This window comes from Miscanthus floridulus, chromosome 9, assembly GCF_019320115.1.
Source record: "Miscanthus floridulus cultivar M001 chromosome 9, ASM1932011v1, whole genome shotgun sequence".
Lineage (NCBI taxonomy): Eukaryota > Viridiplantae > Streptophyta > Magnoliopsida > Poales > Poaceae > Miscanthus > Miscanthus floridulus.
This window is the reverse complement of record NC_089588.1, coordinates 135478228-135550316: the sequence shown is the minus strand read 5'-3', so window position 1 is coordinate 135550316 and position 72089 is coordinate 135478228. Positions and strand designations below refer to the sequence as shown.

The 72089-nt window shown below is 45.6% G+C and overlaps 3 protein-coding genes and 1 pseudogene across 5 annotated transcripts; 3 read left to right on the top strand and 1 right to left on the bottom strand.

Moving 5' to 3' along the window:
• Positions 1-15447: 15447 nt before the first annotated feature.
• LOC136483025 (uncharacterized) lies at positions 15448-21591 on the top strand. The gene is made up of 4 exons (XM_066480152.1): positions 15448-15594; positions 15729-15861; positions 17964-21114; positions 21217-21591. Exons 2-3 carry the CDS (start codon positions 15850-15852, stop codon positions 21111-21113), a joined length of 3162 nt encoding a protein of 1053 aa, XP_066336249.1. The 5' UTR covers positions 15448-15594; positions 15729-15849; the 3' UTR covers position 21114; positions 21217-21591.
• A 16494-nt stretch (positions 21592-38085) lies between these two features.
• LOC136484319 (splicing factor U2af large subunit A-like) lies at positions 38086-44091 on the bottom strand. 3 transcript variants are annotated; one of them, XM_066481569.1, is made up of 11 exons: positions 43777-44091; positions 42824-43107; positions 41591-41707; positions 41137-41210; positions 40383-40459; positions 40106-40207; positions 39939-40024; positions 39404-39479; positions 39172-39310; positions 38804-38871; positions 38086-38708 (listed from the first exon to the last, which is right to left on the bottom strand). In XM_066481569.1, exons 1-11 carry the CDS (start codon positions 43960-43962, stop codon positions 38574-38576), a joined length of 1344 nt encoding a protein of 447 aa, XP_066337666.1. In that variant the 5' UTR covers positions 43963-44091; the 3' UTR covers positions 38086-38573. The 3 variants fall into 3 exon arrangements, 2 of the variants coding, with proteins under 2 accessions (XP_066337666.1, XP_066337665.1); XM_066481568.1 differs by having other exon boundaries at positions 38106-38708; positions 39404-40024; XR_010765889.1 differs by having other exon boundaries at positions 38628-38708; positions 38804-39027; positions 39404-40024.
• A 7370-nt stretch (positions 44092-51461) lies between these two features.
• On the top strand, positions 51462-53112 carry LOC136483024 (polyol transporter 5-like). The gene is made up of 3 exons (XM_066480151.1): positions 51462-51603; positions 51715-52061; positions 52146-53112. Exons 1-3 carry the CDS (start codon positions 51462-51464, stop codon positions 53097-53099), a joined length of 1443 nt encoding a protein of 480 aa, XP_066336248.1. The 3' UTR covers positions 53100-53112.
• Positions 53113-56635: 3523 nt separating this feature from the next.
• LOC136483023 (polyol transporter 5-like) lies at positions 56636-58504 on the top strand (annotated as a pseudogene).
• Positions 58505-72089: the final 13585 nt, after the last annotated feature.

Sequence of the window (72089 nt, the reverse complement as noted above, 5' to 3'; positions counted from 1 at the left end):
CAGTATCTGGAGCTGAGATGATATGAAACCCCAGTCTCGTGCCGCGCTGCTCTCCCCTTCCCTAACTATGCCTTGTGACTTTTTTTGTTTTGTACTACTCTTGAGTGGCTGTGATGAATCAAGTTTCCATTAGAGAACTTCTGCACTTTAGCACCTTATGAGCTGGTACTTGGGATATTTTGTTCTGTTTGCTGCTTAACTAGGATGGCATGTACCAGTACAAGCAACCAGTTCTATGGCCAGTTAATTCCCATTAGAGAGAGAGAATTAAATTAATTTCCAGGTGAAATTAAGTTGCAGTTGTCATGCTGATAATGGGTAAATCTGAGCCATTTCTCGAGTTCTTTTGCTCTTGTTCTTTTGCTCTAGGTGAAATATATGTAGTTCTTGTGCTTTTGTGCTCCGATTGATGCTAAGAGTTAGGACTTGAATGTTTGTTCAGATTGGATCAGGTTTGGCTCCTCTTTCTTGTGTGACAATTTGACTGTCGCCACCTATACATGTGTGCATGACCAACTTTGGGTCTGTCAGTAGGGTATCGGGGGCTTGGGTCTGTCAGTTAACCTTGTCCATGAGATAAGTATGTATGCAACACCAAAGTTTCTGAAATCTGAATCGATGATGTGGTCTAGCAATGCACTTATAAGGTTTGCCATACTTGATTGTTCAAATAAGAGCTGGAGATTCCTGCTGAGCAGGTTGCAGTTTTGAACATCTTTGTAACCGGTAGAAACAACAGAATATTATGGGTTCAACTTCTAGAAGAATGTTCTTCTCCTCTATTGTTAGTTCAAACTGTTGTTCCCAACTTGAGTTCATTGTTGTGCCATTTCTTCTCCTCTACTGATCACTCTTGTAGTGAACTACTGTAACTCTCTTTTCATTTCTTGAGAATGAAATGTACATCCTATTTAATTAGATGTGTGTCTATGGTAAGAAGAGTCCATGTGTTTCTGTGTAATATATATGCACTTGTCTGTATACTTATGAGTTGCTACACTGTACCAAATGGGTTTCGAGTATAATCTTATAAGCTGGAATTGTTCTTATGTCATTCTATTGCACTTGTCTGTATCGGATAAGAACCTTTCTGTTGCTTTTGTATTATTCTTATGTCATTCTATTGCTTTTGTACTTTTATCAATGGGATGTCTGTGATTGCTAAATTGGGCTATTTTTGTGCTTCTAGGGTTTGGAAATGTATGCTGTGTGGATGTGGACTACTTTTAATTATGCCACTAGTAGCTCACTACCTTGTGGTTGTGGATTACTTCTAAATTCTAATGTGGCTGGCTGGTTGTGGACCATATTAACTATGATGCTACTTATGCCATATTTTATTCACCCATGTTCCTGTTATTTGATTCCTAGCTTACACAACTTGTTTATATGTTTGCTACATTCCTCGTTGTTTCTAACATTGCTGCATTCCTCATTATTCCTGTAGCTTGTGGCCTGGGAGAAGAAAAGAGAGGTCACATTAACAAGGTAGACTTGATCCATATTTACTTAGCTAATTCATTGGATTATAGTATTATACAACTTGTTTCTGTTACATTCATCATATAACAAATATGTTTTGACTTGCAAGGGGCATGTGTGCTACATGTAACAAGGGCAATTGGAAAGAGGAGAGCTCTACAATCAACATCAACAAGGTATGATTTTGCTGCTCCATTGTTGGTTAGGACATGTGTATGGCGTCGCCTCGCCACGCGCCTTAAACGCCTAGTCGACTCGAATTGGTGGGTCGGCGCGCCTCGACTTACCGCCTTAAAAACAGTGATCCAGCATATCTATTTCTTTATAATAGTGTAATCCTTGCATGCATGTTGTCTCCTATTACCTTGCTCACAGCTTGGCTTGTGGTTGGGTTCATAAACTTACTGAAATTTGTGGACTAGTGCCTAAACACTATCTTGAGTTATGGTTCATAAACTTACTGAAATCCTTGCATTCAGTTCAATGTCTATTTGAAATTACTTTTCTCTTTACCTCTGAATATTTTTTCCTATTCACAAGATTACTCTAATTAATGAAAAATGGTCTTTTGCAGGAGGCTTTGGGAATTTCTTAGTTTGAGAACAGATTGTAGATATGTTGATCAGTAGCTGTGCTTTGTTTATATGGTTTCAATAACATTGTGTTTTGTAACTGTATAATGACATTGAAACATTGAGTCCATTGTTATGAACAACAATGATATGTAACAACTTTCATGCTGATTATATGTATCGAGATTGCTAAATGTAACATGTTGATGCATGGCTAAATAATACTATTCATGTATGATGAAATATGATGATAGTCATTAGTTATGAGCCGTGCTTGTAGACTTCATTACTGTATGGACAATATATATTTTAATACGTTGTTGCTACTGTTTTAAAATAATTTTTTTTGTGTGTTTAATTCTTTTTTTCTGTGCGTTTATTTCTTTTTTTCTGTGTGGATTAACGCACGGAAAAATTAGTTTTAATCTGGGCGAACACAATTTTTCTGTGCGTGTGAGACCCACAGAAAAATTATTTCTGACGGTGAACCCACAGAAAAAGTTGATTTTTCTGTCATTTTATTTCTGTGGGTTATTTTCTGACGGTACACCGTCAGAAAAATATTTTTCTGACGGTATTCGAATTTTTCCGTGGGTTTTCGCACCCACAGAAAAAATCGAGATTCCAGTAGTGTCGCGATAGGTCTCCAGTTCCGTCAAACCCAGATGGCCCCTGCTCTTCTTCATCTTCTTCTGTAGTTTTTCGATATAACTTTGGTTGCTATCTGGACTAGTAATTTTGAATTCAGCTATGGTGTACAACATGATAATCTGAACTACAATGCATGCATCCTTGCCAAAAAAATTCTCAGGGGTCACATGGGGGTTGAAGAGCACGTGAATATGTCCGGAGGGTCGCATAGGTTGTGTGTGATATGGAGAGTTGGAATCCGGCCTAAATAATGTTTTTGACAGGCCACACGCGTTTTGTGATATTAACAGTTGGGCCTGATGTGTAACAGATGAGATTGTTAGGTGTAGCCTATATCAGAAATTAATATGGAGGGCGACAACCTATAAGGCAGGTGCAGCCGCTCCTGTAAGACTAGCATTTTCGAACGAGTTAGAGCTGAGGCCTTGGTTTGTTGTGTGCTATGATTGACATGAGCTTGGGAGTGCTGGCTCGTGGGTATAGTGAGCTAAGACAGATCTGCTTCGCACTCTCAGCTAATATGTTGGATCAAATAAGTATGCAATCGCAAGTAAGAGAATATATTTTTTTGTTTTAGTTTCCCCGTGGGTTCAAGCATCTTTCCACTTCGCACACTCATCATCATAAGCCTTATTTAGATATTATGGTCACGTGCATTTGCTTCAGGTTCTTTAAGCTCATCATGTTGGAGACAATAATCAATATTCTCCAAAGCCAAACAGATCTCAATCTTGTCTTTCCAAGAGGCATAGTTTCTCTCATCAAGGGGCGCTCAATGCCATTCAGCATCCCAGCAAGGTTAGATGCATTGACAGTTTGATTATTAAATATGAGAAAAGTTAGCAAATAACAACATAAATAATATTGCACATGAAATTAGCCCTATATTAGTATGATTAATAACATTCTCATCATTATTAAAATTAAAGTTCCAGTCACTGTTTGGCAGAAATAGAGTACAACACTAAATTCTAAGACAGACGTTTATTAATCAACATTTGTCAGAATAACAAACACAAGCACAATTATTATCTTAAACTTAAAATTCTCTAATTAAATCTTTCCATGGGTTCCAATTTAATCATAGAATTCACCATTACTACATTAAAACTTAACCGAGACGTTTGGTTTTGGGACTCAAAGGCGGGCGGGCCGGTTGCCCGCCTCCGTTATTCGGTGGCCGGGCAGCCGGCCCAGCAACCGCCTCGGTTAATGAATAACGGAGGCGGGCAAAACCTAACGCAACCGCCTCAGTTAATGTCGATCAACCGAGGCGGTTTCCTTAACGCAACCGCCTCGGTTAATGTATTAACCGAGGCGGTCGCCACAAAATAACTGCTTCGGTTAATAAATATTAACCGAGGCAGACACTTAAGGCTGCCCACCTCGATAAATCATTTACGGAGGCGGTTATTTGTAATGTGTCCGCCTCCATAAATCAGCCTAGCTCGCTAACAAATTTCCCGCACTTGTTCCCAACAGGTGCTGTAGCGCCAGGACCCACTACGCCCCATTCTCTATGCCAAGGATGGCAAAACAACGGGTGCCGCACCCAGATTACCAAAACCACTATGATGTGGCGTGCTTCTAGTGGCCACGAGCTTGGCTGCCACACAACGGGCCACACAAATCGTGGCCACACCGCTGCGCCATGAAAAGCTTCACCACCCTTTTACCCGACGCGCCCACACCACCTCGGCATCCGTGCGGGAGTTTGCATCCATCGAACACCTGGATCGCTGACATGGAAGTCTGGATAGTTTGATCAAAGGCCAAGTGAATCCATCTCAACCGTCCAATTCGTTTGTGCTTCTTCACTGAGAGATATCTCCTTCCCCCTCTCTCTCTATCGCACGTCGCGCTCCCTCTCTCTCTCTCGCCTACGAAGGCCATGCTACCTCTCTCTCGCGCGCGTGCGTACGCCGCGCGCTCTATCTCTCGTGGCGCCCCTTCTCCACCACCTCCGGCCGGCCCCCAACACCCCCACCTCCGGCTAGCCCCCTCCACCTCCACCACTGGCCGGCCTCCTCCACCTCACGCGCGGCGACATTTTCCACCTCCACCTCACGCGGTGGCTTGCGAGGGTGCGGTGAGCGAAGTCCTGACCCCGGCGGCGGCTCACGAGGGCGCGGTGACAGGAGGCCCGACCCAGGCAGTGGCTCACGAGGGCGCAACGAGCGGGGATCCTGCCCTGGTGGCGGCTCACGAGGCGTCAGCGAGCAGGGGCCCTGCCCCGGCGGCGGCGGCGCGGCCCCAGCGGTGGCTCACGACAGCGCGGCGAGCAGAGGCCAAGCCCCGGCGGCACTTGTCGACGCCAGCAGATCCAGCGAGCGGCGGCGCGGCGCATCGATGGGCTCGGTGGGCCTCATGGATGGGCTCACCGGGCTTGTCTGTTGTTTTTTTTTATTTTTGTTAATCCATTAACCGAGGCGGGTTGCTTAGGGTGTCCGCCTCCGTTAATGTGTATTAACCGAGGCGGTTGCCTTATGTCGACCGCCTCGGTTAATCAATTAACCAAGGCGGGCGGACCAACCGCCTCCGTTAAGGCCGGATTAACCGTGACCTTTGAGCAGAGGCAGACAGTTTTCCCGCCTCGGCGAATCAATTTTGCCCGCCTCGGTTAAGTTTACTGTAGTAGTGCACATTGAAAACATCTTATAATTATTGCGACAGTTATAAACTTATAAAGATAGTGCAAAATTTTACTGAAAGGAGTAATAACTAATAAGTACACCACAGATTGAATGCCCAAAACTGTAAACTAATTCCGCAATGACTTAAGGGATTTTTTGGGCCATTAAACTTATTTAAATATAGCTAAAAGCTTAGATGGACAATTTAATTAAACTTATTGACATTGCACTTAAAAGGGAGACTAGAGTAAATGCCCAGAATATAACTTAATTTGGGAGTATCTTAAAAAAACACGGCAATTAAACTTATTAAACATAGAATAAATAAAACTTAAGTAAAAGAGAATTAACAACACAGAACTATGACTTAAATTTGACCATAAAGGAAACGAACAGCCTGATGTTATGAGGCCCCTTAGCTGGGCTTTCGGCCTGCTTAACTGTCGCGTGGGCCTGAGGTTTTCTAACACAGGCATCGCGCTGGTAGCGCGCTGGCCGCCGGCCTGCTAAGGCTTGGCTCGATTTGAGCCACTGAACCAGATCGGATGGCCGGCTCAAGAAGAGAAACAGGCGATGCTGCGGTCAATAGAAAGCATGGATCACGTGAAGCTCCTCACCACGGTGAGTGTGCGAGTACGACCAAGGCTACGCATGACTCTGTCGAGCCACCTCACGGTGGTACGGGGAGGGCATTGTCGTGACTTCTTTGCCGGAGCTTGGAAGGACAGCGAGCAGTGCTTTGGTGGGGACTACGCACGGAGCGAAGACCACCATGGCCATGAAAGGGCCACACTTCTTTTTTCATGGTTGCGCCACCACCTTCTTCCTTATATTAGGGTTCGAAATTTGGGGATAAATATTGGAAACTATATCTAGGGTTTCAGATTTGGGGATTTTGGTTTTCACAGTTGTGATTTGCACTTTCATCTCCTTCTAAATTGCTTAAGCCGAAGACCCTAGTGCCCTAATTAGTTGTTGTGAAGCATACTGCAAGTCATTTGAAAAGAATTGACTATCAACTTTTACTAACGGTGGCATGATTAGCCCTAATTTGACTAATCACATGTAAATTAGGCCTAAACATAATTAACTAATTTACTGATCTTGACATTAGGGCTAAATTAGGCCTAAACATAATTAACTAATTTACTCCAAACTCAGATAAATCAAACTACTTAGGTTAGGTTTTGGTGCGTTGGCTACCGAGGGGGAGCCTTTTGTCATAAGTGTTGTGTAACGGGTGCTCCAATCTGGGTTCAGTTTTGTCACTCCGATCAGGTTGTGTATGTGGGGTTGCACCGCTGCGGACTCAGTCTTCTGACCCTTCCTGAGATCAACCTAACCGAAATGACTTGGTATTATTTGAAAAGAACATGCTTATTCTTCTTTGCATGTTGTACACATTCCGTTATATATATCCTTTTGGATATGCACATGGGTTATCATCAAGAAGCATACTTTGTAGGCTTTTGTAGTAGCATTATGGTATTTGACAATTGGCGCAAGCGGTCAGGTGTTTTGTTCCGGAAATAGGTGGCGATCTAGTGCTAGGGTTGATAGTCACTATAGTGCTAAACTATTTTTTTGTTAAGACTGGGTCCTTTCATGCAGAGGCTGGATGTGTGTTTACAATTATTGTATCATCTATGAGTTAATGAATGTGAATTAAAAAATTTCTTCCTATACTAAAAATATGGGAGAGCATGCATCTCCCTAGAAGCAAGGTCAGTCTCAGTTTGGGATTCCATGTGAGTTTAGTGGACATTAAATAAGCTGACATGGCATAGTATAGATAAAGAGAGATAATGAAAGTTTCATCAGATGAAACTTGTCTATAGTGTGTCCAGCGTATGTGAGTCTTGAAAACTTGGACATTAAACAGCCAGTGAGATGTCGGCAGGCAATAAATAACCATCATTTATCATAGTACGAGCGGGGTAGTCACAATGGTGAGCGTGCAAATTTGTGTAACGAGTGAGCATGTACATAGACACGTGCTGGAAATATGTGTTCCCAAATAATTACCAGTTGTATCCCTAACCTGCTGCGAACACAAGGTTAATACGTGCCCTTGTAGTTCGATGTTGTGTAGACGGATTGTCAACCAGCTGGCGCCTCGGATTGAGTTTGGTGACTAACCATGGTATAAGTGGGGTGTGTAACATGTCTCTTGGCTTGTGGTGCGCAGGTGTGGAGCTCGGAGGTAGTGGCGACGGCAAGGTGAAGGTCAAGTAGGGACGTGCCGTGCCAATGGACTGGGAGCGGTGAAGGACGGATGTGAGGCTTGACCAAGGGACTAGGAGGCCGGGTGACCAGCCGCGGTGGCTGACACTCGGGGACATCGACAAACTCAAGTGTACATGGGAGTCGACCGTGTTGACCAAGTCAAGATGACGGCCGGGCGAGTCGAGCGGAGGCTCTAGAAGACATGGCGGCCGGGCAGTCGAGGACGCAGTGACACGTGTCGAGGTGCAGGGGATGCGTATGGAGTACGCTACTCGCGAGCGGTTTGGTGGGTTGAGCCTCAAAACCACCGGGTGACAGTTTATCGGGTTTGGGCCTCGAAACCCAGGTGCGGTTCCGGCGGGAATCGAAGGCGGCACATGGCGCCATCGTGAGGCATGTCGAGGCGAAGCTAGGTCATGGAGAGCGTGTGGCCATCAGATCAGCATATTCCAGAGTTGGGCCACAATACCCCTTCGGTTAGGTGGTTCGCTCTAAATTATTTAGGGGAAAATGGGGAATGTGCAATAGCCTATAAATAAGGGATGGGAGCCCCAAACCATCCCACCTCTTGAGCGGTTTATTTCCTTCTCCGTAGTTTCCCCTCTTCTAGGGTTTGCTCATTAGATCCACATATTTTCCACTCATCACTGTAATTTAACCTGAGATTCGTGTGGGAAGTGAGGCCCTTATCTCACTTTGCCCTCTGGGATTCAAAGATGTTCGTGTTCTTATTTTTGTGCGTTTTTCCCCTTTCCCGTTCGTCCCTTAATCCATCGATATGAGTTGAAGCTTTGCTATAAGTGAATTTGATTGAATCGAGCACGAAGAAATAAAAAAAAATTGTTGTTGGGGATTTTTGTGTGTTCTTGGCTACGATCTGAAATTCACAGAGTTTGAGTTGGATTCGAGTGACGATTCCCATTCGTTTTTGTGCTCGTCCCCTTCTCTGTTCTTTGCGGTCGGGTTCCAGGTCGCGTTTTTCAGAGCAGATCGTGGAGCACCAGGCTTCCATCGAAGCCACCGGTCCTGACAGCGGTCTCCACCGGCGGGCTCAAGGCTTCGGCTCCTCGACCCCCTGCTACGCCGGTTCGAGCCCCAGCTGGTCTCCTCCGTCGCGCCCTCTGGAAAGTCCGACTCCCTCTGTCGATCTTTCTCTCTGTTCTGCTCTGTGTTGAGCGGCCTCAGCAGCCGTGCTCACCTGGCCCGAGCCGGCGCTCGCCCGTGGGACCAGGTGCTCCTTCCGTCTTTTGCGTTGGTCATTCATTGATCAAAGAACCTATCTAGTACTCTCGTCACCAGTTGGCTTAGGTATTTTAGATTCGGGAATTCGCTTTTTCTCTATAGGAGTTGAGTATCTCATTTTCTATCCTTCGGTTCGGGAAGTGGTTCTTGCTTCTGTGGTGTCCCGCTGTGTTCCTAGAGAACACCACCCACTCATTTGGGTCGTGGACATCACGGTGATTACATTGTGTGTTTGATGGTGAATTTGCGATAGCGGCCTAATATTTCACGAGAAATTTGAGGCTCCCGTTCACCCTCCCTCTGGTTGCCGTTTTCGGTCCTTCACCTGCTTTAGATAAGGACACTCGTGGCCTATGTTCATCAGGAATTATTAATATCTGGCAATTATAGCTTGTCCATGTCCGTGTCAGTTCGCCAGCGCAGCTGATTCTTTATGAATAATTGTTTTTCAGTAGTGCCCAGGTAAAACGGTGTCTATAATAAAAACTCTGTCACCATGAAAACCACATGGGGTCGTGCACGCACCATTACTATTGTCTTACCCTGACTCATTTAGTGAGAGCTAGTTGTCCCTGCCGGCTAGCTCCCTTTATATATATGCACTACTACTTCAACCTATTGCTGTGTCAAAATATGTTGGGAATTCAAATATAATATATACTGTCAAATGCTATTAGACGAGTGAAGCAAAATTTAGGAATAGGAAGCATCCAGGAAAATCCTACTACCTCTTTTTAATTTTACGCGTGTGCCTGCCTCTGCCTGTCAGAGAAAACAGGACAGCATTGTGCGTGACAGAATGTGAAGTGTACTCTGTTGCTCGCTCTACTTTAGTTTTCACGATTTTCAGTTTTTATGTGATTTACCGGACAGCAGCGTGACAATATTTGACAACTGATAGCCTTATTGTCTCATCGCTGATTTCTGCATAGCATAGCCTTATGGACTTCCTGACAGGAAACCCACACACCCGTACTATCAGGATCTACATGCATTCGGCTAATGGTTAGATGTGAAAAACACGCAAATATGGATAGGAAAAATAGCTAGAAATAAAGGGCATTTCTATTTAACACAGAATAACGTGCAGCGCGGCCAGGTGCCTCTTGCCGCGTTCCTTACAATTCACATGCAAAATCCAACCGTTCCTTCTAGCTGCGGCATGGCCCTCATGTTTCACCGTTGTCTGCGCTCGCTGGCTCTATGGGGACGTGTTGTGAACGGACAGTGTTATTATCCTTTTGTATCAACTTAAACTAATCTTATATTGAATAATTTAGCCCCGTAAAAAGTTTGGCCTGTAAATGTTCTAACAGATTCAATCCTAGATTAAGAGTTTGGTGTGATTATGTGATGGAGGAAGTTTTACGACATACATCGACACAACTCCTAAGCTTAGACGCTGTTATGAAACAAAAGAAATCTAATTTCCAAAGCTGGCAGTACTACTGCTTTTCTGCCCGTATTGTGAGGAGTTGGACGCATGCTACAACGAAGTCTCAGATCCAATTCTTCCTCGGATTCTCTCTCTCTAGATCACTGAAGACCGATTGGATCTGGTAGATGGCAAGGACAGACAGTCTCATTTCTGAATAGTTCCTAATCTGTTGAGGCTTACCTTCTATGCTTTATCTTTTTTCCTTTTTTAGGGGGCATCTGTAATCTTTGGCTTTTGAAAATCATGCAGCAGCTAGCTGAACAACATACAAAAGAAGCGTATTGTGGACAGTTGCTATAAATAACCATCATGTCTCGTACTAGGAGCAGGGTGTCACAAAAGTGAGCTTGCAAATTTGTGTAACAAGTGACCCTGTACATAGACACGTGCCGGTAATACGTGTTGCCCAAATAATTACCCAGTGTATCCTATCCTGCTTGAGATAATGGCACTCAGTGGCTTATGATCATCTGGTATTTTTCATATCTGGCCATTATAGCTTGTCCATGTCCATGTCAATTAGCCAGCGCAGCTGATTCTTTATGAATAATTGTTTTTCAGTAGTGCAAAGAGAGAAGTCTGTCAATAGTAGAAACTCTGTCAACATGAAAACCACGTGGGGTCGTGCATGCACCATTGCTGCTGTCTTAGGCCTTACTCATTTACTGAGGTCTAGTTGTCCGTGCTGGCTAGCTCCCTTTGCATATATACACGACTACTTCACCTATTTCTGTGTCAAAACATGTTGGGAATTTAAATATAATATATACTGTCGAATGCTATTTGGCGAGTGAAGCATAATATGGGAATAGGTGGCATTCAGGGAAACCCTACTACCTCTTTTTCATGTTCGCCAGAGTCTGGATGATAACATCATGCTCAACGGCTGGCGTCGTCGCCAGGGGAGGTCAAACATGGAGGTGGGATGGTGAGTGAAGACTGAATGATGGAGCTTGTGGTCTGGCGTCTGAGTGAGATATATAGTTTTTACCTTTGTCTCTTCAAGCCCAGCCAGCTAGCGATTGACGTCGACCATGCGGTTGACAAGGCCATCTCCAATGACCAGAAAATGGATGCATCATCCTCCATGTACTCATGCAAGGCGAATCACACCACGCACAACGCACTGAAGATGCCACCAATGCTGATGGCCTTGGCTACTGCCTGCAAACCGTACAGCCTCTAGTAGTACTTCTATTATTTTTTTTATTTTCCACGTGTTCCTGCCTCTGCTTGCCCGAGAAAACAGGACAATATTGTGCGAGACAGAATGGGAAGTATACTCTCGTTCTTCTTCAGTTTTCAAGATTTTTAATTTTTCTGTGGTTCACCAGACAGTAGTGTGACAAAATTTGTTACTCATATAGCCTTTTTCTCTCCTCGGCGATTTCTGCATAGAGCCTTAGAGATGGGATTGCAGGTGATAGATGTCGGCCCCTCATTTCTGAGAGTCCTTTAGTGCATCTGTACTTGCACCAGGATCACGCACAAGTACGCACAACAACAGAAATGGCACATAGAGATTTGATATAACACCGAGCTTTTATTAATATCTAAACATAGGGACTTACAATAGTGGCTCTAAGGTCATAGCCTTAGGCTTTACATGACTAACAGAGGTTCTCTGCCGATAAGCGGCTCTTTATTGCAGCAGGGTGGTAGCTACTACAGCAGAGATCTACAGCATTATTGTACTCTATACCATAGGCATGCTCGAGCGTGGCCAAAACCCTAGATCCTAAGACTCCTTGCACGACTCCTAGTCCTCATGGTACGTCTCGTCATCGTCGAGGTGGTCTTCCTCAGCATCAAAATCTGTGAGTCAACAACGGGTGAGTACAAACGTACTCAGCAAGCCCTAACCATAGGGTTGGATGGATGGTGAAGGCTTGGTGATGGTTTGGTTGTGTGGTGGATGGCGGAAGCTTGGTTGTGTGGTGGATGGTAGGTGATGGTGGAAGCTGGAAGACAGGTGATGGTGAGGTGGTATAGTTTGGTAAAATATAAGGTTGGGACCTGGGAGAGTATTACCATCCTCGCCAGTCCCGGGTTAGTAGTAAAGATTCATTTACCATATTAGTCTAGTTTCATTTCACATAAAAGTAATTCTAATAATAAGTGACCTCATCCCGGTGGTTGCCCGTTCCAAGGACGTGGCTATTCGAATAGATTCAATACACGCTGCAGAGGTTGTACAAATTTCCCCATATGATAGGTGCAATCCCATCCATGATCAGGGGACAGGATAGGCCTAACGGGACCTGTACCCGAAAGTACGCGACTTTAGATGTCCATATAATTATACCACGGCTTCTCAGGGGTTGGAATTACACAAGGTTTCGGATGATACCACATCATCCAATTCAATAACCCGGATAATACTATATCATCCGGTCAATAATATAGGGGCTCGAACTCGGTCAAATCAAGGGGCTTAACGTAGAGGATCACTTAGCAATCACGCCAACCGGACCACAGAAGATCACATAGCATCCGGGTCGTCTCCTGATATTCCGTTGCCACTCTGGCCTCCTGGTAGAATTTTATACTTCCATCTAACGGGGTGTGGGAATCCAGCCTACCCATATAGGCATGTGGCTGTATGAGTTTCTAACCAGGTGAGATGGCCTATGAACCGGTTCTTATGCGACCGAGGCAAGTATCTCCCAACAGAAACCCTCACTAGTCGAACCTGCCAAGGTAGACCACACCGCATGAAATACCCCTCACTCGTCCCCTGTCGGCATCTTGTTTAGGTTTACCATTTTATAGTTCATGTCATAACAGTGATTATCCTCAAGTTCTTTCATATCTTAGAGCTCATAAAGTATTAAGAGGTGCTTTACCATTTCATCCATTACAGATTTCAATATTTTCACAAAGGGTATAATATTAAGTATATGAGTGGGAGGGTGGAGGTTGATGGTAGTGGTAGAGTATGGTGGTGGGGAAAGGAGTAGCTAGGACTTGCCTTCGTTGTTGTCACCTTCAGGATCGTCTACATAGTCTAGATACTCACTTTCTTGAAACTCACCGTCTATCGGTCGCGGAGTGGCAGGCGGCGCTCGGGCGGTCAATCCACGCCGGTTGGTGGGGTTCCTGGCATCGGCGGGTGCTCGGCACGTCGGTGGCGGCTCGCCAGAGCTCCTGCGGCGGCACCGTGCGGTGGAAACGGCCCTAGTGGCCCTAACTTTAGTAACTGGCTACGTGTACGCATGTGCAGGTGTGAAGTGAATATGCTAGGGGGTCGTGGAGTCTAGCCGAGCCTCGCCGTCAGTCCGTCGGCGGTCAGGCGGCTTGGCAGAGCTCGGCGCTCGGGGATAGCGTGGCAAAGAGGGAGAGAGAAGAAAATGAGTGACGGAGGAGGTGGAGGAGGGGCTCTAGGGATCACCTGCCACTCCAATCAACCGGTGATGCAGCGAGGAAGAAGAGAGAAGGCAGTGGCTCCAATGGTGACGGCAGAACCGATTTGGGGGAAATCGTCCTAGCACGCTATTGAGAGAGAGAGAGGAGGAGGAGTGGAAGGGGAGATGGTGTGTCCTTGACTACGATGAAGCTATTGGTGGTGTGGCCGGAGCGGCACCGGCTGGGACTATTCATAGGCCGGCACGGTGGCGCCAGCGGCGGGAAATATCTCCCGACCGTGGAGATATTTCACCGCTCGTGCACGTGTTGAAACCCTAATGCTGTTCACCACAGCGCAACCTTATCCATCCTCTTGTCTAGGAGCTCGAAGCTCAGCCATGGTGCAACTGTAGAGCGAACTCGTGCCGCCGCGTGGCCATGGTGGCAGAGAGAGGCAATGAGGAGAAGAGAGAGAGGGTGGCGGGTCCAAGATGCTTCCAGGAGCTCATTGTTCTTATCCGTTGGCGCCGGGGTGGAGCGGGCAGCGGCGCGGAGGAGGCGACCTTCCGTCGACGTGGTTTTTGCGTCAATGGCGAAGGGTAGATGACGGCGCTGACGGGCGGGGTCCGCGTGCCAGCGAGCGTGAGAGAGGAGAGGGAGCGGGTGCGGTGTGTGGCTGGGCTGCTGCCGGTGCCGGCCCACGCGGGAGAAGAGAGGAGGGAGGCGGGCCAAAGGTGGGAGGAGGGAGAGAATGAGCCCGGGTGCTCTTTTCGTATTTCCATTTTTCTCTTCTATTTTCTAGATTGAGTTTGGAGATGAATTTTGAATCCAAAATTGTTCGAGATGTTTTTAGAAAATGTGTACCACCATATGTTCAAACAATCAAGCAATCAATCATATCAAACAATGATCACTCAGGTGGTTTCTATTTGGTTGCTTTATTTATTTATGCTAGGTAATTTCCTAAATGGTTTAGTTAATTCCTATCTAAGTAATTTACTCCCTTTTTGAGTTAGTGTTTGTATGTTTTAGGTAAGGTCTCAAAAAGTTCAATTTTTTAGTGATTTTTATTTTAGGGTCAAAATTCAGGGTATTACAATAGATGCGTCATGGACTTCCTGACAGGATCCACATCCATTCATCTAATGGTTAGATGTGTAAAATACGCAACTATGCATAGGAGAAATAGCTACAAATGAAGGCCATTTCCATTTCATAGAGAATAACATGCCTCTAGCTGCGTTCCTTACAATTCACATGCAAAATCCAACTGTTCCCCCTTGCTGTGGCATGGCACTAGTGTTTCACCGTTGTCTACACTCACTGGTTTGATAGGGACGTGTAGTGAATGAATCATACTATCCTTTTTGTATCAACTTAAACGAATCTTATATTGATCGAATAATTTAGCCCTGTAAAACGATTGGCCCCGTAAATGTTTGAACAGTTTGAATCCCAAATTAAAAGTATGGTGTGAATATGTAATGGACGAAATATTACATACATCGACAAACAACTGTTTTTCTGCCGATATCGTTAGGAATTGGACACAGCTACAATGGAGGCTCAGATCCAATTAATTCTTCCTCGGATTCTCTATTTCTCTCTAGGTCACTGAAGAACCGTTGGATCTGATGGATGGCAAGGACAGACAGTCTCATTTCTGAATAGTTCCTAATCTATGTTGAGGCGTACCTTCCATTCTTTATCTTTTTCCTTTTTAGGGGCCATCTCTAACCTTTGGCTTTCGGAAATCCTGCAGCAGCTAGCTGGCTACTCAAAAGCATCAACATAGTGCCAACGTACCCATATATGCTTGGACACAAAACAAGCGTATGGTGGACAGTTGCTCATTTGTCCAGTGCAAAAGCAGAACATACGAGGCACTTCGCTTCCATCTATACCCTCTCTCTATCTCTTTCTCTCCCTCTCTCTCTCTCATCAGTCATTTGGTTCTTCAATCTGCCTGGCTATCTCCTAGTGCCGCCAATTCAACTCAACTAAGGTACGTACATATGCAACATAACTCCTTCCGTCAACTTTTATTCTTTGTATGATGCATCCATTTATTGTGCATATGTATGCATGGAATGAACATCCTATTAATTTCTCTTAGCTTCATTCTTGTCTGTTCACCAGGAGCTAGCTGAGAGAGACTCAACACACCATGGGTTAGATCCAAAATACAAATTGCAATGATCTAGTGAAACTGGCTATTTCTGTAAGCCATAGTGGCTACACTAAACAGATTCTATCCGTCATGCGTACCGAGGTAAACCACTAACCTCGTCTGTTCCTTTGCAGTAGGCATATATATTATATTAATAGATTCCAAATAAGCTTCAGATGTTGACATACACAATCAGTGTGGCATTAACAGATAGTTGAAAGAGAAAATCTATCTATATTACTTTGAAGCACTAAGCATGCATATATATTAACTTATTGTTTGTAAAACTTATGCACTTTTCCTATTAAAGATCATAACATGCTTACTAGAAAGAAATGGAGGGAGTAGCATTCTCAAGCAATCCCTCATAGTCGCAAGTTGCAAGTCACGTGATTTTTGCATGCGTGTGGCTATGTAGGATCAAACTTACAACCTCAGGCCACACAGATTATGTCTTACCACTCCACCTCAAAATTATTTGTGACTAAGCTGATGATACGATCTTTTTGTATTCACTTTGAACGACTATTTGAGACCCTAATCGAATTCAAATGAATAAAGTACGAACTAAAACGTTTTAGATCTCGTCGAGTACTATAAGTATGGTAATGCATTTCAAAAACTAAAAACTTAAAATACAATTTCATGGTATAAAATGATTTCGAATGAAAAAGTCATCAACTATAAAGTTCAAGATCTCTTCGAGTGGTACAACATTGGTTTATGCCGTTACTATATCCAAGGTCATTTGCAAAATAAAAATAGTTCAAGATCTAAAACATTGCAGATCTCTTAGAGTACTACAACTTCGCAGTTGACTACTTATTCATTTTAAATCATTTAGTATGTGGAAATTTTGTTTTTGGTTTAAAGATGGTTATAAATATTTAAGTGTTTTCTAAAATAATAAATATGTAAATCGCTAAAATTCATGAATAATTCATTTTCAAACAGAAATTGGACCAGACCATAATAGGTTTAGTGCACTTTTGTTTTTGGAGTTCGAGGGCTAAATTTGGACATCAATAGTAGTTCGAGGGCTAAAATTTGGGTTTTTCCAAATTTAAAAATATTGAACACCTGGAATTATGAAAGTTTTAAACAAATTTCTGGGTTTTAAATATTTTCAAATGAAAATTTGTCAACCATAAAGTTGTGGCTCTCTTCGAGTACAACTTTGATCTAATGTTTGTCTTCATCCAGCTTGATTTACATAAGTTAGTAATTTTACTATGCTTCACTGAATTTTAGAGACGGACCAAATTGCCAATTATCTCTAGAATTGGAATTTCTAGCTGCTTCTAAAAATACCTCCATTTCTAGAGACGGCTAGAAAGCCAAGCTACCTATATAAATGACATTTTTAGAGGCGGTTCGGCTTTCCAGTCACCTCTAAAAATCAAGGGTATTTCAAATCAATTTCTAGACGTGGGCTGGCTCATAATTCATTTTTAGAGGTGGTTCTTGATAGAGTTGTCTCTGCACTAAATGGGAGACATTTTTAAAAATGGTTTCTACAGTAGTGTGTCATGTTCCAAAAAAGGGATTATAATGTTAGACCTTAATTATGTATGCATGCTAGTTACCATATACACCTATACATGTCATTTAAAAAATCATGTAACAAATAGTCATGTTAGGATACGAAAGTCATATCTAAATCATCTATATATGTTGCATCTCTTCATATGAATCACACACTGAGATGTCATATTCCAGGGAAAATTGTTACATTTTAATCACGTAAACACAACACCTGTAAATATGTGACATCATGTCACCTCTACCTGTGCGACACCACTTTCATATGCAACGAGTTAAATTTTAAGATAACACGTTAATTTGCAAGATATTTGGGCTAATTGATCTAATTGCAAGATATTTTCCCTTTTTTCTTTCTTGCACAGTATATAAATAAATATTTCTCATATTATCATCATCCATATGGCGACCCGCTGTAAATTTAACAATGCCCATCATTTCACCATTAACTTATCGTTTGTTCATTTGCGTGTCTCTGTCTGTACTACAAGAATACAATATGTATGATAACGATATTAGTAAGTATATGGGGTTCGTAACTCAATGTAATTGTCCAATGCTGACTATACTGCTAAGTAAAAAGTCATAATAATCCTTGTCAAAGTGATGATCATTGCACTGCACACTGAAGAGAGACAGACATGATGTGTCCATGCTTGCAGGTCATCCAGGCAGACACCATTGAAGCAGCTGCAGAACGAATTCTCATTGAGCTCAATGCTGGCGACACTAATACTGAGAGAACCATCAACACCAGAGACAACGTGATCTACTTCGATGGCTGGGACGGGCTGGGTGCATCTGCTGTCCTTAGAGCTGTTTCCCAACGCCTTGCCATAGCTTCAGAAGCCCCAGCAGGCCTGCAGTTTGATCAGGTCATCAACATCGACTGCTCCAAGTGGGTGAACAGGAGAGCTATGCAGAGAGTGATAGCAGAGCAGCTGGAGCTTCCTGCTGAGGTTAACGATATAATAGACAGGCGTGATGAGGAGGACGACTACCGTGGTCAAGACCAGAGCTCCCGTGATGTCATACCACAAGTTGTCAGAGAGATCTACCAAAGGATACAGAACCGTAGGTTCCTGGTGATTTTTTACAATGGAAGCAATGAGGACATTGATCTAGCCAATCTTGGCTTCCCTCTGCAAGACTTGGGCTTCCATCTATACTCAAGCAACAAGGTCCTGTGGACATTTCAGGGAAGTTTCCGGCTAATGCCCATGACAAAAGTCAGCAGGGCAGCGCAGAGCATAGGAACCACAGGTGTTTTCCTATCAGCAGCCTCAAGCCAACAGGATCAAGATCCACATGTGTTCTGGTCTTATCTTGTGCTGCAAGAGGCTGCAGAACTTGTTGCTGGCAAGGATGATAGTTCTGGCATCAACGTTCAGCCAGAACAGGTTGCTGAGTGCTTCTTGTATACATTGAATCTATGTGGCATGGGCCGTCACTTCATGATGGACTATGATCTGGCAACTCATGGCTGCAATTACTGGATATGTGATGGCATCATACGTCCACAACAGAGACAAAGACATGTTGACCACGATGGATTGTGGTCAGCTGCTGAAGCTCTGCAGCGTGAGATGCAAATGGATGTGGACTACTACCACCATGACCACAAAAATTTGCCCACTCACCTTGTTAAGTTTGCTGAGATCATGCCATGCTGGACTTCTCCAACATACCGCGTCGTTCAGATCCTTGATAGGGCCACTCCTATCAGATGCAACTTTGATCATTATGACAAACTTGCTGTCCTCAAACTACCATACTGTACATTCACCTTCTCATTGCCTCCATTCTTGTGCTGCCAAAGCCTTAAATTTCTATGGCTCGACCACTGTCGGGACATGGAGAGCAGCACAGATGGAGACATGGAGAAGGCGGATGACATCCACCAGTGGATCCAAAGATTGTGGGTGCTGGATGTGCGCAACACATGCTGTAATCGCATTTTATCTGCACGGATGCTAGATTTCATGACTCAGCTAAGGGTGTTAAATGTGACTGGAGCCAAGGATTGGGACATGCGCCAGTTGCAGGGGCGGCTGCCTAATATCCGCAATCTTCGAGTAACAAAGTCTACAATTCAATGTGGTACTTATATCTGGGAAGATGACTTGTTCACAGGGATGAAAAAGATGGAGGTTCTTGACCTTTCTGGAAACAAAATAATTAGCGGAAAGAGATGCATATCTGCCACGGAACAGAGCTGCAGCCTGGAGACCATCATAATTGACGAGGGATGTGTTGAATTAGAGCAGATCTCCTTGACTGGGTGTTCTAAGCTAAAGAATGTACTTTTGAGAGGATTATTCGAAGAGCTTGTGAACCTTGATATCTCAGGATCAGGTGTGAAAAGGTTGGATCTCAGTGCAATGATAGCATTGAAACTTGATGAGGTCATTCTACTTGACTGCAACATGCTTTGTGCGATCCTGTGGCCACCAGAAGGAAGAAGGAAAACATATTTCGACACCCTGCGCATTCAAACTAGCAAGGAGAGTAACACACCTAGTGCAACATCAGGATTAAAGTCATCAGCATTGTCAGTGATATCTGGTAGTCGAGCACCCTCTGAATATAAGTGGTATATTTCAGTATATGATGCAAGGCTCCTCTGGTCACTTGTACCTTTGAAAGTGTATTTCGATGAGCACGTTGTACATGTCGAGATTTCCTCTCCTTGTCATCGAACTGTTGAAGTTGCTGGTAGCAGTGATCAAGCGCTCAAGAGCAGCATCGGCCGTGTGGAGCAGGTTCTAATAGATCAGAATCAAGAAGAGAGTCCAGAAGGTAATAATGCATCAATATATGCAGATATCGTCATTGCTGCCAAGAACCACCAGCAACAGGCGAAGGGAGACGGTCGTAGGTCTCTTACATCCATCATGTGGGCATGGCCTTGCCCACATGCTCCTAATCTTGAACCATCAACCTGCTACATGGACATACAAGACTGGCCACTGGGAACCAAGTCACAACTAACTAGTCAACAAACTGCTAAGATTACTATACCAGATGTTATATGCAACAGTACTCGCATCATGTATGTGCATGACAGCTTGTACATCACTCATATGCCTGGCCCAGCACCTTCTCTAGGAGCAGAATGGAAAAAGCTTTGGTGGTGCCGAGTGGAGCGTTGCCCTGAGATGGACTGTGTCTTCCCAAGTACCATGATAGGTGGTGAAAACTGGACCAAGATATTTTACAGACTGAGGACACTATGGGTGTCCCAACTTCCCAAGGCACAGTTCATATGGAGCTGGAGGAAACACGAGATCTATGGAGCTTCATTTGAGGATCTGGAATTCATGCATGTGGACTTCTGCCCCCGGTTGACACATGTTCTCCCCTTATCTTTGGCATTGATCCAAGGACTTGGCCTAAACTTCCTAAGGACCCTAGAGATTGTGTGGTGCGGAGATCTGAGGGCAGTTTTCCCATTGGACACTGATGCCGAGAGCTACCAAGATCGACGACATCAGGCGATTACTGTGAAATTTCAATACCTTCAGCGTATTCACTTGCACGAGTTGCCTATGCTACATGGCTTCTGCGGACGTGGAAGGATGTACACACCAAACCTTGAGAGCATGGTGATCAGGGGCTGTTGGAACCTCACACGCATACCATCCGTTGGTGGTGGCCACATTACCAAGAAGGTGATGTGCGACTGTGAAAAGGAATGGTGGGACAGGCTGGAGTGGGATGGGGTGCAGGAAAATCACCATCCATCCCTATATGAACCAAGCCACCCAAGATATTACAAGAACACCTTGCTCAGGGGCTCCGTTCTCATATGAGGTACGTTTGTGGTTACAAGCCCTATGTATATATTCCAACTAGGATATATATGATCTCTGTCATTGTAATTTAGAGAATATTGTTCTGTTCCTTGGATTGCAGCATTACTCAAGTCTCTTGGAGATGAGCCATGACCGGTTTCTACTCTGTCCAGCAGACACTGTCAGGTCCAAAGCTCAGTATCGGTTTTGTGTGTCTCCTTTGATTTCAGCTGCATGCTGTTCTGCTTTTGCTTATTGTTTTTCAAATCCGTGATCATCACTTCTGCACCTGATTGTCCATTGTTTCAACATTACCAGCATCTGCATGGTAGTGCTCCACACTGCCATGAGTGAGCCAAAAGTTATTTGATTAGTTGCAGGTTGACTTTTCCTCCCTCATATAAGTCCTGTGTACTCTCTCTTGTGTTTCTAGTGTGACGTGTCATTGTCAGCTTTGTGTGGACTGAATGATCACTTGATTGTAAGTTAAACATATATAAATGAGGCTGGATTTTTGTCTGTAGTAGCCGAATTCGTGCGTGCCGGTACACATCGTACTAATTGTCACATGTATACGATACGAATGAGCCCATAATTGAAACCTTTCAAAACCTACCGAAGTTTAAACCTTTTAAAATTGTGCCGATCATGGCACAACAAAACTAATCAACTAAATCCGTCCTGCACGTATACACAGAGACAGGGTACTTATCGATTGTATAGCGATGCAGACCGTCGGACGAGGAGAAATAGGCTTATCCTCTATGCTTTGAAGACCAATATGGCTAAAAAGAGGATTACAACAGTGACATGGGGGACAAGAGGTGAGACTCGTGTTTCACTGTACATGGGGTTTACACTACTACATAAGTGCTTTCTAGAGGCTGCCAAAATTGCTCTGTAGAGGCCGCTAGAGGAACTGCCTCTATCCATGTGTCTCTAAAAATCGTCGATTTCTAGATATAGATATGCAACCGTCTCAAAAAATCTATTTATAAAGATGGGCTGAACATGAACAGCCCCTACAGATCCCACTCCTGAAACGGCTGAAGCATCGCCTGCCTCTACAAACTGATCAAAAAATATAAGAAAAAATGAGCCTCACCCCGCCGGCGCGCTGGAGGTCGGATGGGCTGGTTCTTGCCCGCGCCGGAGGCTGATTGGCCCAGGCATGGCGGCGCCTGCCTATGCCTTCCTTGCTAGGATGCCTCCTGCCGCATCGCTCCCGAGCACAGCGGAGCTAAATCAAAGTTTTTACGCAAGCTTGCCTTACTGATGTAATTAACTGGTCGCGCCCTACATACTCTGAAAATCGTCGAACTACAGAATTTTCTACAAGTCGGAGCTCTCCTCAAGCATGACACCAAAGGTGGAAGAAGACAATTTTCTATAATGACGTATTTTGTATATTCATGAAAGAAATAATGAAATATATAGTTTTCGAACTTGTGCTTTCTGTGCATCTATTATTCTTACTTATGTCTTTGTTCTGTTTTCATGATAACATCGTCCAATAATACTTTAATTTATCAGAATAAGATTATCACAGTCACACATGCTGAGCGCTCAAATTGACATACATATGACGGTGCATCAGCTTTTTATAGAGCATTGGATACATGTTGTAGCACAGGGTAATTGGCAGAGTTCGAAGCAGAGGATGGTAGGGGTTGGAAGCTTGTATCGTTCAATTACATATAAAACAGAGGAATGTCTTTCAGTCCATGATGAGCACTACAGAATTGGTGAACGCCTCATCATATGATGTGACCTTCTCAACTAGTTTTGTCGGATGCCACTCATTCACATCTTTTTGAACACTAATACCTGTACCATTTAATGATGTGACGTATGTATGTATGTATGTATGTATGTATGTATGTATGTATGTATGTATGTATGTATGTATGTATGTATGTATGTATGTATGTATGTATGTATGTATGTATGTATGTATGTATGTATGTATGTATGTATGTATGTATGTATGTATGTATGTATGTATGTATGTATGTATGTATGTATGTATGTATGTATGTATGTATGTATGTATGTATGTATGTATGTATGTATGTATGTATTGGGGGATATATATGTGATGGTACAATAGCAGCTACGCAGTGTTTAAAACTATTATTAGAGAGAAGGGAGAGAAGACTCGTTAGCTCAGAGCTGCATGTGAGGATATATAATGAGCGGAGAACCTCACTTCTCTTGCAACCTGAGAATGCAACCTGCCTGCGTGCTGTTCCCATGTCCCTAGTGCATGTGTTGAAATGATGCGGGATTGAGCTGGTTTAAGTCCATACATATCATCATTGCGAGGGGTTGGGAGCTTGTTGAAATAATATAAATTGAATTAAGTCAAATTTAGATTTGAATTATAAAACTAAAGTAAAACAAATCATATTTTATTTATAAAATCCAGTTGCATAATTATTATTCAAGTTAGAGTTTAAACCATGAAATTCCAGAGCTAGTGATATGATAAATATTTTTACTAATGTGTAAATTACGTCGTCACGAATCCAACACATCTTGAATGGATCGAATCGGAGCTAAAACGAATAAATTACGATTTAAACAAGATTTCCATTAGTAAAATAATAGATTAAATCTAATCACAAATTTTAAAAGTTGAAAACATAAGTATGAACATGTAGACAACGTAAATACGAACCTAACACAATTTGAATCGTTTTTTTTTTTGAATTTTGTACAAAGCCACACATCTCAATAAATCAATGCAAAGGCATGTATGCTCAACAATGTTGCTACACCCTATAATAAATTTTAATTTAATGAAAAATTATTTATTTTTCTATATTTCATGAGCACAAAAATAAAAAAATACAGAATTAAATCATTTTAGCTATATTTCAAAAGGAGCGAATTTGAGGGTGTTACAATTACCATTACCATACCTCGCTGAATTTTTATTAATTCGGCTCGAGCTAGAAGTAGCTGAATTATGAATAGGAGCATTAGCATATGGTGCTAAATTTTGAGAGTAATTGGCTAAATAATTGGCATTGTCATAGCCAATTCTCGTATTCATCGGCACGTCTTGGGTTGAAACCACATATTGTGAACTTATAACCGATGAATAAGGTATTGATCACAAAATTCTGTATTAGTAGTAACTATTTAATTTTCTTTATACAAGTATGGAATTAGTTATTTTTTCAACTTTACATACATTCTGTTGCAGCTCACTTGTGCTCATGTGCATCCTGACATGCTATAAGTTAATTACTGATATAATTATACACATAACTGTTATATCTGCATAATTGAGGGCAAGCTGTTTTGTTTTTAGTGATAGATTGTGTGACGATGATTGGTGTATATTGTGTGACGATGTACGGTTGAAACCTTCTTGCATGGAGCTAACGGACTCCACTTGGCCACTTCTTCCTTAGCGTGCGTTTTCTAGGAATGCGAGGGAGCTGAACGATAACTCCGATAATGATGGATCTGGCCACCAGAGCATCCTTGGGCTTGCTCTTGACGAGGAGACATGGCGAGTCTCTTAATCCACTAGCGCACGTTGCTGGCTATTAGCGACGTGCAAGCGCAGGTTCACATGCCCAGCGTGGTTTTCCATCCCTCTCTCTCTTGTCATGCCTGATAGTTGTTAATTGACGCTAGTTGAATACACAGATTTCCACACGCCATTCACACTGTTGGTTCATAATAGCACCAATACAAATGAAAGATAAGCCGACAGTAAAGATGTTTTCTGTGCTACTGCCTTCAGCATTTGAACCTCTTCCTACAGGCTGGTATTGATCACACGATGTTCTTTGTTAGAAGCAACTATTTAATTTTGTCTATACAAGAATGGAATTATTTACTTTTCTCAGCTTTCTTTGCACTTGTGCTGACGTGCATCCCCTTGCTCCGTCCTGCAGACCATGTTGTGGCTGGAGCATGGGCTCCGGAAAGCAAGTGTCACACATGGTTAATGGAAAGCAGCTCCAGCTCGGTGTCTCCAGCAGTGCAGAGCGCTATGAGGTTCCAGATCTTGGCATTTGGGCCCTCCACCTTCTTGGCTCAGCACTGATGAATTCCATCCAAGTCGACACCTTGTCTCCTGTGCCTTGGGCCTTGGCCTGAACCTTGGCTACCCAACAAGTCTATGCTCTGATGGGTGACTCAAGTCATCTGAACAATGAATTCTCCAGGATGTTAGTACGTGCAGATACTATGGGTGTCCGTGTAATCTCATCGTCTAGCCGAAGGCCCTTCCTGCAACAGACCGTTGAAACAGGGAAAAAACATCTTTCCTAGCTTCATTTGTCGCCTGTTTCCGTGATGCGTCCCATTTCCATAATGACCAAACTTGTATAGCCGAGCCTACCAGACTTTTATAAATATATAATATTTGTCTTGTCTAGATCTCGCCATACTGGATATGTGTTTTCGATATAGAATGCTAAACAAGGGTGTATGATCGATGCATAGGGCAGGGGATGTGACTCCAATATATGCAAAGGGCCGGCCTATATATAGTGAGAAGATAAAGGACTCATACTATCTAAACCAACTACTTACAACACGTGCAGGTGATGCAGATACAGGAAGAAAGCTCCGTTTACAAAAAAAAAAAAAAAAAAAAAAAAAAAAAAAAAAAAAAAAAAAAACTTCGTATTTTAGGTCTGCGTATGTCCAATGTATAAATTTTATTTATTGTTGTCTGGCCATCTTCCTCGCCTACTTTATATAGTGAATATGTACGAGGACATGAATACAATCATAACTTATCAGTCTAGGAAGCAGAGTCATTTTGTACGTGTGTTAACAACAGAGAGTTTAGATTAATTTCCTGTTTGCTTAGCTCTTGGCCATATACGAGGACATGAATACAATCATAACTTATCAGTATAGGAAGCAGAGTCATTTTGTACATGTGTTAACAACAGAGAGTTTAGATTAATTTCCTGTTTGGTTAGCTCTTGGCCCGAGCTGCCGAGTGCAGACAACATCCCTAGGCATCCGGTTTTACACATCTGAAGCTAAGATTTGTTGACACAAGAACTACTTGGCAGGCGCTCAACCAAACACGCTCTCTGTGTACTGGATTTTGGTGTTCCTCATCGTAACCATATTGATGGCTTTTGTGTTATTATTCTTATATTTGAATAGTTTATTTTCAAGTGACAGGTCTCTGCAGCATAGTTGGTACGTGCATACGTACTGTAGGGGAGTTTTTTGTAACTTAACCCATCTGAAAATGGATTCCTTCTTACCAACTAATAATCAACGTTTGAGCATGTCAAGATATATACATGGTCGTGTGTATCCAAACAGTATATTCTCAGTTGAGCAGGATTTAAACTTTTAAACATGTTCAAAGCTTATGGATATGAAGCAAATTAGATGTTATTGGTTGAGCTAAGTCTGAACTCAACCACACTTTCTGGTGCCCCAGAGTCCAAACGGCTAAGGTCCACTCTACACTCTGAGTGAACCACACCTACCACCATCCTACTTACGCTTTCATCCTTGCTTCACGTAAAAGATTAACCTGGAGATATTGGGATGAACTCTAGAAACTTTATATGTTGGTCTAAGCCGCCTTAAACAACCAAGGTGGGACTAAACCCCCACAATATCTCATTAACATGCACATGGCCCACCATGGGCCAAATTCTAAACTGGACTGGATGTGACACCTTTGATGTGTCTTTGATGGTATGCCGCCTAATCTAGGAGAAGCCTGGTCGATACAGAAGATTTTTACATTTTAGCTAAACACCACGGATTCGCTACCAACAACCAAAAGGAAGTAAGAAACAAGCACAGGCAGCCACACACTTGAGGCAGAGTACTGACCCTAAGCCGAGTCATAAGGAGATCTAGTGGCAGCAAAGATACACTTATCACTTACTAATATTTTGTCTTGGCTTACTCCAATTGTCTTTGTTCTCTGATGACTTGACTTTATTACATTTTTAAAAGAAAAAAAGACCAGCTTGTCCGCTTCATTCAGACCTGTATATGCACAAGCTTTCCATTTGTATGTCATAGTTGTATAGCGGCTTTATCAGTTTCTGCCAAGATTTTGGTCCACATCCAGAGTAATAGTTTGGGTTCAGCTACTGTGAACATGCATCTAGTGTCCAATAGATTGTAGCACAATAAGTTGTGGCGTGGCTAGCAAACATGTCAGCTACCAACTCATCATCCATTCAACAGCTGGTTTGATGATAGACACAAATATGCATACGAAAGGGAGCATGGACTCCGGAAAGCAGCTCCAGCTCGGTTTGTCCCATAGTGCAGACCGCTATGAGGTTCTGAATCATGGCATTCGGGCCCTCCACCTTCATAGGACAACACTGATGAGGTCCGTCCAAGTCGACACCGTGTCTCCCGTGCCTTGCGCTGATCCTTGGCCACCCAACAAGCGTCGGCTCGGATGGCTGACTCAAGTGATCTGAACCATGATGTTGGTACGTGTGGACACTATGGGTGTCCTTGTAATCTCATCGTCAAGCCACTCCCCTGTCTGCATCAGACCACTGAAACAGGGACAAACCATGTTTCTTAGCTTCAGTTGTTGCCTCTCTTTTCATGATGCGTTCCATTCCCATAATGTCCAAACCTGTACAGCCGAACCAACCAGACTTTCATAAATGGTAAACGAAGTCTTGTCTAGATCTCACCATACTGGATATGTTTTCTAGATAGAATGGTAAACAAGGGCTTATTTTACTTCAACCTCTTTTTGGACTCCTTCAAATACATAGCTGATGTCTCTTGATCCGAGCAAACTTAAAAGCTATCTTGATGATCTTGAATAAACCTCCCTTGAACCTCTAACCAAACCTCATTATTAAAGACTCTGAGTTTCTCTCACATCTTTGAGTGGGTTCCTATCACATCATTAACTTTCTTCAATCCAAACCTTCTTGTCATGCTTAGTATATCATTGGGATTTCCTGAGACTCTATAGAACCATCTGTGATTATTAGATATCTCATTCCTATGTCATCAATGCCTACTTGTCCTAGGTATGTTAAAGATTGGATTCCCAGCTGAGGATAGCTCGAATTGTAGAGCCATATTAACGAATGCATCCATTCCTCGTAGATGATCCAATAACTTATCAACAGAGCAAAGGATACTTACTCTGGCTTATGAAACCCTTAAGTGATATACATCCTCTGGGTACCACATTTCTTATCAGATTAACCGATTCTTCCAAATGAGAGCTAGAGAGCATAACTGAACTTCATATGGCACCATGAGCATTCGGACCCTTCTTAAATTCAACACGCTTGTCAATAGGTGGCGCTTGATGTGGGTTGTTCAACACACTTTGAGCAATAATCTATAATAACTGAGCCTGCATCATCAAAGCTTGCTCTATAGATGGGGGATTAGGTGGTGGTGGATTAGAATTGGCAGGATTCCTTCGGTCATCATGTGAAGCACTTCTCCTGGTAGCAACCATCACAGAGATAATCAATGCTTACAAATGAATGACTAGCATGTAAGAAACTTCATCTTGCAAATCCTTCACTTGGCTACCCCCCTTAAGAAAGATCAACTAGGGGACATAAAAAAGGTAGCTTGCACCTTCTTTCAGATGGGCTAACTAGTATCAAGACATTCTGACATCCCAATGATACTCTCGTGTATGGGCAAGAACAAGAAATCTGAAATTCCTTGCGAGCAGAAAAACAACAGCGCAGTAAAACAGCTGTAACTCTCATTCCATTAATCCAATGAAGTTCTAGCTTATACCGTTGGAAAGCTTATCAAATCCTCCACAACTTCCTTATAGAACACTTTTCCAAATTCCATGGTTCAGGTAGTCGAAACTAGTGCACAACAAAAACTGCTCCAGGTTTCAGACAGCATAGATGCATCGTCTTGTGATTTTCATAAATCCATAACCAAAATATCTATCAGGGTGACTCTTGTGGTCACAGAAAGATATCGAAGTCTAATATTGTCCAGAATTTTCCTATGATTTCTGAACCTCAAAAATCAGAGATATAAGCCAAAGAGGGCAGGTTGCGAGCTCGCGACGGCGGCTATGGTGATGGCATGACTAGAGCTCGGGTGGTGGCAGCGGCTGCTCCTAGGACTCGAGATGGAGGTGGCGGACACGGAGCTCAGCTTTTATGGGGGTGGTGAGACGTGGAGTGCACGGCAAGGCGGACAACGTCGCGGCGCCGGATTCTCAGCGGCGATGGTAGAGTCCATGTCGGGCACGAGCGGGAGGTAGGTGACGACGCTGACCCGTGGGTCCCGGGCATCAGACGGTGAGAGAACGGGGCCGGCTGTCAGCGATAATGAAAGGGGACTGTGACGCCTAAGAGGGGGGTGAATTAGGAAACTTAAAATTCAACTTCTAAACTATGGCCTCTTTTTCTATCCTTAGCAAAACCTATGCAAAAGATAAACTATCTAAATGTGCAACTACGATTTTGCTAGTGTGTTGCTATCTCTACCACAAAATCAAGTAATTCAAATAATATAAATGTGGAAGCTAAAGTGCAAGGTAGAGATACGCAAACTTCCGTCGACGACTCCAGTATTTTTACCGAGGTATCGAGAAGCACGCAAGCTTCCCCTAGTCCTAGTTGGAGCCTCTCGCAAGGAATCCCTCGCAAGGGCCAAGCTCCCGGTTGGGTAACTCCGTGGATAGCCTCGGGCCTTCCCCACGCGCAAGTGGGTCTCCAACGTGCCTTCCGGCAAGCCACTCACGGATGCTCCCCGCCGTCTTCATTATCAAGCTTCCAGCCAAAATGCCGTAGGCCTTGTTCCCTCCGATACACGGTGGTGGCCACACCACAAACACGGTTGATGTGATCTCGTAAGACTACAAGCCCCTCCGATGTACAACAATGGTGCGCACAAGCACCGAGTGTTAAGAGGTATGCAAACTAAACTAAACACTGGGCCTAAACCTAGAACAAGCGCATAAGCGGTGGTCTAATCAACCTAAGCACTTCGCAAAGCACCTACGCTAATCACCTAATGAAACACTAAGCACTATGCAAGTGGAGATAACTAAAATGATGTACAAGTACCCTTGATATGTTTCCTCAGCTCCACTATTGTCAAATGGCCGGTTGGGGGGTCTATTTATAAGCCCCACTAAGAAAGTAGCCATTGGGGATGAAATCCCGCTTTCTGCTACTAACCGGACGCTCAGGTCATCCTATTCGGACACGTCCGGTCATCCCGATCGTTAGAGCCATGATCAACTGATCGGACGCTGCCAGCGTCCGGTCACATGCCACCGGACGTGTTCGGTCGCAATTTCGACGCTCTGGAACCTTTCTGTACTCGATCGGACATTGAAGTCCTACGTCCGGTCGATTTGCCGCCAGCGTCCAATCAATAATGAACGTGTTGCCGGGATGATGAACAGTGTCATCGGTGCGTCCGGTCACTTTACTGTTCAGCGTCCGGTCGCTGCTTCTAACGCCTGCTGTAGCCGAGTCACTGATCAGAGTGTCCGGACGATCACCTTCCAGCGTCCGGTCGAGCACCTTCCAGTGTCCGGTCACCTTTGTGAGCTCGTTTCTTCATGATCTTACGTCCGGCTTGGTTCCTATCTTCGTGCTTGGACTTTACTTGATATCTTGGGTCTTCTCTTGTGCTTCTAGGGTCTTGCTTAAGGTGTTGATCGTGGGATCATCACATCGCCTTCATCCAAGTCACGTCTTGCACCCTATTGAACTACAAAATAATCACTTGTAAATTCATTAGTCCAATTTGGTTGTATTGGTCATCAAACACCAAAATCCAAAGTAAATGGGCCTAGGGTCCATTTTCCTTACAATCTTCCCCCTTTTTGGTGATTGATGACAACACGACCAAAGCAAGCAAATAATAATAATTTTGGAATTTAAAAAATATCTACCTGCTAGGATGCAATGCAATGGGCAAGATTATATCATGCTAAAAGATACTACTTGTAAAACTAAAAGATACCACTTGAGAACTTATCTTGCCCCTGCACATGTCCCCATGTGGTATTATGGATTTAAGCCTTGCTTTTGGTCCTACACATTTTTCCATTACATAGACTAATCCATAATCTACTATCATCTCCCTTTCTCGGACCATTACTACTTGTAAATTATTATGATCGTGCTTACTTTTGGTCCTACAAATTCTCCCCCTTTGGAATCAAACACCGAAAAGAAAGACATTAGTAGCACAATGGAGGGTCAAACTTTATGATCCTTTGTATGTGGAGTGGAATAGGTCATAAAATTTGACTCTCACATTACATAGACTAAGCTCCCTCTAAATATATGCATACATATGATGGAGGATGTAGTTTATGCATAATTCGCAAATTAATGCTCAAGGGAGTTTAATCTATATAATGCATGGAGAAAGCATATAAATACCAAAGTGAAATCAACATGATGATATCGGTTTAGAAATACCATGTGTAGAAACCAATTTGATTTATACCACTTGCGATAGGTGGTGGATATTTGAAGTATGATGCTTAACTTCGGGGACTCTATTTTCCTTGCAATGAGACTACTACACACATGATAAGCTTGAAAAGGTGTTAGTCTCAAAGCATCCAACTTATAGAGTAGCCTCCTCCTAAATTTGTGCACACAAATATGGAATACTTGTAGGAGACATGCACATTGATTTTAGAATAAAAATACCACATGAATGATGACATCACATGAATGTGAGAATCATTTTCGAAGGTGATATTCGGCAGAAATTATCTATAATTTGGACTTTGGCACATATTAGATGAACAATTGTAAAACAAACTATGTGCCGTGCTCATAAACAATTTAAACCATGTAGGTTTGCTCCAAGGGTCAAAAGTGAAACCGAGCAAGCCTACCATATTATTTACCTAGTGTATGCATGACAAAAGATTAAACATGCAAATACAAACCTAGGTATGAAAAGGAACTAAATGCTTAAAGATACCACTTGTAGAAAATTAAGTCTAGTTACCTAACATAGAAAGGGGAATTTGGATCCATAGTATTCACTAACCCACTTGGCAATGACTTTGTCGATAATGATGCACCCCATGAAATGCACCCATACTTTGCCAAGTCTCCAAATTCCCCGAAATCTATTGGACTTCTCACTTCCCTTTCGGGATCAAAACCTTCTTGGTGCTCTTCATGTTGGAAATGATCTCCTTTGGCACCCAAAAGCGTTTGACCCAATGTTTTCCTAAACGGTAAACGGTCTTTACACGGTCGCCCTTCGTTTAGCATTTAGGCTCTTTTTCACGGTGTTTAAACGAAGTTAAACTGTCTAAATAGTTTTGTACTTTTTAAAAAAATACATATAATTATATATGTGCATGTAAAAAATTAAGTATTCTAGCATTTATACATATTTATCCGAGTAAAAATCAATTATTTTGGTATGTATATATATTTATGCATGTGAAAAGAACCAAATATAGATATTTATGCATGTAACATATCAAGTGTACACATTTATAAATATAATAAACTTAAGTATACAAATTTATCCATACAAAACTAAACTAGATTTATCTCGTGTTCGCCTAAACAGCCATTTAAACAGTTGTTTAGCCCGTTTAATACAGTTTATCTCCGTTCCATTTAGACCATTTTTTTCCTGTTTTTTACCGTTTAAACGGTCAACCGTTTAATTTCCGTTTACCCCCTAAACAAAACAGTTTACCACCGTTTATCGTTTAGTGGCCGTTTAATCAGCTGTTTAGGCCGTTTAGGCGAACACTGGTTTGACGCCATTGTTGGCTTACATGTTCACCTTGATGGCCACCACCTTGTCATTTTTCATCTTTTTAACAAGTATGGTGTGGAGGTCTTCTTGTCCACCTTGTTGGTGTAGGTGTTGGAGAGCTTGCTTGTTTGTTTTTTCTCTTTCTTCTTCGCTCCTGCCCCATTCTTCACCTTGCACTCATAGGACTTGTGGCCTTCCTTGTGGCATACGTAGCAAACCACGGTTTGTCCTTCATCAAGCTTCTTCACTCCCTTGATGGTGTTATCTTGATGAAGTTGGGTTTGCTTCATCTTGCCTTTCACTTGAGTCAAGTCCTTGGTGAGGTGAGCCACTTCTTGCTTGAGTTGCTCGTTCTCCTTTGCAACATCTTATGTGCATGTATCTACAAGAACTTTCTCAACACAAACTTGGTTGCACAAGGGTGAGTCTAAACATAATCATCACAAGAAGTAGAGGCACCCTTTTTAGACATGTTAAATATATAACTTTTCTTTTTAGGTGCCTTAGTGAGGGTTGTACTGACAGCTTCAAGATTAGTCACTTTATTAGTTAGCTCATCACAATATTTGCACATGGTTTCTATTTTAGCAAGTAAACTTTTATAAGCATCTTGTGAGCTAGCTAACTTTTCTTTTCATTTTTCATTTTTCTTTACAAGTTGCTCATCATTGATTGTGCATGCATTTGTTGTTGCACTAGCCTCAAGTTGCTCAATTTTAGTAGATAGTTCAATATTAAGATTAGCAAATATCTTATATTGTTCAAGCAAGGTTTTATATGCTTCTTGTGAACTATCTAGCTTTTTTTTAATTTTTTGAGCTTCTTTTGTTGACTAGTGCAAACTTTAGCATAGTTAAGATTTTGTTGCACAATTTTATCATAAGAAGGCATTTCATCATAACTATCACTCTCACTAGAGGATGAGCTTTTGTTACCTCGTGCCATAAGGCACATACGAGAAGAGCTTGATAATGAGTGCTTGTGACTTCGCCTCTTATGATGGTCTCCTTCTTCACTTGAAGAATCATCCCATGACCTTATTGATGTGAGGGCTTAGTTCTTGCATGCCTTCTTCTTTGTGTTGGGTGTGGGCTTGTTTGGATAAACTTCTACAAAGTGTCCCAACTCATCGCATCCATAGCATCCTCTCTTTCTTTGCTCATTTCTTTGATTGGTAAAAATGAGATCTTGAATTTGGATAGGCACACCCTTGACATTGAGCCTTTGGATCATCTTCTCCGCCTTGTTGATGAATTTGATTGATTCTTCATCAAGGTCAGAGGTGGAGGAGGAAGATTGATCATCATCACTTGAATCTTCGTCATCATCATCATCGTCCTCATCTTCTTCTTCATCTTCACTTGAGGAGCTTGAGCTTGAGCTTGTCTCAACTTGCTTGCCCTTCATCTTTTTTTTCACTACATGCGAGAGCTTTGCCTTTGCTTGATGAAGAGGCTTCTTCTTGACCCATCTTGCGTGAAATTTCAAATGCCACTATCTTGTCAATGACTATGGCAGAGATCATGGTGCTCAAGTCCTGCATATTGTGAAGGATGATGATGATGCTTGCATATTCCTTTTGTGGTAGCACAGAGATGATCTTCCTCACAATGTCCGCATCATTTAGCTTTGTTAATCCTATTGAATAGAGCTCATTGATAATTAGATCCAAATGAGAATACGTATCACGAACAAGCTCATCATCATTCATTGTAAAGGAATCATAATTTTATTTAGCTAGACGATGTTTTTGCTCACGAACATTAGATGTGCCGTCATGGAGCTCTTGAAGTTTTAACTAAATTTCATGTGTCGTATTTAAAGTGAACACTTGGTTAAACACATCCATGCTAAATGATTCAAACAAGCAATTTTTAGCTCTAGTATTGAAATGAATTTCCTTTTCTTCACTCTTCGTGGGTTTATCGGGATTCTTAATGGGTTTTATCCCGTCACGAGTGACTCTCCAAACACCCAAATCAACCGCCTCAAGGTGGCAAGCCATTCGAGCTTTATAATAGGGGAAGTTAGTGCTGTCAAAGTGCGGAGGCCTAGAGGTATCCATCCCAACCGCTCTAAATAGCATCGGCTCAACGGCGGTTAAGCCAAAGGTCCAAATTGAGCCAACCTGGCTCTGATATCACTTGAAAGGGGACCGTGACGCCTAAGAGGGGGGTGAATTAGGCAACTTAAAATTCAACTTCTAAACTATGACCACTTTTTCTATCCTTAGTAAAACCTATGCAAAAGATAAACTATCTAAATGTGCAACTATGGTTTTGCTAGTGTGTTGCTATCTCTACCACAAAAAAGAAGTAATTCAAACAATGTAAATGCGAAAGCTAAAGAGCAAGGTAGAGAAACGCTAACTTCTATCGACGATTCTGGTATTTTTACCGAGGTATCGAGAAGCACGTAAGCTTCCTCCAAGTCCTCGTTGGAGCCCCTCGCAAGGAATCACTCGCAAGGGCCAAGCTCCTGGTCGGGTAACTCCGTGGATAGCCTCGGGCCTTTCCCATGCGCAAGTGGGCCTCTGACGTGCCTTCCGGCAAGCCTCACTCGGATGCTCCCCGACGTCTTCACTATCAAGCTTCCAACCGAAATGTCGCGGGTCTTGTTCCCTCCAGTACATGGTGGTGGCCACACCACAAACACGGTTGGTGTGATCTCGCAAGACTACAAGTCCTCCGATGTACAACAATGGTGGGCGCAAGCACCGAGTGGTAAGAGGTATGTAAACCTCACTAAACACTAGGCCTAAACCTAGAGCAAGCGCATAAGCGGTGGTCTAATCAACCAAAGCACTTCACAAAGCACCTACGCTAATCACCTAATGAAACACTAAGCACTATGCAAGTGGAGATCACTAAAATGATGTACTAGCACCCTTGATATGTTTCCTCAGCTCCACTACTGTCAAATGGCCGGTTGGGGGGTTCTATTTATAAGACCCACTAAGAAGTAGCTGTTGGAGATGAAATCCTGTTTTTCTGCTACTGACCGGACGCTCATGTCGTCCTGATCGGACGCGTCTGGCCGTCCCGACCGTTAGAGCCATGATCAACTGATCGGACGCTGCCAGCGTCCGGTCACATGCCACCGGACGCGTCCTGTCGCAATTTCGCCGCTTTGGAACCTTTCTGTACTCGATCGGACGCTGTAGTCCTGCGTCCGGTCGGTTTGCCGCCAGTGTCCGGTCAATATTGAACGTGTTGCCAGGATGATGAACAGTGCCATCGGTGCGTCCGATCGCTGCTTCTGACGCCTGCTGTAGCCGAGTCACTGATCGGAGCGTCTGGTGGATCACCTTCCAGCGTCCGGTCGATCACCTTCCAGCGTCCGGTCACCTTTGTGAGCTCGTTTCTTCACGATCTTGCGTCTGGCTTGGTTCCTATCTTCGTGCTTGGACTTTGTTTAATATCTTGGGTCTTCTCTTATGCTTCTAGGGTCTTGCTTAAGGTGTTGATCATGGGATCATCACATCGCCTTCGTCCAAGTCACGTCTTGCACCCTATTGAACTACAAAACAATCACTTGCAAATTCATTAGTCTAATTTAGTTGTGTTGATCATCAAACACCAAAATCCAAAGTAAATGGACCTAGGGTCCATTTTCCTTACAGAAAGCACACGGGGAGAGAGGCGGGGACGCGGCCTGCGCAGCACAAGCCATTGGTTGGCTTGCTGGGCCGGCCCATGAGCGGAGGCGCGGGGAACAAGGGCACGAGCGACGCGGTGCTGGGCCGTCTGCTGGGATGGGCCGTGGGAGAGGGAGAGCGGAGTAGGCCGGGCCAAATTGAGAGAAGGAAAGGATCTTTCTTTTTCTTTTTCAAAGCTTATTTCAAATCTATTTTCAAAAACTATTTGAATTGGTTTGAACTTTGAACCAAAACCACTCAGGACAAAGAAACAAATGCACCAGCATGTATGCAAAATAGTGTTGCTACACCTTATGGTAAATTTTAATTTAATAAAAAAATTATTTTCTATGTTTTATGAGCACAAAAATTCAAAATTAAATCTTTTTAGTTATATTTTAAAAGAAGCAAATTTTAGGGTGTTAGGGCAGCGCGGCACGGCAGTGCCCAAGTGCGACAACCAGGAGGCGGCGGAGGCTCGGTGGCGCGGTGCAGGTTTGGTCGAGCACGAGCTGGTTGCGGGAAAAATGGGAATCGTGGGATTATTAGTGGGCTATGGGCGGTTGTGGGCCGGTGGAGTGTGGACCTGGACACGCCAGGCGCGCTGGACGGTTGTCGGACCTGGCGAGGCTAGCTAGCTGAGTCGGACTATTGAATATACCACTCAAGTACTGATTATTATTCAGTACATAGGGTAATATAATATATATATATATATATATATGGAGATTATATTCAGTAGCCAGCTACAAAATAAGTTATGTTGTAGCCACCTCAATTTACGATAATTTTATATACTAATTTACGATAATGTCAATACATATTTACGATAGTTGGGTTACTATAACACATGAGGATATTTACCATAACGTTATAGTAAACCACTTAATAAGAAGTTACTATAATCTCGTAAATTAACATAGTAATTATCGTAACTCAAAATGGCTACAGAATAAATTATTTTGTAGCCTACAGGGTAGTGTGTGTGTGTGTATATATATATATATATATATATACACACACACACACATGGTAGCTTAATAAGCCGTCACGTCTCTCTAGTTATTGTGTTCTTCTCCAACATCCATATATGAATTTGCGATGCTGCAGAGCAGCTTTACAGTGGGAACGAGTGGTATCGGGAGAAGAGCAATTCGCTGAACACGACGCCGTGGATGTTTGTGGTAGCTCTAACGGTTCTTTCTCTTCTCATCTTTGTTGCCATCTCGAGACTGTTTGGGTGTGCCAATGGAAACCCAAACGTAAATGAAATTGACCTGCGAACGTTACCGGCGGGAATGAATTTAAACTAGCCGGCGAATGAAACTGTTTACGTTTGCGTTACTGTACGAGAAACCAAACAGCTCGTTAGTGGTACCTGCTGATAACGCAGCAACCTCTGTATTGTTGTAGCTTCAGTGCTCGTCGACAATGGCAATGTCTAGAATTTTGAAGAACCAACCACGGACTGTGATCTCCTAGGTGCAAGTTTTTGGTCATCTGTTGCTAGGGAAAGAAAAACAATGCATTTTCTAGACCACAAACAGTGCAAGACAAAGGTTTGGACCACACATTCGTTAACGGACCATGAAGATGTGATTTTGGGCCAGTATCAGTGGCACAATACATTATCATTATTAACCAAAGAACCAGCTCCTGGAAAGTGTTATGAACAGGACAATTATGTTCTCTATTTTATTTTTCAGAACTACGAATGTACAAACTTCAGATAAAACGCCCAATCCAGCATACAGATATTCGATATTTCCTCAGCAGCAGCAGCATATTTTATACTGGAGCCATACGTCCCCTCATGTCTTTCCATCTCAGCACAGTACCACAATGGCACCTGTTAATTTGAGCAAACAGTGCACCAAGGATAAACAACAACTGAATTCATCTTAGCTGTCCTAGCAGTACACATCATCCGACTAACTGCTCTGCACGAAACTTATCACTTATATATAGACTGGTTCAGCACGAAACTCAACTAGATAAGATTCAAATCCAATAGGAATAACTGCTCTCGTTCTATCAAAAATTTAAAAAAAATACCACATTGTGTGGTGCAACTGCAACTCTAGAATAGGTTCTACAACTCAGTCGAACTGCTCAGCGGCGAACTTGTCCTCAGGGTAGAACACGGCCACCACCTGGTTCCCGCCGAATTTCCGCCCATGCATACCCGTCTTCGCTTTGGTTGAGCCCTCCACATCTGCATATTCCAAAAACACCTGCAGTGCAGCAAAAACTCATGAATCAGGATGCGTGCCAGTATTATCCAAATGCTGTCAAGAATAAAAGATCAAAGGAAAAATGAAAACACTACCTTTCCAACACCAGCAACAGGAGCACCGCTGGGGTCAGGCCGTGGAATTACAACTTTCACCAAGTTACCTGTCCAAGTGTTAGTGAGTACATATATAGACAAGAGACTAATAATATAATGATTAATCAAGCTCAAAAGAATAGTGTCTTCTGTGGGTTAAGGCCCGATTGCCAATATTGCATAGGGTCGTACTATTAAACACTCTGCAATGGCATTATGTGGGACTACAAAAAAGACACACAAAAGACAAAAACACAAAAGGAAACCAATTCAGTAACTGAGGGTAGGCAATCATAATCATAACAGCAGAATGTAAAAGCTTTTAAAACAAGGAGGGTAAGAGAAGTCGATGGGTCTCGTGCAGTTACCATATTTGCGTCCTTCTTCCCTCATGTCCTCAACAATGTCATCATATTCCTCATCATCTCTCAGTTCATCTGCTGTCACTACCTGTGTCAGGCATACAACTTTTGTTGGCAGGGCACCTCCAACTTGGTATACGAGTTTCTGTTCACAAAGATTCCAGTCAGAATTGAAACAATAATAATATAGACATTGTCATTATTCTTCTAAAATAAGTCTAAAAGTGCTTGCTTGTACCTGCATTTGCACCTGCTGCTGTGCCTGCAACAGGATGCTTTCTTGCTCTGGCCTAGGCTGAGACGCTCCTTGGTTTGCCCGCCTAACAGTAAGAGTCTTGTCTCCCATCTTGATGCCATTAAGAGCAGCACAGGCAATGTCAGTAACATTAAGATCCTGGTACACACAGAAGGCATATCCCTTCGAATTACCAGTTTCTCTATCCTTCACAAGATCAAATCCACGCAGAGGTCCAAAGGACTCGAGCAACTCCCGCACTTGGGCCTCAGTGAAGTAATATGGTAGACCACCTACAAAGATCCGGTCTGGGCCTTCCAATCCTCCAGAAGAGCCAGGTGTTAAGCCAACAGCAGCAAGATTGAGATTCGGATTTGGCTGGCTCGGACCCAGAGCAGCTGCTAGGGAAGGATTGTAGTCCGTTGGCCTTCTAACCTTGACGGGTGCTCCCTCAAACATTATGCCATCTAAGGCCATTGCATTGCTTGCTTCCTCCACAGATCTCATCTCCACAAAAGCAAATTTCTTGTCATGGTTTATGTAGACATTAAGAACAGCATCACCTGGACCAGCTGTGTTTCCTCCAATAGCAGCCATAACTCCATTGAAGAATATGGCAACGGTCTGTATGAAATAATGAACTGGTAAGGATATAGAAGATCAAATAGGAACAAGTGAAAAAAAAAAAGCTATCCAAGTAATTACCTGCTCATTAGCAGTTGGAGGAAGTCCACCCACATAGACACGCCGAGCATGTCGCGTAGCCTGTTGTGTCATGGCTTGTGGTTGAATAACAAGGGGGTTCAACTGATGCAAGGCAAGCAAAATTAGAAAGCAACAAACATGATCAAATAATAGAAGATACAAGTGTCCAAGAAACAAGGACAGTTGATTATCAAATTTGGATGCCAGATCATGACAGAATGACCATTCATGGTTGAAGCTCAAATTAAAAAACCCAAAAAGGAAACACATAGATTACCTGTCCAGCAGCCAAATTATACAAGTTTGGAAGCACCCCAACACCGGTAATAGGAGCAGTGACACCAGGAAGCTGACCTGCAATTCATCAACAGAAGAATTTAATAAAATGATGATGAAACTAGCTTAGCAAAAGATATTGTATAGAACAAAATAATAGAAAACCACCATTGCTAAAAAGCCTACATAGAAAACCATATTTTCCCCTCAAAACTCCAATCAGCTGTAGCATATTGTTTCAAGAAAATCAAACTATGAAACTACCAAAAATGTAACACATGCTGATATGAAGACGAACAAGATATCAAACCAGAGAGTGTCCTCGTACATTAAAGCTACAGCAGTCAGCTCAATCCATTGGCAGCAGATGACAAAGTGGGCCAAGGTTGCCTTCTAACCCATATACATAAACAACAAAAAAAACAAACACCAAGAAGAACAAACAAGAAAAAGTTTACTCAGATTCAGTCATCAGGCTTAATAAAATGAAATTAGTTCTTCTATACAGAAGAAATCTGATTCCTAACAAGGATAACTCTTTGTGGAGACAGTTCAGATTAATGCCAAACTCACTAAAGAATCTTAGGCATAATAAAGTTCAGTACCTTATCAGAACCACTAGTTTATATATTAACATTGATATATAAAGCTTAAAGAACAATTTAAATATCATTTTTATTAATTTGTATGCATATTAACTAATCATAGATGAGTAATTCCAATTATGGATAAATATATGTAAAGAAGAATCATACCAGGGATAGCACCAGCAGCAACAATAGGAAGTGCCTGTTGTGGAGGTGCTTGATCAAAACCACTCACGCGCTTGCTGTTCAAGACAACAGATGCTAGCAAGTAGATAAACAACAGAACAACACAGTACAGCAGACAGATAGTACAATAAGACAATAAGGACAACCATTCTTTTGAAATGAATATATCATGCCCAGAAAGAATAGCATCAACAATACAATGCATCACTTATACATGTCTGAATTTTGAAGCAACAAATAAACATATACATATAGCAATTGAAAAATGCTCGCTGCAGAGTCAGTTTTCCAACATGTAAAAAAGTGGAGATAATAACTAGTGATGGAAAATGCATTTCATCAAAGATATCAAATCACAAGACAAGTTGTGTATTCACTGGGTCCAGGTAAACCAAAAGTAGGATCAGCAACAAAAAAGTGAACTTATAGCATTTACCTCTTCGATCGAGACCGTGAACGAGATCTAGATCTGCGGTCACGGTCACGACTCTTAGAAGGGGAGGGGGAGCGATGCCTACGATGGCCATCTCTGTCACGATCATGATCTCTTCTCCTGCATTAGCAAAAAATACATCATATCTTAACAGCAGACAATAGTATTTTTTTTGCAATAGATATATAATAATATCAAGGCATAATGTCTCCTTTCCTTTAAATATATTATTTTCAACTTCATAGTTTCGGCATCGTAATATAGAACACTTTGAAATCATAGCTTTGCTACAAAATCTTTGCAGTTTTAAGAACAAAGCTGACTAAAGAAAGTGAAACAATTAGCTAAAAGTTAGCCATATACTATATTGTTATGTTGTCTCAGTCTCTCAGATAAGAGACAATTCAGAAAGCCAATAATAAACACTCAAGCAGTAGGTGACTAGGAAAAGAAGAGTGTTCCAGTGACTAAGAGATTTTAATTACATTAGGTGCCATGCAAGCATGTCACAGTTTTTCTGAAAACCACTGCAACTTTAAAACCTAGATTACAAGGTAAAAATATTGCACCAATTTCCAGAATCCCTTGAAACTAGCAGAAGTAAACTACCAAGACAGAATCAGAATATAATTCATGTTTTGGTATGCTCAGATGAGAGCCAACAAATACAACACAAAGTCACTAATAAACACCTCAAGTGGTGCATGACTATGGAACTGCAAAGAGTTCTAGTTACTAAGTTTTTCAAAAAATTAGGCAGCTTAGGAATATCAAGGAATACCACTAACAGACTGATTTTGGCACTGATCTAGCTCCAAGATTCAGGTTGGATGTGTCAGTTTGCTGACTAAATTAAGTTGTAGAAATATTATAAATGCCTAATAAACTAGTATATATAAGCAAAATGGTTCACCTAAATGATCTCAGCATACTCCAGCTCCAGATCAAGATTTCTTGGAGCTACAAATATCTAGATCTAACAAATCTGTGTCTTTCTTGGAGCTGGAGGTCTAGCTTGCGAAACCCAGAAACTATTTACTAGACAACTAAAAGAGCATGCGAATAATATGTTCTCACAGTTTTCCAAATATCCTGAATGTGGCCCATCAAGTTAGGTGGCTACTTGTTACAAAATTCCCAATTCAGTAACTAGTTTAAAACAAGCAAAAAGTAAATCATCAAATGTCAAAGCAGAAGAAAAATATGCAAAAGTAAGCTGCACATACAACCCAGTACCTCTCAGAATCATGGCTCCTGCGACGGTCACGATCATCACGGTGACGGTCACGGTCATCAGAACGATCACGGTGTTCCCTTCTCTCGCTGCGCTCACGACAGTCCCTGTGGTGGCGATCACGATCTCTGTCCCTGTCACCTCTTTCACGATCCTTATCCCTGTCTCGGCCCCTCTCCTTTTCTCGGCCACGATCCCTGTCGCGCTCCCTGTGCTTGCCCTTGTCACGTTCTCGGTCCCTTTCTCGAGATTTGGAGGAACCACTGTCATGTGATTGTGTCTCGTGCTAGAGAAAAAGAAATAATTCAACAAGTCAGGTGGCTGTAATTATGAACACAAACAACAAAAACTGTAATAACTGTAAACCATGGTACTAAGCAGGTACAAAGGTTGGCAAAGATTGACACAGCTCCATCAGTCCACAAGCAGCAAAAACTAATACAACTATAGGTCAAAAGAAAATGCACCTAGCACTTAGTCAAAAGAAGCCTTAACCGGCCAGCAATCAAGTGCCAACATGCGGCTCACTTCATATGCTAATCTGCACAACACGAACTATGAAACATAAACATAGATTGCAGAATAAGATGATATATTATAATAAGCAGAGGTAAGTTGTACAGGTAATCTCAAGACTGACAGAAACAGAAGATTTCCTATCATAATTGATAAGCATTGGGCATCTAACTTCACTAACCCACATGAATTCGTACAGAACCATCACTTCACCAACCAGTTTTTAATTTTATTTGCAAACCACCAGTTGAAATCACAGGCTAGCAATAATAGCCGCTGCTCCCACTAGACATCGAACCCATAACGCCCCAACAGAACAAATACATCCGACACATCGGATCTATCCCTCTAGAGCCCACATCGAACTCGAACTCCCACAGATCGCGTCATCGGTCGGCACCTAACTACAGGGCATCGGATCGGGGGCACGCGCACGAACCTGGGGCTGGGAGGAGCGGCCGTCGGCGTGGTCGGAGAACCCAGCGGGCTTGCTGTCGGCGGGCGGCGAACCCCCAGCGGCAGGCGCGGCGGCGGGGGCGGCGTACTCGGCCTGCGCGTAGCCGCCCTCGGCCGCGGCCGTGGCCGTGTCGCCGTTGCCCTGGTAGCGCTCGTCGTACTCGGCCATCTCACGGCGGCGGCGGTTCGGGTTGGGGACAAAAAAAATTTCGAAAATCTAGCTAGCTACTAGGGTTTGGCTTGGTAGGTTTGGTTGGGTCGCGTGCGTGGGGGCGGAGGCGGATTTGGAAGGAGGAGCACAAGAGGGGGAACGGGTCGGGTTATTTACGGGTACGGCGCGCGCGGGGCCGTGGCGGAAGCGGGAAGGCGGTGGCGCCTGGACGCTGGGCCCGGGGGAGTTCGATGCGATCTGCGGTTGTCGCTGACGCGTGGGGCCCGTAGCGCGTGGGAGCTTTTTTTTTGGTGTTTTTTTTAGGGAAAAAAATGGGCGTGGGAGCTCGGGCCGGTTTCGGCGTTCTAGTTGGGCTTGCTGGTCGCCCGGGCCGTTTCTGCGTGCGCGGGCTCGCAGGCCGCGGAATGACTGACATGGCAGGCTTTCGGTCTCGTGTTCGGCGTCTTGGGCTCTGGCGAGGCTGGATCTATATGCCTCGTATAGCCCTATAACATGGAAAAAGCCCACGTTTTAATAATATACTAAACATTTTTTACTCACAACAAATCTCAAAACCGTTCCAATTACTTAGTTTGGAATGGTGTTGAAGGTGTTAATACCTTTTTCAGTTAAAAATTTCGGTAAATGTTTGATAAGGTTTTTCTACCCCATAAAGTATATCCAGTCTTTCCGAAATTTTAAAAGAAAAATCTAAGGATAGATAATGGTAATACCAAATCCAAATAAAATATTTCAAGCTCTTGAAAAATATCTCTAGATGCTTGAAAAATGAATTCAGCTATAGGAAAATGGAAAAAATATCATAAAAAATCTAGAAAAATCCCTAAAACTTGCTATGAATGAAAACTTACACCATTTAACCACATCAAGACCGGACATCATCATGCCTAGTGTATGCATGTGTGCTAGATTTCTAGACTCTCATTTGAGCGTGGTGGAAAGAGTTTTGAGGTACTTGAAGCATACACCTAATATTGGATTGTGTTATCCTAGACTGGGTTAGCAGGGGGATTAGGCAAGAGCATTCTTAGTTGTTGCCCTTGCTTTCAGCTGGGTTCGTCGCTCTCTGTTCCGACACGTGAACTCCGAGGACATCATATGGGAAGTGGACACGTGGATCCCGTCTTCGTATTGGAACCTGGTAGGATGCAGACGCGTGCTTCGAGTGGAGGATGATTCTATCAAAAGCAGACACGTGAGCAGGGATCGGACGCAGGCACGTGGATACGGTCTTCGTATCGGAACCAAGTAGGACGTGGACGCATGAGTTCCGAGAGTGAAGTGTGATTCCTATCAGTACACGTGAGCATGGATTGAGACTGTATCACCGAGTAGACGATGCTATTTGAGTTTTTTTAGGTGTTTATATAGAGATTAAAGAGGCAAAATTTCTCTCCATCTATTTTTTCGTCCACCTTTCCCTAATTAACCAGGCACTATGTGTCTCCTATGTGACCCAGATTCATGAGACATACTCACTCATACGAGTTAGAACAACTTGCATATAGCGACTAAAAAAACTAAGGCTGCGAGGGGTAGACACCCCCAAGCTATTTTAGCTTAAGGTAGAGGACTTCTCACCCAGCCCAAGAAAACCTCCAAATCCCATGCCACGCCCGCACACAGGGGCCCGTTACCCGGTGAGAGGGCCGGTCCATTTTACCTATGCTTTGGAATGTGGGACAGGCGAGGGGGTTTTTTCCACACTGCCGACCAGAAATTCGTCTCATCAAGGATTTGAACTCTGGTCAAGGGGGACGCCACCCGGAGGCTTGACCAACTGGTCTAGCAAAGTTCGACTCCAATACATATAGGGTCACATGCTATGCATCCCTACGTGACCCGGACTCATGACATGCGCCCATACGAGTTAGAACAAATGGGCATCTACCGATGATGCGGAGTCCGATTCCTATATATATATTGGGTTCCGTTGCACGGGCATGTTTGCTAATACTTTCTCTATCCACGAAAGAATGCAATTCTCATATTTCGAGGAGTCAAAAAGTTTAAACTTTGACTAAAATTATATGAAAAGGTACTAACACCCATGAGACAACATAAATACTATTAGATTAGTTATAGAATATATTTTCATAATATATTTATTTATAGACATAAATATTAACACTATTTACTATAAATTTGGTCAAACTTGAGCGGGTTTGACCGACACGGTTCCAATAATTGTATTTCTTTCCTGGACGGTGGGAGTATCTCTTAATCTTAAATTGAAAGGGCCATCCTAAAATGGATCAACCGAGAACTGCTGCAGTCAACTACATGGAGAGAAGGAAGAAGACGTGGTTGTTCTTTTTTTTATGGTTAAGAAGAACACAAAATAGCAAATGGTGGAACACACGCACGAAATTATTTTAAGGGCTCATTTGGAACAAAGGAAAATGAAGGAATTCTTGAGGACTGAAATTCTATAGGAAAGTTTCCTATGAACCCCTTTGGGACAAAGGATTTGATTCCTATAAATCCTATGAAATTTTACGGAATGGCTAGAAATTCTGGAGGAATTTTACCAAGCGGTTGACAGGTTGAACCTCAAGGAAAACAGTCTCTCTAATCGAATTATTGTGTTTTTCCTACGCTCTATCCAGACATTCTCATCTTACAATTTATTTCCTGTGTTTTCTCAATTCATAGGATTTAAAATGTCAGGGCATTTTACTGCTACGTTTTTCCTATTCCTGCATTTCTAGAATCTTATCTTCCAAAGAGCCCCTAAACAAGATGCTGAGTAGGGAGCGCTGACCTTGTTGATTTTGTGCTGGGGGATATTGTGCCGGTCTTGTGGGTCAACCTCGAGCGAGTTCACTACTATAGGAATCAATTTGCGCAGCGTGGCCAAAATGGGCTCCGTGGCGGGCACCTCTTTTGCCCGCCACGGTTAACCGGTGGCCGGCTAGCGAGGCCGGCCACCGAGGCGCCCGCTGCGGGAAAAGGGTTTACCGCGGCGGGCCACCTTACTTGCCCGCCGCAGTAAATCGTTATTTACCGCGGCGGGCGGTATGAATCGCCCGCCGCGGTTAATACGATTCACCGTGGCGGGCTCTTTAAACTGCCCGCCGCGGTAAAGAGTTGATTTACCGAGGCGGGCGCTTTATCTTGCCCGCCGCGGTAAAGCCTGTACAAATACACAGCGCCACCCTTTCATCTTCTCCACGGGTCTTCCTCTCTCAAACTCATAGGGGGAGGCTTTGTCCTAAAATTTGAGGAAACTTTTGATTTGAGTTGAAGGGCTTGGATTTGAGGGAGGAGGACATCATAAGAGGTTCATAAAGGCTCTCCCTCTCTCCTTCCATTCTCTCTCTCTATTTCCATCACCTAGAGTTCTCTCTAGATCTAGATCTAGATCTAGATCTGGTACATGGAAGCGGCAAAAGCTGGCTTGCATGGTTTTCTAGTAAAGGTTGTGGCGGAGTACTTCCACTTGCCCGACAACGATGTAGAACTCCCCGTGGACTTCCACGACATGTACAGACTACTGCGGGAACAAGACCTTGACATCGCCCAAGTCACCTTGTTCTCTATGTAAGTGATGAATTGCGAGTTTCACATATCACCTGCCTTTGAATCGGTCAAGACTACTTATATATGCCACGATGGCTTATCCTTGCAGGTTGATGGCCTATATATCCAAGGAACTAAAACTTGATGTTATCTATCTATCTCCAATGCATATTGCTCAAAGAATCATCATTGGTTACCACATAGATGACAATCATCCAACCATGAAAGACTTGACCAAGCGACAGAGAGATGCACACTGGAAGAAACTGATAGACAATGAGAAGTTGAATATTTCAAGATACATACTAGGAGCAATGAAGAAGATTAGGGGAAATGGGTGTATCCTAGCTGCCTACCACTTTGGGTAAGTCGAAGACATGCCTGTAGAGATAAGTGGGTAGCTAGCTAGTATTATTATTTCTCGTCGTAACCTGTATTTTGTTTCAATGGCGCAGCCAAGGCCTCGAGGGTCACTGGGTTGCATTTATCATCTACCCTCAGGATGGTAGGGCCTGCGTATTTGATTCGTTGACAGTGCCAAACTTAAAAGGGTACAAGGCCTTTGAAGATTGCCTCAGAGTGTAAGTGACTGAACTGTCTTCTCATATGCGTTCTAATGCCCTACCTAATACTAGTACATTTCGTATAGCGCTTATAAGGAGTACGTGAAGGATCCTGAATGCTATGATCGAAGAACAGAGAATTTTAAGGCTAAGCATAAGAACCGCATCAAAATCAGACGTAACTTTCCGATAAGTATTTGAAAGGATTAATTGTGCTTTCCATTCATATGCGTTCTAATGCCTGTGTTGTAATGCTTGCATATCGATCATGCAGTGTGCCAAACAACCGGTAGGATCACAAACCTGTGGCTTCTACGCCTGTGAGTTCCTGAGGGTGTGCAAGCAGTACAGCAGCAGTTGGAGGGTGCTCAAGAATGGATTGAACTGGTCGAGAGACATGCAGAGCATCCAACACAGCTTCAAGCAGACAAAGGCGGATATATGTAAGTTTGTCTTAGACAAATGCGTGCTTGAAGGGGGCACGTTCTTCCATGAGAACAGCCCACTAGCGATGTTACCGGAGTACGAGAGGCTGAGGAAATGGCCCACGATGATGCGTCCGCAGGATTACACCTTAGCGCATGTATAACGACTTTAATATGTAAATGTAATGAATTAACGATGACAAGAACGACTAAGTGAATGTATATATATGTATATTATCTCATGTGTAATGCCTGCATACTTTTTAAGTTTAATCTGTGAAATCTGGATGTGATTTGAATTTGAATTTATATGCCTGCTATATTTTATTTGAATTTATATGCCTGCTGTATTTTTTTTAATTCAGGAAATAATTTACCGAGGCGGGCAAATAATAAAGCCCGCCACGGCTAATCAACATAACCACGGCGGGCCACAAAAGGTGTCCGCCACGGTAAAATAATTTACCGCGGCGGTCGGTGTAACGTGCCCGCCGTGGTAAAAGTATATTTACCGCAGCGGGCACGTTACACCGCCCGCCGCGGTAAATCGGTTAACCGCGGCGGGCAAAGCCGCCCGCCGCGGTTAAGCTACGATTTACCGTGGCCTCTAGGCCGCGGCGGACGGCTTTGCCCGCCGCGGGAAACCCAAATCGCCCGCCTCCAGTAAAGTTTATGTAGTAGTGGTTCTGTGGATATAGAGGGCATAGAGGCACAAGCCCAGGATTTTAGGCATTTGTTTGGTATATATGATGAAGCCGAAGTGGTAGAAGAAAGTACTACGGAATGGAGAGCGAGAGGGGGGAGATGAACCAAACAAGGACCGCACACCTTGGCGTTGTTGTGGTAATAATGGTGACAGCCAAGGACATTGTTCCAGTAGGGCGCCACCATGCTGCACCCATGGATATTGATCGCTTGAATTTGTGTGTTGTGCGTGTGCGTGTTGTTGAGCTTACTGTCGTTGTTTCTCCGGTGATCTCTACATTTGATGCCATGAATGCAACCTCATCTAGTCCACAACAATGGTGGCTGGGCAACTCTATAGCAAACGCGATGAAGGAGATGGGCCCAGGGTTGCACCGATGGAGCCGAACCTGATGTGATGCGACCAAAGGTCCACTTCCTGTTAGTGTGCGCTAGCAGCAGTAGGAGGCTGGAGCTCATCGTCACGGGTTCGTAACCGCGGCAAGCATCGAAATTGTTCTTCGGAGGTCGATGCATGGGCCTCCGGTGGCTCAAACACTAAAAACACGGAAGGGACACATATCGGTTTATCCTGGTTTTGGCTTCTAATCCCTACGTCCTGCAGTAGTGATCTTCGTGTTAGGAATGCCCAATCGAGGTTTTACAATGGTTGAAATCGAGAGAGATTGGTAGGGAATTGCTCGATGCTATCCTAGAGTTCTTCGGCGTCTTCCTCCTTGGTCCCTTCTCCTCGAACTGAGGTGGGTCGAATTGGATCTCCTCTTTTGGGGAACCGTGCCTCCCATATACTCTCAAGAGAGCATAGTGTACAAATCGGTTCCTGTTCTAGTCTAAGGTCTATAAACCGGGTGTATGAGTCCTTTGCTGCGGCATTGCTAGACATCGCCTTGTTGTGTAGGGGGAGCCAACAGTGCTGCAACCACCCCCTGACGCCACTGCCTTTGTTGTGGTGTTTGACAGTCAGGGGTTGCGTGTCGCCATGCAGCCTCCCCTGGGTGTGCGTTCTCAAGGCTTCCTTGGTGCGTAAGAAGCCTCCCCCGCCTAGAGCGGATGACGAGCCGGCTTGGAGCCCTCTGCCCTGACTAGGGAGTACTTTATCCTGATGCGTCACGCCCGTTGCGTGACCCTATCGAGAAAGTGGCCAACAGGGCCTCGCGACCGTCGAATGAGCAAATGATGCAGCATCTCCATTCCTGTCAAGCCCTGGCCACATGACAGGTTTTGAGCCGGTTTTTGGCTTGTGGCTCGAGACATCAGTCGCTGCCTGGGCGCTGGCCAGGCAGGGCACTAGCCCCGACGAGGCGCTGGGGTGGATGTCAGCATTGGGCCACCGTCGCTCGGTAGTGTGAGGCCGTGGCTGAGCCCCCGGGCCTCGAGCAGTGGCTGCGATCATGCTCAGGCTCGCCTTGACTCCACTCAGAGGGTACGCGCGAGCATATGCACGTACCCGATGAGCATATCCTCCGACCCCAGCGATCCATGGGATCGGTCGGGGGGTCCGTTTGTCGGCTTTATCTTTCCCAGGGAATTAACATACTGCTACGTTGGGCTCTCGTCACTTATCCTCCTCCATGGCCACATCCGCCGCCACATCAGAGGCCTAGGATTAGGTTCTCGGTGACGGAGACAAGGAGGAGGTCTAGAGGTGTCAAAGGAGGGGATCACACAGTGAGTGAACATCGGGAAGGGGTGTATGGGTGCAAGAGGAGAGGAGCCGGTGTAGTGCGTCCGTGGCGAGGGCTGGTTGGGCGGCGGACAAGAGATGCGAGAGTGGGAGGGCTCATACGACTTAGATAGCTCGCATCTAGTAGTGGTTTATAGTTCGATTTCAAGACGTATTTAATTTCATAGCAGAGTATGGACGTCTTTCACATTGCTTAATATATATAAGGTACATGTGCTACTACTCCTACAGCCTCCCTATGTTCTTGTGCATCCCTATGTTCTGTGCTTCGAATCTACGAAAATCAAAGCATCTTGGCCACGGCAGCTCTCGTGTTAGGTAGCAGTCACTTGTCGTTTCCATGAGCTAACAGACATAGAAGCATAGGGACTCTGGCAGGCTGACTTGCTCATCGTCTTCACGCGTGGCCAGATCTCATTTTCGATCGCCAATTCGCCATCAATCATGGACGACGAGCATAGATCTGTTGCAAGCCTATAAAATTAGGAAACAGGACGGTACATAACTTTTCATCACAGCTAGTTAGCTGTTACGCCGCCCTCTCTCGTTCTCTGCCCGCCACGGGCTACGCACCGAGCGAGAGGAACCAAGGACGCCATGGCGTACGACGTCATCGCCGATGATGGCGCCGCCGCGCCGCTGCTCGCGTCGTCCGCGAACTCCGGCAAGCCACGCTGGAACATGTACGCCTTCGCCTGCGCCACGCTCGCGTCCATGACCACCATCCTCATGGGCTACAGTACGTCATCATCATACCACTCAACCATCTCGTAGTAGCAAGTTAGCAACCGTGCATGCATGTGTTCGTTGTCATGGTGATCGACTTGGTGGGTGCTTCGTGTGCTCGCAGATCTCGCCCTGATGAGCGGCGCGCAGCTGTTCATCCGGCAGGACCTGGGCCTCTCCGACGCGCAGATCGAGGTGCTGGCCGGGTCCATCAACGTGTTCATGCTCATGTCCATCCTCGCCGCCGGCTGGGCGGCCGACCTCCTCGGCCGCCGCGGCACGCTCGTGCTGGCCAACGTCTTCCTCATGGCCGGCGCACTCGCCATGTCGCTGGGCAACAGCTACTCCGCGCTCATGGCTGCGCGCTGCATCACCAGCGTGGGCTCTGGGTTCTCCGTCGTTGTCACCTCCGTTTACAACGCCGAGATATCGCCGGCATCCATGCGCGGCTTCCTCTCATCTTTCCTTGACGTATGTATATGCACTCACGCCGGCGTCGTCCATTGCTGGTTTTCGTTCTAAACTTAGTTTAATGTGGTTGCTCTGCTCGTGCAGATGTTCATCAGCCTCGGTTTACTTCTGAGCTACGTGTCCAACTATGCCTTCGCCGGCTTGCCGGTGCACCTTGGCTGGCGTATCATGTACGGCGTCGGCGTGCTTCCGCCGGTGCTGCTCGCCGTGGGCGTGCTCGCCATGCCAGAGTCGCCGCGGTGGCTGGCGATGCGCGGGCGCCACGCCGATGCGCGCGCGGTGCTCGTGCACACCTCGGACACCCCGGCCGAGGCCGACCTGCGCCTCGAGGAGATCAAGCAGGCCGTCAGGGAGCCACAGGTTAGTGACGGTGACCGAGGCAGCAACGTCTGGAAGGAGCTGCTCATGCGGCCGTCGGCGAGCGTGCGCCGGATCCTCGTCTGCGTGGTCGGCGTGAACTTCTTCCAGCAAGCGTCCGGCATCGACGCCCTCGTGCTCTACAGCCCGCTGGTGTTCCGCAAGGCCGGCATGTCGTCCGACAAAGCCGTCCTCGGCGCCACTGTGGCCGCCGGCGTCGTGAAGATGTGCTTCGTCCTGGTGGCCACGCTCTTCTCGGACCGCCTCGGCCGGCGCCCGCTCCTCCTCGCCAGCACGGCGGGCGTGGCCGTGTCCATGGCGTCGCTTGGCGTGACGCTCTGCGTCGGCGGCGCCGCGAGCATGGCGGCCAGCGTCCTGTCGGTGCTGGCCTTCATGGCGGCGTTCTCCATCGGGTTCGGCCCGCTGGCGGGCACGTACAGCGCCGAGATCATACCGCTGCGGCTGCGCGCGCAGGGCGCCAGCCTGGGCACGGCGGTGAACCGGCTGACGTCCGCGCTGGTCAGCATGACGTTCATCTCGCTCGCGGACGCGATCACCATGCCTGGGTGCTTCTTCCTGTACGCCGGCGTGGGGGCGGCCGCGTGCGCGTTCGTGTACGCGCGGATGCCGGAGACCAAGGGACGGAGCCTCGAGGACATGGACGTGCTCTTCGCCAAATGAAAGTCGACCGATAGGATGATGGCTAGCTTCATCACTAGTTCAAATGCCCAGGCGGTGCGACGGTTGTATTGTGAAGAGTTTTGTATCATGTTGTTTTCCGTTTCGTGTTGGGTTCTAATTTTATCATATAATAACATTTACATATCTGAGCATTTTGAGCATTGCAACGGCACGTGCAGCTCGTTCCACTAGTTCAAAACTGATTGCGGAAGACTCTATTTTTATTTACAGAGACGGTCAAGCCTCACCGCCTCTACAAATGGACCAAAGAACTATGAGATTGGCTCTACAAATGGACCAAAGAATTATGAGATGGTTAATATCTGAAAAAATCATTTTTAATGGTGGGCCACGTAAAAATGCCACCTTTGCTAATAAGGGCCTAGGTCCCAGATAACCGGCAATACAAACGCTAAAATCGCCGATGCAGACACCTTAGGGGCTGCTTGGTTCATTTGCTGAGTACTGTTTGACCTGGCTGAGAGAGGATATTGAACAACATTACTTATTTGGTTGAGTTGCCTAGCTACCTTGTCCGTTCTGCAGGCAAGCTTTGCCTTGCTAGCTAGCCTAGGAGAGCCAGCTGGACAAGGTTCTTGTACTCTGCGCTAACAAGGTAAGGCTAGCCTAGGTAAGCAACCTAGTGAAACCAAGCATGCCTCTAGTAGTTGCTGCCTCTGGCGCGCACTCTGTCACCCTTTCTCCACTCAGAGAAAGCGATGGTCCTTAGCAGGCTAACGGAGGCAACAACACACAACACTCCAACGTAGTCACGGCCTTTGACGTGCCTCTCCCTTCCCCAGCGTGGCAGCTCATCGATCCCCAGCGTGTCTCTCCCTTGGGCGGCTGAATTGCTCAAAGGTCCCGTGCACACCCAAGATGGAGGCCTGAATTGGTGTCTAGTTCAAAATTAAACACCTTGGGGCTCAAATTAAACTACCACTAGATTTAAATTATAGCCAGCACCAAATTAAGTTATTTTAAGTTTCACTAAATTAATTTACGTAAGACATCGAAATTTATGATATGAAAATTCCATAGGTGCTATCTATAAGATCCATGTAAGCATTGAGTTAGTATGCCACATCAGCTATCGGGTCGGGTAAACACCCATTTGGGCCTGAATTAGACCCGAACTAACTTCAGGAATAATAAAAAAAATACATTTTGAGACTTTAGGGACGTATATATGACATCTACGAACAAGTTCAGGTACCTGAAATGAATTTTCACTGTAAGGATTATTAAGTGCAATAGATTTTTCATAATATATCTATTTGCTGTGGTGCTAACTAGACACATTAATTTGATGCTCCGAGGCTCAGAACGAGCACTAAGTACTGATGTACAGTACTGGGACACAGATCGACGGGGACGCGTGTATGATTGATGTACTCTCTCGTCTCAAAATCAAAATAAGTGCTTCTCTTATTTCCAGAGCAATCAATTTGACTAATAAATATCCTTAAATTGTTAGTGAAATATATTTTGATAATAAATTTATTTAGAGATATAAATATTAATATTATTTTCTTTGTATATTTAGTTAAATTTTAAAATTTTGACTTCTCCGGATATATTTTAGGACGGATGGGGGAAGTAGAGAAGTGAGATCCGGCGATGCACAGTGGCAACGCGCGGCAGAACCGCAGAAGACAACGAGAAAGTCAGGCTATCATCAGTATCTCAGTGTTAATCGTTTCTGCAATTAGCCCGTGAAGAAAAACACAGATTGATTGCTACTACCACGAGCGAAGGATTCCAAACCTATTCGTTTGGCTGTGGCTTGTCGTAAATGATCGTAAATTTCCAGTCGAAACAGTATCTTTCTCTCACACAAACCAGCCAGCAGTACTTCTTCACGAACCAGCAACGATACGAACCAGCCAACCGAACAGGCTGCTAATAGTCCATAGAGTTTTATACTAGTAGGCAGTAATAATTCAGTCTTTCTTTCTTTCTCTTCACTCATAAATACTCGGTCTTTATTTATGACTCCAACGAGCAAATCCCAAATCTTTTTTTTAAGTGAAACAGGAGGGGTTGAGGGCCCTACTATAAATTTATTGAAAAAAAGAGCAAAAGCTCGGCAAGTCCCAAATCTTACCCATATTTAGATATTTTTTACCCATGATTTTTTGTAACATTTATATCACTGTATGCTTCTCAATGCGATGATGTGACTACATGATCAAGACACACCATGAGCGTGCCCGTGACCTCCGTAGAGAGTAGGGATGAAAACGGATCGGATACGGATAGATATCGCTGATATTATATTTGTTTTCATATTTTTGTCCGGATTCGGATTTGAATATGGATAGTATCAACCATGCCGGATAGGATATGATTGAATATCGACATCATAAATATGCGATTTGAGTATTCGAATACGGATACGATATCGGATGTTCAATATCTGGACCCGGATACGGACAGATCTAAACCCCTCTAAACGGATTCGGTCTCGAATACGGTCGGAAAATATCCGTGCCGTTTTCATCGCTAGCAAAGAGTACGCTCTAATATTTCGTGAACAAAATAGGGCGTGTTGCACGGTTCCTTGTTTGGTTTGAGAGCAAATGGATGTGGGATGAGGTAGCTGACGTGTGGGACTAACATGTCATCCTATCTGCTTGTTCTCTTCTTCCGCTTTTTCTCTGTTCCTCCGCCGCTGCTGCTGGGGACGTACCTCCACGCCAGGTCCCCCGCCCCACACCGTCGCTCGGCGTGCCGTACGTACCTCCATGCCGCCAGGGCCTGCACCACCGAACCCCACCTCCACGCCGCTCGCTAGGTCCCGCGCCACTACACAGCTCCACCTCACGCGTGGCTCGCCAGCCCCTCGCCATAGTGCTCGCGCTCTCAACGCTACCAACACCACCGCCCACTCATGCCCTGCCTTCGCCTCTGGCCGTGCGAGATGTGGGTTGGTGCGGTTCGCTCGTTTTGGCCTGACAGGGTTGACCCGCATCTGATTGGATTAGTTATTCCACTCTGGGTCCACCCATTCCACTTAATCTTCCAACCAAACACAAGCAAAAGTGAGTTCGCTTCGACCCAACTCAGTTGGACCCGCTGAACCACCGGCGGAACCAGAGGGCTAGCAGGGGCCAAGGCCCCCCCCCCCCCCCCCCACCCCTATGGTCACTTTTTTATATACTCCTCCTGCAGCCATAGTATTAGAAGTTATTTTCAAGGAAATGAGTTCTTGAAGGTACTATCTCCGTCTCTTTCCTTCATCTTGCGCGCGCGCACACACACACCCGGTTCCGCCTCTGCGCTGAACTAAACACACCCTTATATTTGGGACCGCTGCATAAGCACTTGGCGCTGTGCGTTACTAGCTGTCTCGTACTCACTGGCCAGCCACTCGTCACTATGAGTGTGTATTGATATTTCTCAGGTACCTTTCAAGCCATATAATTTGCTAACTACTTGATCTATATTACCAATCGATCGAGCTAGTGACCACGATCACAACCTTGTACCACGTATATACTACTAATAAGCATCCAACACTACACAAGCTAGTACGTGCCGACGATCGAGAAACCAAACCGAGGAGCGCTACGCGTACGCCGCCGCCATGGCACAGGCTGCCGGTGGCACTGAGGCGCCGCTCCTGCCCTCCTCGGCGGCAAGGCCGCCGCCGCCTGCCGGTGTACCGCGACGGAACTGGTTCGCCTTCGTCTGCGCCACGCTCGCCTCCATGACCACCATGCTACATGGCTACAGTACGTACGTTGCCCAAGTGACTTACCATCCATGGAGAGAGAAGCTTCCGAACCGTGCGTGCTTTCTTTGCAGACCTGACACTGATGAGCGGCGCGGAGCTGTTCATGCGTGAGGACGTGGGGCTCACCGACGCCGAGATCGAGGTGCTGTCGGGGTCCATGAACGTCTTCATGCTCGCGTCCATCCTCGCCGCCGGCTGGGTGGCCGACCACCTGGGCCGCCGCCGCACCCTCGTGCTCGCCAACGCCTTCCGCATGGCCGGCGCGCTCGCCATGTCGCTGGGCGCCAGCTTCGCCGCGGTCATGGCGGCGCGCTTCGTCACCAGCGTCGGCGCCCCCGTGTACAACGCCGAGATCTCGCCGGCGTCCACACGCGGCGTCCTCTCATCCATGCTTGACGTACGTATCGTCTGCATTTTGGATACATCGATCATAATTGCGTGGCGTCCTCTGATCCACATGTTGGCTAGCTGATTCCGAATCAAGGTGTATAGTGATTTCACTCGTGCAGATCTTTATCAACGTCGGCATCCTGCTCAGCTACGTGTCCAACTACGCGTTCGCCGGCCTGCCGGTGCACCTCGGGTGGCGCGTCATGTATGGGATCGGCGTGATCCCACCCGTGTTCATCGCCGCCGGGGTGCTGTTTATGCCGGAGTCGCCGCGGTGGCTCGCGATGTGAGGGCGCCACGGTGACGCGCGCGCGGTGCTGCTGCGCACATCGGACACCCCAGCCGACGCCGACCTCCGGCTCGAGGAGATCAAGCGAGCCGTCACTGACGCCGAGGCGTCGCCGTCCGCTGCTGCACGCCACGGCGGTGGCGTCTGGAAGGAGCTTTTCTTGCGGCCGTCGACGAGCGTGCGGCGGATCCTCGCGTGCGTTCTCGGCCTGCAGTTCTTCGTGCAGGCGCCCAGCGTCGACGCCACCCCCCTCTATAGTCCGCTGGTTTTCAAGGCGGTCGGCATGGCGTCCAACTCCGCTATCCTCGGCGCCACCGTGGCCATCGGAGCGGTGAAGACGTGCTTCATCCTCGTGGGCATGCTCTTCACGGACCGCCTCGGCCGGCGCCCGCTCCTCCTGGCCAGCACCGCGGGCGTCGCTGCGACCACAACCGCCCTCGCCGGCACGAGCACGACGTCGTCGTCGTCATCGGCGACGGCCGCGGCGTGCCTGGCGTCGGTGCTAGCCGTCGTGGCCACATACTCCGTCGGCTACGGGTCGGTGGTGTCGGCGTACACCGCGGAGGTCTTGCCGCTGCGGCTGCACGCGCAGGGCTCCAGCCTGCGCGTGGCGGTGAACAGGCTCACGTGCGGGGTGGTGAGCATGACCTTCATCTCGCTCGCCGACGGGGTCACCATGCCCGGGTGCTTCTTCCTTTACGCTGCGGTGACGGCGGCTGCGTTTGTGTTTGTGTACACGCGGTTGCCGGAGACCAAGGGCCGGAGCTTGGAGGACATGGAAGTGCTCTTCCACAAGTGAGCATATGCATCCATGGAGGGAGGACGGCGCCGAGAGCCTGAGACTCGTGAGCGCAAGCGAGCAGATAAGGTTTGGGTGGGGAGACGATGGCACATTCTGTAATTTCTTTTGAACTTGAGGGACAAAAACGTAACTTGTATGGTGGGTATGTAGGATCACAGGAACACAACACAGTGGCTATCCTAGAACACGAGAACCTGGTAGTTTCGAGTACATACACGATTACAAACTAAACCAAAACGTTAACTCGCACTATTACATCACCGCTACATATACCTGCAGCTTACACACATAGTTGTTCAAAAGAAAACTGCTAAACACGCGATACAAGTTGGCAACAGTGGAACTGCAGACACACCGTGCACAAAATGGGCGCGCTCACCGCTTTGTCCATATGTTCAACCGTTCCCGCCTCCGCTGCATTTGAATTCAAACACGCCACCGCTCCCGCTTCTCCCACAGTGGCAGCAGCTCCACTAGCTTCAGTGTGCAGCAGGCTTACACCAACAGGGTCTGACAAAGGAGCTAGTGGAAGCTCGATTTTTCGGCGCCACCCGACGCATGTGCCACGTGAGAGTGCAAATTATGGATTAGAGCTGGTCCCTTCACACCGTTTAGTACAAGGAGCTCAAAAACAGCTTCAAGAGCTACGCCACCCGACGCATGTGCCATGTGAGAGCGCAAATTGGATTAGAGCTGGTCCCTTGACACCGTTTACTACAAGGATCTCAAAAAAAGCTTCAAGAGCTTCTTTAGAATCCCTATCAAAGAGTCCCAGTCCCATAGTTTGCTATTTCAATCTATCCATTAGATCATCAATAATAATGATAGTTTGATCTTGATATTCATCTGCATTCGAGTGATATACATAGTCTATTCAAAGCTTTGCTACAAGGACCTCACGCGCCTGCTCCAGACGCCGATGCTCGCTGGGTTTGCCTGCCTCTACGACCTCGACCTCAGCCAGGGCCTGTCGTCGTGGCGCTTGCCACAGGCACCGCGTTGCTCTCCTCTAACCTATTATTCCACGACACACTCTTTGGCACTCCGGTGCCGCCGCGGGTGCCTGACCGCCGACTGCTTTGCCGTCGCGCTTCCACTGTGGCACGCGCAGGAAGAGGCGCCGGAGGCGCCTGACCTCTCGGTCCCCCAGCGTCCCTCACAATCACCGCCACTCAACGAAAATGGCGTCAGAGTAATTCGGGATTTCAAGCTTAGGTATTCCCGCTTCCACGAGTCCACGTTAAAAAAATTGGATTCATAGGTTTAAAATATAAATTCAGATATATAACACAAAGTCTTCAAATTAACTTATTTGTTCTTCATTTTGCAAACCAAACAGATCTATGGAAAACATATATACACACTATTAGCTGAAATGTCTGAAGATTGAAGAATCTGAAATTCTGAATGTCTGAAGATTGAAGAATCCTCACCGGCCGCTCCATGTACCCTGCTGCCGGGCCGGCGGCTGGCGGCCGCCCGCCTCCCAGGGTCCCACCCGGGGACCCGCCGTCGCTCACCGCCTCGCCAGAGTCTCGAGCTTGAGAGGGCTAGGGTTAGCCGCAGCCGCTTGCCAGTCTTCTCTGTAACGAATCGCCGAATCGAGCGAACAGATTGCTCTGCTGCTCCCTGTCGCTCGGGGAGGATCAGAGGGCCACCCTGTGAAGAGGAGGCCGAAAAGCCAGGTGCGGGTGTTTTGGGCCTTGTGGGCCGCCCTGGGAAGAGGAAAAACGAGGCCTCTACAAGTTGAGTATTCCTGGGAATATCCAGCAATCAGTGTAGCTCCGCCCCTGCTCATAGCATGGAAACTAGCACTTCTTTTTTTTTTGACAACATGGAAACCACCACTTTGATCCTAGCCATTGCTTCTCTCATGGATGAATTGGATGCTTTAACTGTTTAAGTTGCAGTAGCAGTCTGTTTCAAAAAAAAAAGTTGTAGTAGCAGTGACTACTACTGTACGTGTCTGAGTTATAGATGGGCAACGGGCTGGCCCGGCCTGGCACGGCACGGGCCCGACCAGGCATGGCACGGCAGGGCCCGGCGTGCCAAGAGGGCCGTTTTTCGTGCTGTGTCAGCTCAAAAAGCACGGCCTGGCCGGCCCGTGGCCCACTACCGACAGAGAGGGAGAGCAGAGAGGGAAAGGGAGGCTGGGAGGGCGCCGCCGCCGCCGCTTGAGGATGGAGGAGGTGGCCACCGGACGGTTGCGGGGGCACGTAGACTGCCTCCAGCCGAGGAGAGGTCGGAGAGGACGGTTGCGGGGGCACGTAGACCGCCTCCGCTTGAGGATGTAGGAGCCGGGCGGCATCATGACGGCGTGGAGCGAGGACGGCGGCGCCTGGGAGCCATGCGGCATCGCAGAGGAGACTCAGGAGAGGGATGGGAGCTGCGGCGCTTGGAAGCCGGTAGTGCGGACATGCGGTGGTGCGGAGGCGAGAATGAGCGACTCGTGAGCACAAGCGCGAGAGGGAGTGTTGCGGAGGGGGGGTGAGGGGTGAGGGGAAATGAGTTAGTAGTGGGCTTAGGGTTAGGGAACAGCGTGAGCTGTTAGTAGGCCGTGGAGATCACCGGGCCGCCAGTGGGCCTTTTTATAAATGTCGTGCCAGGCCGTGCCGCCCGTCGTGCCTAAGTAACAACCCAGGCACGGCCTGCTCCTCCGAGCTGGGCCAGCCCGGGCCCACTTGCCACCGAGGCGGGCCGTGCTCGTGCCAGGCCAAAAAGGCAGGGTTTGGGTCGTGCTGCCGTGCCCCGGGCTGCATGAAATAGTTGGTGGCCATTGTGGGAGGTTTGGTGTCCTACGAAACGCTAGTTTAACATCCCAAACGAAACCAACTTGTTTGGTGTCTCAATCTATTTTCCTACATACCAAATTAGATGACCCAGGGGCGGAGACGGGGGGGGGGGGGGGGGGGGGGGCAGGCAGGGGCTGACCCCCCTAATGTTGCACACTTTTCATTAATATACGTCTCATTAGTTCTTACTAATCACTCAAAATTATAAGTAAAAACAAAGACTTCTTAGCTAATTCTAAATTGGTTTTCTCAAATAAATCTAATAGATCTATCAAGTTAACATAAGAAATGTGAACCTTCAATTTTATCCTTCTGCAACAGTCTTCTACAATAGCTTACTATATGATTTTATCCTAAGAACCCTAAAATATCTCTAACTAACCAAACCTTTTTTAATATTTTCTTTGTCTCTCAAAGCTTTCTTATATGAAATCCTTTATTTTCTTAATTTACAAATGCCTCCAATTTACTCTTATCTCGTGAGAAAAAATACCCTCGACTGTAGAAACTTATGAGCTAGAGAGGATATTTGGCAACTTTTTATTTGTTAAGCCGACGTCAAGATTTGACGGAGGTACCATATATTTTTTGTGGCCACTCGATGATCCGGCTCCCCATATATAAATCCTGGCTCCTCCTCTGAGTAGACCCACTCAAAAAACACATCACTAAAAGCATCTCCCGCTGAAAACCATTAGCAGGGCTAGGTACAGCAGGTAAGTGCTTGTTCAGTTGTTGTTCATTCCTTCTTATTCTCTTTGCAACCAGTATGTTCTACGAAACGCTAGTTTAACGGTCAAAACCAAACCAACTCGTTTGGTGTCTCAATCTGTTTTCCTACAAACCAAAGCAGACCAACTTAAAAACCACATCACTAAGAGCATCTCCCACTAAACCATTATAGAAGTGCTAGGTACGTAGCAGGTAAGTGCTTGTTCTCCTGCGTCGTCCTTTGATTCCTCATCCTCTATGCCACACCGTCGTTGGTGCTTGGTGGTGGCGAGTGGGCAACTGGGCGCATAGTAAGTGCAATTGGGACTGGCGAGGAGCAGGGAAGGAAGGAAGGAAGGAGGGGTGGCGGGCAAGCGGCAGCGGAGGAGGAGGTGAGCAGATGGTAGGACATGGACATGTCGATGGCTAGAGAACGAGCAGACGTCGACCAGGCGAGGTGCCACGCGACCACAAGCGAACCGCCGCCACTGCCTGGGAGCACCGAGCAAAGGAAGTGAATTGATTGGGGAAAATTTAGGGTCAAGGGACGGTATGGCATCGACGGTGGGCATGAGTTGCGATTTTGGGCCTATTTGGCACCGGTCAGCGGTGAAAGTTAAATTGGATGAAATTTTTTTAGTCGGCACAACTTTTTTTGGACTCCACCGAGAACAATGGAATAATTCTAGGAATTCCAGTTGAATTGTGTACCCTCCTCCGCACGTGCTCTCTCTCTCTCTATATATATATATATATATATGTTTCATTTATTCCAGTCTTCTGTTGCAGCAAGTGTTTTCATGTTGCAAGTTGCAAGTGTTATATCTGGACGTTGTATATGTTTTCACACATATGTTGCAAGTGTATGTTCCAAATATTTCATCTGCTTTAGCCTTATGTTGCATTCAAGTGTTTCATGTTGCAAGTGTTTCGTGAAGATGGGGCGCGCAGCGCACCTAGGGTCATGCAGAGGGGGCGTGCTCATACTCATCGCAGCTCCCAAGTCCGTCTCCGCGGAAAGAGAGGAGGGGCCCGGGAGGAAGGAGCAAGGCAGATGGGGGCAGGGGTATGCGTGCGGGGCAGGACGAGGCGGACGGGGACGGATGCATGAGCCATCCTGCTAGGCTGTTCGGTGGTGCCCAGGTTTTTACCGTTCGATAGAATATTATCCCATCTAACATCCGGGCGCCAGCAATACCCTAATTTGTATGGTCTAAGGCGATGATGTGCCTACATGATGAGACACACCATGAGCGTGACCCTGCCCTCCGTAAAGAATAGGACTCTCTTATATTTCGTGAACAAATTATTGAACAACTAAAACGACATATGTGTTCCTATTATCTTCATTCTGCCACGTGTTGATTGGGCCAGGACAAATTGTCATCTGCACTCTGGCACCGTTCGCTTCGCTGAAAAAACAAGCCGAAACACTGTTCCGGCTGATTTGTTGCGAGAGAAAAACACTGTTTCGGCTAAAAAACAAGCTGAAAAAGACGGATTATAAGAGAAAAACACTGTCACGCATATACCTGAAACACCTTTTTAGGACTCCATATCTAGAGTTGAGGGCTTCACACAAGTTAGTCGTCATGTAGAGTTGTACTCCCTCCATTTCAATTGTAACGTGTTCAGACTTTTCCATATATATATATATATATATATATATATATATATATATATATATATATATATATATATATATATATATATATATATATATATATATATTCTGTAGCTGGTCGCAGAATAAGTTATTCTGTGGCCACTTTGAGTTACGATAATTATTATACTAATTTACGAGATTATGGTAATTCCCTCGTAAGTGATTTACTATAGCATTATGTTAAGTATCATCTTGAATGATAGTAACTCATGTATCGTAAATGTGTATTGTCATTATCGTAAATTGGTACAAACATTATCGTAAATCAAGGTGACCATAGAATAAGTTATTCTGTGGTCATCTGCAGAATAGCCTTACCGTGTATATATATATATATATATATATATATATATATATATATATATATATATATATATATATATATATATATATAGATTATGACATTTGGCACAACTACATCTATGTGATGACAACAAAGAACATATTCACCAAGTGTGCCGGGAGCTAGAAGCGGCGACGGTGACTATGCATTTCTTTGCTCGATGACCAAATAATGTTAAAATTGAGTTTTAAGTTTTAGGATACTCACAAGCGTCGAGACTTTTCCCTGCGTCGCCCCTCCTGGGCGGCCTGGTGAACAATGGGGGCTCTCCTCCCTCCATCCGTCCACCTTGACATCGCCGGAGCGTGCTACCAGATGCCGGTGGCCGCAAGGATGGTGGCGGCGAGGCTTCTTCCGTTCCCTTCTCTCCATAGGGCCCTCTTTCGGAGTTTTGTCGTGGTGGCGCTGTGGAGGCCTCCCTTTCTGCGGCAAATCCGGTGACCTGGTGGCCTGATCCGGCGATGCGGTGGTCGGATCTGGCGGCCCGGTGGGTCCTGTCAGCCTGTGCGCGTAGAGGGGTGGTGGCGCAGTGGTCTGCGGGTGCAGCTAGCGGCACGGAGGTGGGTGGCGGCGAATGGGACGCACGCGTGGATAGGTGGTGTAACACCCTGTATTTTTCCTCATGTTAAAATTTACTAAAAATTTGATTTTTTTAAAATTTTACAACAAATTAAAACTTGTGTGTCTAATTTCTGCAAAACCGCGTTCGAAAATGTTTTTCAAACCTTGCATTAAAATACACCATATACATTTTTGTGTTCTTGAGTGCTTGCGTGCTTTTCTAGAATTCATTTGTGGCACCAGAAATATTTCTCTAATTTCGAAAACACCTCTTCCCAAAAACTCGGAGTCCAAATTTCTCCCATAGGAAAATCTTTTTCTTTCCCTAATCCCCTCACGCCTAAATCCGTCACATGGCTCACTTCCTGCTGTGTACGCCGGCCCAGATCCCTTTCGTCCCTCTGCTGCTCCCTCCCTTCTTCTCGTATGGGCTCTCAGCCCAGCGCTGCATCCAACCCAGCTCGGTCTGCTCAGACCGCCCGGCCCAGGCTATGGCACGCAGTCGTCGTCTTCCTCCACGCGAACGCCTCGCGACAGCTCGAGCACGTGAAGCACGGGACTGCCGAGATATTTTGCCGCCGACCGCCATACTGGCGTAACCGCCTTACTGTGCATTACCGCCATAACTCAGCTATAAAAGCCGGCAATGGCTGCCGTCGACCGCCACCGCCGCCGCGCGCCTCCCTGCTCCGCGCCCCTTTCTGCTCCCTCTCCCCTTCCCTTCTATGCTGGCTGCCTGCTCCGGTGATGCCGACAAGCCGAGCAGGAGCTCGCTCACCGCCCTGAGCGCCCTGCGTCGCCGAACGCCGTCCACCTCGCCGGAGCCGCTGCCCTCCGCCTGCTGCCGGACCAGCCACGCACCAGAGCTCAGCTACGCCCGCTTGCGCTTCCCCATCGCCGGAATCGGACCGCATCCCCGCCATGGCTCTGCTCTGCTTCTTCCTTCGCCTCTGCACGGCGCCCCACTCTGCTCCCTCCGCCTTGCCTGCGCCGCCGAGCTCTACTGCTCCGCCGGCACCTCCCTCTCTCTGCCTTGCTCCTCTCTTCCTTCCCCGCGAGCCGCCGCCGCTGCAGCACCCCGCGCCGCTCGGAGCCGTCCTCTCCTTGCACGTCTCCCCGCGGTCACCGGATAACCCAGGCCGGAGCACGCCGCCGCTAGCACCAGGGGGCCGCCCACCGCCACCCTGCTGCTCGGAGCCCCGCGCCGGAGCAGAACGCGACCAGAAGCAAGGCCGTCGCCGCCCTCGCCTTGCCCTGCGCCGCCGGACTCCCTCTCGCTTTCTGTGCCGCAAAGGAGACGGATGAGGACGACCGAAGGTGTCCGAAGTCCAAGCCGGACTCCAATAGGAACGGGGCAGAACGGGGCAGTCCACAGCATAGCCCCGTTCGGATACACTTGGTCTTCATAGACCAAAGGCAGAACGGGGCAGTCCACAGCATAGCGCATAGGCCCGGTCCGTAGGGCAGTAGCAGGCCGAGCCCACCAGCAGGGCCCACGCGTCAGCCGGAAGGAAAACGCTAGGTGCACCCGGGAAGCGTACATAGGAGATTAAAAGTAAGCCTTTCCTATTCCAGAAACATTGTCAGAAAATTTCTAAATAAACGAGAGTCACCCTAGAACCTACCTAAACATTTTTCACTCATTTTCCTTTAACTAAAATTCTAGAAATAATTCTAAGTTTCCTTCCATTCGGGTTTCACCGATAAAACTTTGACAATTTATATCTCCCTCATTCTAAATCCAAACCTCGTAATTCTTTCACCATTAATCTTCTAAAATCAAACCCACATATTTAAATCCTTTTTCCTAATTTTTGGTGCCCATTTAAATTCTAGTTTGTTTGTTTCCTTTCTTTCTATTTAATTTAATTTAACACTAACTATGGTAGTACCCACCACCGTATATTCGCGTATGCATATATATACATGAATATACCTACGTCGCCTCACATAAATAATATGATACCCACGTACATATATATACCCCACATATACACCAGGGTATACGCCTATGTATAGCTAACTTTACATTCCGCCTCCCACCTAAAATAACCATGGGCACATACATATGCATATGCGTATATGCCACTAACCTTAGCCATAACCTATACTATCCTAACCCTACACCCACGCTTAGCCTATACCCTCTGTATGTGTATATGAATGTATATACATGTACCTAACTACCCAAGCCCCTCTAACGTATAATAATACGTATACATGAGCTCATCTAAATAACCCCGACAAACCCCCAGTGGACCTATAGGAGTCAGACAAGTCGTTTTATGATGACTTGGTCGGGCTTTCTCTTTAGGTTTACATAATAGTGGAACCTAATAATATGGTCTATGTTTCCATCAGATAGCCGCACCACACTAACCTAGCCCGTAGGAACCACCTCGTTGGATGGATCCCTTTCCATTCAACCTTACTTCAAATTGACATAATAATGATAACCTTAGTAGTAACCCATCAACCAAATAGGACCAACCCATCTAGGACTATTTTTGTATCTTTGATTGATTCTGCCTGTTATGCATGTCTTGTTTGGTGTTTTCCTTTGTTTGTCGACGCTAGACGACGTAGGATAGAAGACGTGGAGAGAACCTGATGGAATCTAGAAGTCCAAACGATAGGAACAAGAGACATAGGAATCGAACAAGGATATGATCGCCAACGAATGGAGGCAAGTCCTAACCCCACCTATCCCTTTCCCTCCACATTATTTACCATTCCTTAATTACCTCCCTTCCACCACTACCATCTTGCCAATCTCCACCATAAACCCTCCACTTTCCCACTCCACTAAATAACAAACTCAACTTATATTATTTGAATCCTCACTTGTGAATTAATGGAATTATAACGCTATATGAGTTTGACTATGATAATGTGATTAATGATGATATGGTAAATGATTATCTTAATAAGAACTTCAGGATAATAACCATGAAACTTAAACTGGTAAAACTGGACTAGACAACGACAGGGGGCGAATGTGGGGTAACTTGTGTGGTACAAATCACCTTGGTAGGATCGCCTAGTGAGGGTTCCTATGGGAGATACTTGCCTCGGTCACATAAGGATTGGTTCGTAGGCCATCTCGCCTAGTGGGATATTTCGTACAACCACATGTCTATATGGGTGGACTTGATCTCACACCCCGTTAGATAGAAGTATAATTTCTACCAGGAGGCCGATGTTGGCAGCGAAATATCAAGAGAAGACACGGATGCTATGTGATCTTTCGTGGCCCGGTTGGCGTGGTTGCTATGTGATCCTCCAAGTAAAGCCCCTTGATTTTGGCCATGTTCGAGCCCATACTTATTATTATTAATGGGATGATTTGGTATCATCCAAAGCATTGAGATGGGATGATTTGGTATCCTCCTTTGCTTAGTGTGTTTCCAACCCCTAAGAAGCTGTGGTAGAAATATATGGAAATCTAAGGTCGCGTCCCTTCGGGAATGAGATCTCGTTAGACCTGTCTAAGGCATGATGATGGTGTCAGACTGTGTCTATGTTGTGGAGAAATTTGTACAACCTCTACAGAGTGTATTGAATCTATTCGAATAACCACATCCTTGGAATGGGCAGATGCTAGGATGAGATCACCTATGATTAGACTTCTAAAATTGCGATAATCTGGTAAGACATATTCTACTGATTTGGTAAATTGTATTTAGTCTTGGGAACTGGTGAGGATGGTAATACTCTGTCAGGGCCCAACCTACAATTATAACTACTTCACCCTACCATTTTTACCTAAACCACCTTAACCACCTCCACATATAGCTTTCCACTTCCACCTCACCTCCACACAAAGTTGGGACTTGTTGAGTACTTTATGTACTCAATCCCCTCCATTCTATGTTTTTAGGAGAAAAGCTATAGGAGCACATATGAGGATGGAGCCACCAAAGCTATGCAAGGATGGAACCATAGGAGTACACCTGAAGACAGAGCCGTGGGACTACACATAGGAGCTACACTAGGACTACTACGATTGGGACATTGGAATATGCTTAAGGATTAAAGTCTAGGGTTACGTCCGCACTCCAAGTTGCCAGTAGGAATAGAGCCACGATGACATAGGACCGCCATCTTAGCACTCTGATATATGATATAAGGCCAATGGCCCAAGCTATGTAAACCCAAACTATGTAATGTGTTTTCCCTATTAGCAATAAAAGCATGGTTTTTTATATCAATCTTGTTCGAATTGTGCGTATTAGCTACTGATCCAGGGACTAATACATGATGCACAGAGGACCCTAAAGTAGGGACCTGATAGAGCGGTGGTCCTAGCGGGCGCAATGGCATAGAGGTGGGCGATGACGGATGGGGGCTCGACTCGGTGAGCTCTTTGCCCCCGCAGGTCTGCAGGTCAGCGGCTCGCGCGGCGGCTCGAGTGCTAGGACTATGCTAATCTAGGCAGCGCACGGGAGGTAGCTTGTGAAGCTCAGCGTTAGCGTGATAGGATGTAATAGGGGAGGAAGGGTTGGTCCAGTGTGGAAGGCCAGATTTGTGCAGGCGAGGACGTGCTGTGGCTATTCTGGCAGTCAGCTAGTCACATGAGCATGCAGTTACTCATGGGGCGGCAGTGATGGGGCGATGGCTGGCGTAGTGGAAGGACCGTGGCCATTGCCATGGGGCTCCATGGTGAAAGCTTTGTCCCTCTTGGGCCGATGCCGGTGATGCCTCTCTAGGCGTCATTTTCTTCCTTCGAAGCATCCATCGAATGGTCCTCTCCCCTTTGCACGGCGTGTCTTTCTTGGGTGAAAACCTTGAACTTTTGGTTAGGCGACAGCGGCGCTGGTGGCGTCGTGTCCCTCCTAGTAGGCATCATTTTGAAAGCTCGTGCTTGTTCAATCTATGGTGGTGGCCAGCATCATGGAGAGGGTGGTGGAGGCCTAGCTAGTTGAGATTCAAGTTTACGGTGTCCACAGTGGAGGAAGATGGTCAGGAGGAGGATGTTGGCGTGGTGATCGGAGGGCCTCACATCTGCTTTGTAGTGGTTGTGACCACAAAGGTGGCGAGGAGGCCAACGTGGGAGGTGCCCACAAAATTGGCGATGAGGCCGATGTGGGAGCTGGTATCTAGCAGATTTGCTTTGCTGAGGTGACCTACGTGGTGTGGTGGCGGGCAGTCCCGCTTAGTGGCAGTTGTTTCCAGCATAAGAAGATGTTCGGACTAGCAGCTAGAGGACATGTGTGGCACTTTTGCATTCATTGATACCACTAGGTCCTAGAAGCTATGGTGTGCACGCTTGGATATTGGTTTATGGGGTTGGCTTGGCGAACGCTAGAGGTAGCTATGGCTTGTAGTGGACTATGACGGTTAGCCCTGCTTGGCAGCAGGCTACCTCGGTGTGGGACAATATCGGCATCGATGACGCAAGTGGTGTCGATAGTGTTTTTGCCCTGACGACTCTGTCATCTGGATATTGGTAGTGCAGTGTGGTGACTGGCTTGTGGTGTTGTGAAGGCGGTCAAGCATGTGTGCTATGTTCAACTTCGACCTGTGTGGCTCATGTTGATATCCCATTCCAATCGGTTAGAGTTATTTTTCTTCTTCTTAGTCTGAGTTCGGTGCGTGTTGATGGCCCAATCCAACCTACCAAAGTTTTATTGTTTTCTATTTTGTCCAGTCCAGGCTTTATCTGCTTTTTAATATAATCAGCGGCTCTCCTGCCTAATTCATTTCAAAAAACATGTTTTATGTTAGTTTAATCTTTCTATAATAAGTGGTCTGATTCCTTTGTTCTAAGGATGAAGCCGGATTCAATTCTTATCTAAGAAAAAAGGTATGTAGTAAAAGCTATGTATTTAGAAAAGGCAGAATCTTACTATTACTAATTGCAGGCCCCATCAGATTCTCCACGTTAATCCTCACCAGACGCACTAGAAAAAAAGATAAATGCTAGAAAATCTCACATTAATAAGAAACATCTGACCATCAAATCAACAGACTTATCCATCCATAACCATTGGATCTATTTTATTTTGTTCAAAATTATCCACCTCGGCCATTATACTAACTATTACTAATTGGAGGCCCCAATGGATCCTTCACGTTAATCCTCACTAGATGCGCTAGAAAAAAGATAAATACTAGAAAATCTCACATTAATCAGAAACATTTGACCATCAAATCAAAAGACTTATCCATCCATAACCATTGGATCTATTTTATTTTGTAGAAAATTAGCCACCTCTGCCATTATACTAAACAAAATATATTTTTCAAAGGATAGAAAAACTTTGGCCATATAAAAAAATCGTAATCCGCATTAAAAATGTTCCATTCATAGTTGGTTAATATAAAATATTAGATTGGGCTATCTATCACGATGACTTGGTTAATATAAAATATCAGGACCTGTCGGGTTCATAAACCCGGGGTCCCCAATGGACCCACTTCCCTACAAAATTCAGCCTAGCAGGCGGCACAATGATAGCACGTGCCTGGGCCGGCCCAGATGCACAATGACAGCCCAAGACCACGATCCGATCCCCGACCGACACCTCTAGCCAGGAGATATGATCGGAGGTGCGATTAGAAGGGCTAGCCGTGGTGGGACCACAGTCTAACTCTGACCCCTTTCTCTGACCGAGGATACGCCGGATCTCTGCTCGTTGCTCTTTCTCGACTAACACGGTCGGGGCTGACTGGAAATGACTGACCGGGGACACCTGCTCGGTGTAGGCCTAGGGAGCAGGCGGAGCAGATAAGGTAAGACGCTCAAGTCAACTGCAATACCGAGGACCGTACCTTGCCATGCCCTACGCACCTGCAGGATGTTGCCATCGGGGCATGTTAGGCGAGCACGGTAGAGCCTGCCAGACACACCAGAGCATAAAACAGTATTGTAGGCGCCATCGTTTACCGTACCAGGCGAACATGATAGAGCTTGCCAGATGCGTCTGAACATAAATAGTATTATGGGCGCTGATGGCCATCCCGTACCCGATGGTGTGGGCAACAAGACTAGGCAGCGCATGTATACACTTTCTCTATTTTTCTCTGACTTGTAAGGCCATCCTCTTCAACTATAAAAGGGAATAAGCTCTCTCCTAAAAGAAAGAAGCTTCAAACCCCCCGAAGCCCTAAAGACTGAACGACTAGAGGACTCAATAGTGCAATAGCTCTAGAGCCCGACAGCTACACAGTCTACACGCTCTCAACAGCTGATAAGCTCAGACACAAAAAGCATACGCTCTAATACTTAGCGCACGTTTGAGCATCCGCCACTCTCTTACACTCGGTTTAGAGTTTGATCGGGCCTCTAACACCCCCTTCTCATTCTTCACTCATTTGTAACCCCACAACAAACTTTGGGCACCTAGGCTTAGGAATAAAGTCATCGACCAACCTCAACTAGATGTAGGTCTTGTTGCTTGAACCAGTATAAATCCTATGTCATTGAGTGCTAGGCCACATTCGATCACAACGCACGACAAAACTACAATTATTTACTTGTTGGTCACATTTCGCACCGACAGTTGGCACCGTCTGTGGGGTGGACACCATGCGTTCATGCTTTTGGTCATCAGATGGCCCATCTTTCCACCATCTTTGGCATGGCGAGCTCGAGCGATACGATTCACTTTGGCTCGCTGGAGTTTCCCGCGCTCCCACTTACTGCGATGTGGGCTCCTCCTATCTTCATGCCACTTTAGACCTTCCTCTTTGGG

Excerpts from the sequence above, each read along its gene's own strand:
- LOC136484319 (XM_066481568.1), bottom strand. The coding sequence starts at position 43,962 with ATGGCCGAGTACGACGAGCGCTACCAGGGCAACGGCGACACGGCCACG. Across the intron at positions 41,708-42,823 it reads AGGAGCCATGATTCTGAGAG|GAGAAGAGATCATGATCGTG; the intron begins GTACTGGGTTGT and ends TTGCTAATGCAG. Across the intron at positions 40,208-40,382 it reads ATAATTTGGCTGCTGGACAG|TTGAACCCCCTTGTTATTCA; the intron begins GTAATCTATGTG and ends GCCTTGCATCAG.
- LOC136483024 (XM_066480151.1), top strand. The coding sequence starts at position 51,462 with ATGGCGTACGACGTCATCGCCGATGATGGCGCCGCCGCGCCGCTGCTC. Across the intron at positions 51,604-51,714 it reads CACCATCCTCATGGGCTACA|ATCTCGCCCTGATGAGCGGC; the intron begins GTACGTCATCAT and ends GTGTGCTCGCAG. Across the intron at positions 52,062-52,145 it reads TCCTCTCATCTTTCCTTGAC|ATGTTCATCAGCCTCGGTTT; the intron begins GTATGTATATGC and ends CTGCTCGTGCAG.